At 34.8% G+C, this 72089-nt stretch overlaps 5 protein-coding genes across 6 annotated transcripts; 3 read left to right on the top strand and 2 right to left on the bottom strand.

The window, feature by feature from the left end:
• The first annotated feature begins 20241 nt into the window (after positions 1 to 20241).
• On the top strand, positions 20242 to 27943 carry LOC113763777 (U3 small nucleolar RNA-associated protein 21 homolog). The gene is made up of 7 exons (XM_027307696.1): positions 20242 to 20401; positions 20502 to 20529; positions 22791 to 22891; positions 24390 to 24593; positions 24681 to 26580; positions 27103 to 27314; positions 27551 to 27943. The coding sequence occupies exons 1-7, from the start codon at positions 20276 to 20278 to the stop codon at positions 27698 to 27700; spliced, it is 2721 nt and encodes a 906-aa protein (XP_027163497.1). The 5' UTR covers positions 20242 to 20275; the 3' UTR covers positions 27701 to 27943.
• Positions 27944 to 36468: 8525 nt separating this feature from the next.
• Positions 36469 to 39542, top strand: LOC113760997 (cinnamoyl-CoA reductase 1-like). Of its 2 annotated transcripts, none has more exons than XM_027303783.1 (6): positions 36469 to 36586; positions 37189 to 37364; positions 38016 to 38204; positions 38520 to 38682; positions 38901 to 39087; positions 39395 to 39542. In XM_027303783.1, exons 1-6 carry the CDS (start codon positions 36469 to 36471, stop codon positions 39540 to 39542), a joined length of 981 nt encoding a protein of 326 aa, XP_027159584.1. The 2 variants fall into 2 exon arrangements, with proteins under 2 accessions (XP_027159584.1, XP_027159585.1); XM_027303784.1 differs by having other exon boundaries at positions 38901 to 39090; positions 39401 to 39542.
• Positions 39543 to 48109: 8567 nt separating this feature from the next.
• Positions 48110 to 57868, top strand: LOC113760995 (DExH-box ATP-dependent RNA helicase DExH12-like). Its single transcript, XM_027303780.1, has 5 exons — positions 48110 to 48367; positions 48919 to 51876; positions 53658 to 54047; positions 54161 to 57369; positions 57471 to 57868. The coding sequence occupies exons 2-4, from the start codon at positions 48919 to 48921 to the stop codon at positions 57344 to 57346; spliced, it is 6534 nt and encodes a 2177-aa protein (XP_027159581.1). The 5' UTR covers positions 48110 to 48367; the 3' UTR covers positions 57347 to 57369; positions 57471 to 57868.
• Positions 57869 to 60404: 2536 nt separating this feature from the next.
• Positions 60405 to 60989, bottom strand: LOC113759559 (uncharacterized mitochondrial protein AtMg00310-like). Its single transcript, XM_027302135.1, has one exon. It carries the CDS (start codon positions 60987 to 60989, stop codon positions 60405 to 60407), a length of 585 nt encoding a protein of 194 aa, XP_027157936.1.
• A 2732-nt stretch (positions 60990 to 63721) lies between these two features.
• On the bottom strand, positions 63722 to 66862 carry LOC113759558 (receptor-like protein EIX2). Its single transcript, XM_027302134.1, has one exon. The coding sequence runs from the start codon at positions 66860 to 66862 to the stop codon at positions 63722 to 63724; it is 3141 nt and encodes a 1046-aa protein (XP_027157935.1).
• Between the last annotated feature and the right edge of the window lie 5227 nt (positions 66863 to 72089).

Here is a 72089-nt window from a genome sequence, read left to right as displayed (position 1 = left end):
AAAGTATCAATGTTGGCACGATATAGGTATGGGTATGGAATACGATTTTGACTCATTGAATACTTTTCATATATTTTGACTTTTATCTATCGATAGGAAAGGAGGAGAGATTGGTGAGAAAATTGAGCAAAAGAGATGTATGATTGAAACAGATCTAACTTCAGTACTGCTTTATCCTAGGGAGATTGAAGTAGCAAACTATAATAATTTCAACCAAAAATGCTTTTTGACAACCATACTTTCATACTATGCAGCAACAATGGAGATATGAGTTTTTAAAAGTTGTTTCACCTCTAAAACTTTGGAACTTAATAACAATTGTTGGTTGCTTTCTTTTGGTTTTAATTTGATGGATGAAAAGAGGTACATGCTTTGTATATAAGAGAGCAACTTAGGGAAATGAAAAAGAAAAAAAGTGAAAGAATGAGAAGCAAAGAAAGATACAATGGGTCTAAGGATGACGAAGCAATCAATGGGAGAATTATTTTAGGAAAATTTATTTATACTCTCATTTTTATTAATCACACTCCCATTATTATTTTAATCATATAGTTTTCATTTATTAAACTATATGATAAAAAAATAGTGAGAATGAAAATAGAAAAAAATAGAGTGCAAATAACATTTTTCTAATTTTATTATTACTTGTTAGTGAGTTTTCACATATGATTGGCTAGTTCATTTTTTATATATTTATTTTAGAATCTTTAATTCACTACAATTCTTATGAGGTATGACTTGTTGGTGACTGAAAATACAAAAGGAAGAAAGATGACTGATTTAAAGTTGTATTGATAATTAGAAAAAAGTAACAGCTTGCATCTCTTTTCAATTAGAAGATAAATCTATTTTGAACCAGAAAAGGAAAATATGACTCTATTTGATAATACATTAATAGCAATATGTTTAGTTGCTTTCAATTTCCATAAATTGATAGCCAATTACCTTAATTAAAACATACAATCATTATTTTCACATTTAAATAACTTTAACAACCCTTGCAAGAATGTTGGGGGTACAAGATGAAGATCCGTCGCATATGTTGTTGGTGGAATTTTTTAGGAGTGCTGGGCGGGATGTTGGTAAGCTCTGCCAGTGGGTTCCTGAACCTATTGTGCGGCAAATCTCTCGCATTCAACTCTTCCCTGAGCTTGATGACGTAATGGTCTGGTCCCCATCATCTTCTGGTACCTTCACAACTAAATCAGCTTGGGAGAGCCTTCGGCAAAGGCACAACCTATCCGGGGTTGATTGAAGGATTTGGAATGAGGTTCTTCCTCTCAAAGTTTCCTTTTTTGGTTGGCGACTGCTGCGTGGTTTTTTACCATTAGACAATCGGTTGAGGAAACGGGGGCTAGCTCTTCCTTCCAAATGTGTCTGTTGCTCGGCAAAGGTGGAGTCATTGAATCACTTATTTCTGGATGGCCCGATAGCTTCACACAGGTGTGGAATCATTTCACGAGACAATTTGGTATTCTTAATACAGAGGTGTCTTAATCGAATGTTGCCATGATGTTTATGGGTTGGACTCTCTCTTCCTCCTTGGGTGCCGCTTCTCATATTAGATCTTGATTGCCTGTGGTTATCTATTGGTCTTTATGGAAAATTTGCAATCAAGTGTTATTCCAAGGGGGATTGCTCTCGGTGCAAAGGGTGATCGGGTTGGTAGACTCTTTTCTCATGCAATTGGCAAGAGCCAAGGTGTTTCGGTAATTGCATTTCTGAGGCGACACGGATTGTAAATGGTTTCGATGTGGTCACTCCCCTGAAGGTGAGCAAGTGTAGCATCAGTGTGTCTTGGCTTAAGCCTCCGCTGGGTTCTCTCAAGTTAAATTCTGATGCAAGCATGGTGGAAAGGGTGGCCTTAGGGGGGGGGCTCCTCCGGGATCATGAGGGTAACTTGATTTTTGCCTTCTACAAGGAGTTTGGTGCTGCAGATGTGTTGTTGGCTGAAGGCTTGGCGTTATTGCATGGTCTTCAACTGTGCAAGGAAAAAGGCTATAGTTTGCTTCATGTAGAGGTGGATTCAAAATCTCTGGCTTCTTTAGTCAAGGAGGGGTACCTTGGCTAAATGGCCTCTTTGCAATGTTTTGCGTGAAATTCGTTCGCTACTAGTCTTGATGAACTCGGAGATCCGTCATATCTTTCGAGAAGTAAATTTGGCTGCGAATAGGATGGCCGCACTGAGGTTTGGCCAAGTGTCCTTCGTTTCTTTGACTAGTCATTTACCGGCTTTCCTACGGTCAGTTCTGGCATTAGATTTTAGGTCTTTTCCTTATGTTTGTTCTCAGAGGGTGAGAGAGTAACATGTTTGCCCACTCTTCTCAATAACTTCTCGAGGTCAGGTCGGGCCACTCTTGAGCTCATGTATTTTCGAAGGTCTAATAAAAGGTCGAATTATTGAAAAAAAAACTTTAACAATCATTATCTTAACACGTAAAAACTATAGTATATAGTTTATAAATTTCTTAAAAAATTTCTTATACCCATGTATGCTTATCAGACTATATTTTCAGATTCAAATTAGGTATCGACTTGGCCAAATTCAGGGGTCAATGGTCAATAGGATCGATTGACTCAATCTACAACTTCATTGAAGAGTTCAACAATATTAACTCTATTAAAAAAAGGAAATATTAACTCTATTAAAAAGAAAAATAGTAAGGTACAATAAATTCTCCAAGCCACAAGATGAGAAAGTGTTAACTCTATTTAAAAAAAAGAAAAGAAATAGTAAGGTAGAAAAATTTGCCATGACATGATGTGGTACATGCTTGAGATTTGGCAAAATTTCATCTATCAAAGAATAATTCATAATATGGTAGTTAAAGAAGCTTTTGCAACATTCAATAAGTCCTTGAGCAAACTATTAAAACAAATAGATCACTAAGGGAATTAGCCCTAAGGGAAAGATTATACTTGCTTTTAACTTAAACCCAGAGCACTGAGGGAAAGATATTGCTATATCAACATAAATCATGTAAAATACTACTCTATTGACTCTCCAATTGAACTCATTTAATAAAATTTGGAGATTTATATTTAAATTAACATCATACTACTAAAATTGAGCAATAACAAGTAAAAGCAATCTCTAAATTTGACCTTAACCTATTCATGTTTGGAAGTCATGTGAATCTGACTTCACTAGATCCATATGTTTCACAATTTAAGTGAAAAATACCATTCAATCCATATTCCATTAAAATATCACAAGCTGCTATTTCTCACACTATTCCCCTAAAAAGAAAAATTGTGCAAAGCAGCAAAAAAAGGTAGAAATGGTTCAACCATTCAACATCAATAGCTTATCAATTAATAATAACTCCAATACTTTTGCTTAAGTCCAATCCAATTCACACCTAAACATTATTGGCAGATAAAAGGCATGTCAAACTTAAACATTTACTCTAACTTCAGCATATAAATTTAAGTCTAGACTGGCAGAATTTTTTTATAACGGTAGATAAGAATCATACATCAAGAAGTAGTTATTGAAATATTTCCTATAAAATTTATAAAAATAAGAGAAAAAGGAAAAAGAAAAAGGAGTAGAAAAAATAACTCACCTTAGTAAGAGTTAGGATCTCAATTTCGCATGATGAAAGGAAGGTCATCGAAGAGCATTGAAGCTACCGTTTGCTAGTTGTCATCTGCAAAGCCCAAGTTAGTAGAAAAATTACTTTGCTTGGATGGAATTGAGGATTGCCACCAGTGAACTTACAGTCACTGTGAATTTAGTATAGAGAGAATATAAGTTGAAAGGAGAAAAATGGTAGTGTTTTCAAGTGGTGGCCGGCGAAGAGAATCTGAAAATTGAGAGTGGCCGCAGCTAGGGATCCTTATTTGGTTTCATCGTTTTAATCTTTCAGAATCAGAAATGAGAAATTCTCAATTTAGTATTTCGTCACTCATTAGTCAAGAGAAGTCAACGTTGTACTTAAAAAATGTTAGAAATTGGAAAAAGCTGTATTTTAACTCCTGAGTTTTTAAGCTAACTCATAGCAGATTCTTGGCTAATTCCCTTTCGATTGATCCGACCGCTTTGCCAGTCCGAGCCTAAAAACATAGGTATCGGAGTCTTTAGAAATGTCTCCGTATCTTAATTTTAGATAGTTGTTAAACTAGACATTTTGACATATACCCAGATCTGGCATCCATACCTAAGTTTAAATAACATAAGTTAGGATATACTCTGTCTCTCTCTCTCTTACGTTTATCACTATAATAACTTTTCTTAGGTTATCAATTAATACAAAGTTCATATTACGTTTAGAACATAGTAGAATTATTTCATTTGATATTTTAAGTTTAGCTTTAAAAGATCACGTGTTGGTATTTGATTCGATATATAATCTCATCTTTGATATATATCATATTGAGATGATAATATTAATAAATGAATAGATACACTATCAAAGTTAAAAGAATAACTGGATATAGTTTATCAAGATAGAGATTACTTTGATAACTTTAATGCAACTTGTATGGGGCATATATATAGTAATAATGTCTATATAATATAATAAAACTATTCGCAATGTAGTTGAGTTTAAAAAATCAGAAACCATGATGTATTCCAACTGATAGGTTTAATTCATTATTATTTTATAAGTTCCATCATATCATAACTTTTTGAATACAATAAATGTTTGATAGCCTTAGTGAAAGTTAGGAAGCCCTTAAAGAAATTTTCTATGCTTTAAATTAGGTAACAAAAAACTTAGAGATCTATGAATCAAGAGCTCCAAACCTTAAAACCCATACTTAGGGCTATTAACAGTCAGTACTACTACCATAGGCATTTTAAAGGAGAAGTTTGATAACGGCTATAAGAATAAGGATAATGAAATCAGCCTCTAATTTAAGATGTAGGTAGATATCAAATTCAAGATGAGGATGGGATGATATCTCCAATGAAAAAGAAGATGAATCAGAAATAGCATCAAAGTCTAATTAGAGGTAATGGTTTCAGAATCTAGAGATCTGATGGATTTAGATAAATTAGAGGTAGTTACTAGAGCTTAGATTTGGTGCATTGAAAAAGAAGGCAAAAAGGAAGAAAAAAAAAGAAAAGGAGAAAAAGAATTGGAGGGAAAAAATGGAGAAGATGAAAAAGTAATTTGGTTGAGGAAAAATGGATATTTTTCAAAAGAAATTGTTAACAATAAATTGATTTTATCACTTATACTCACGCATAAGGTTAGTCTACTATACTCTTTGTTAGTTTGGCTAATTTCCATCCAAATTCGAGCTACGTTCAAAATATAGGAAGGTTCTTTAAAAATTTGAACCATGAAGAGCTTCTTGACTTTTTTTTTGAACTACAAGGGTTTTTTTGCATCTTGTAAATTTATTAGATATTATGCATAAAACGGAAAAGTTAGATTTATATCTTCTCCTTCTCTATCTCAATCACTTCCTCTCTTTTATATAGACACACATTATCACATTATATGCACAAACTTACTAACATTGTGTGATTGTGTGATTTTTGCTCCATCTATTTAAACTTTGGAAGTGGAAATTTTTGAGATTTTGCATGATCTAGAGTAATACATTAGTAGCGAGTAAAAATTTACCATCATTTAACTAAAATTTAATCCTAAGTATATAAAAATGGACCTTGGTTGAATTTTTCATTTTTTCATTATACTTTATTGGCTAACTAATCAATTTAGAAGAATCAAATAGCAACGGAGTGATGAATAGGTTAGATAATAAGACTATGTTTCTATCTCACATTCAAAGAGAGTAAGGCACAAGGATATGTTATTCTTGAAATTATGATATTTAATAATTTAAATATATAGTTGATTAATCATTTAAATGATTATTATTATACCAAAAATCGCTTAATGTACTATTTTATAGTTGTATTATTATATAACATGTGGAAGGCATATAATTCAATAAATCTTAATTGTATAATCAAATGCCTTCATTTATCCACACTAAAAAACTTATGTGCATATATTTATTAAACATGCACTAAAATTTTAGATAAATTGTTATAGAACATTGATTTTGTTGGTGATAAAGATTATTTGACTATGAGTGATGATAATATTAGTATGAATTTCATTTTCAGCATCATCTTACTCATTATTTTCAACTCTTAGACACAAATACAGAATTTTCTTTCCTTAATGGACGTATGATAATTGTTATGGTTTTTATTAGAAAAGCCAATGCTAACATTGCAAATTAAGAAAGCTTTTGATGGTGCATATATGAATAATTTATTTGGCTAAAAGAACTTGAATACTGCATTACTACTTTTAAAGGATGATCTACACGGTGAGTCAACTGAGTTAAATTGAAAATTTCATCCTTTAATCTATATTTTTTTATTGTTTCTTCAGCGAAAATGTTATGAGTTTTTTCTGGCATAAAAATTGTAATTTGTCTAAGGAAGAATATCACGTATCTTCAATTACTGGCTTGAAAAAAGTAAAAGAATCATCTTTGTTATAAGGGTGCTTTTTCAACCATTTTTCACTTTACATATCACTATTGGCTAAGTGGATATCTTTGATCTTAGTAGTGTCATATGGCACTATACAAAAGCATAGAAGGTTATTAGTGATTTACCCAAAAATCTTTGACCTTACTTAATACACTATCAAGGCCTTCAAAAAAAAAGTTTTACTTTTGTATTCCCTTCTATTTGAGCTCTAGTACTCATTTTTTGGCGTATTTATTTCATGATTTGTTGAATAGTTAGAATATAGTCACATGTTTGTATGGACATAGTAGTGTTTTTCTTTTGTCTTTCTTGTATCGAAATCATTTACTTTTTTGGGTAATTTCTTTTATGATATGCTTTTTTTTATTTAATTTATTGATATTTGGAATGTTTGATTTTACATCTTTATTGTGACTATTGTGATAGTCATTCTTAGGTATCTTTTCAAATAAGTGATATATAAGAATTTTCTCATAAATATACAATCACGTGTAATGCATGATTTTGCACTATTTCATTGTAGAATATAATAAAATTTTTGATTGTACAATTGAAGGGATTTTCATGGAGTTTTGTGGTTTTAAAGATGTAGCTAGAAAATACAAATTCATCAAAATGGAATTTGAATCAGTTCAATTTAAAATGAAATTAACATTTCCATTTTTTTAATGGGCAACATGTGTAAGTGAGTATATGAATGTCAATATGCAAATCTATTACAATTTATGAACTACAAAATTTGTGAATATGTAAATGTGGACATATGAACTAGTATAACTTGGAAACGAGAAAATTCTTGGTCAAATTCAACTTTGCGGTTAATTATCAAAAAATATATCTAATTACTACCGTCAAATATATAAAATAGTTTTAATGACATACTACCGAGTTTGAGTATTTTATGGCTATATTTGGATGATTGTTTGAGTTCTGATGTTCATTTTTTAGTTTAATCATTTTATTTATTGAATAATTAGGATGTACTTATGTCTCCGTACGTACAATACATAATATATTTTTTTTACCTTGCATGTATCACTTGGACGAATATAAAGCTTACTATAGGAGAAATAAAGTACGAAAAATAATTAGAATATATAGTAGAATTTTGATATAAAAGTTTTAGTGAGAGAAAACCAATTGAAAAAAAATTTATATTAAAAATACATAAACTCTTATGAAATTGAAATTATGTATATTCTTAGCATATATATGTGATCTAAATTATACATAATAACTGAGAATTTACCAATATGTTTTTGTATACAAATATGTAGATGAACGAATTACCTTCTAGTTACCTTTTTATATGTGTTCATTTGTTAAATTTGTAAAAGGTGAACTTCGACAACTTTCCAATATATCAACGGAACTATAGACCGTCAGATGTGTTGCCCTACTAAGCAATAGGCAGAAAGATGTGCAATAAGGTCATCAGGATAAGACTCCCAAATAAACTATGGCAATCAGAAATGGAGTTAGTCGCGATAGTAAATACATATTAACTTTACAATAGCAATATTTATTAGTAGAATACCTCATCAATGTCCATCTTGGTAAGTTGATCACGAAAGGAGGACATAACATACGAGAGCACATATTTCGTTGTACGGCTGCCACCCCTCCGACCGCCTTTAGGAAATTCATTTCCTTGTGCAGTGGAAACCAACACGGTGGAGCGAATTTTGGGCATTCTCTCCCATACCCATAACTGTTAATAAAGAAAAAATTGTCCAAGTCATATTATTTATGCATTCGACTAAAATAAAGACGTTCAAACATCCAAAAGCTATTTCATTCTCACCTATAGAAGCATATATGGGCCAACAGTGTAGCTCGTTGAAACCTGCGATGCTTTGCAGAGATAAGAGTATAAATAGCAAATATTGCACTACTCCAACTATATTGGCTTATATCCTCTGTGTCGGATATAATCTAACCAAAGACAACTGAAAACATTGCCACATATATCGGCAAACAACTGTCTTCCAAATAACATCAAAATATAGCACCGAACATGCTGGCAAACTAATTCTTTCAGCGCATCATTTGAAAGAGAACCGTATAAAAACTCTAATAGGGGTACAACTTTCAACCTCTCAACCTTAAAGTGTCGGTTCTCCATTAACTCATAATTACTAATTACTAGTATTGTTACTATTATTTAATATTTACTATGTAACTGCTGATTACTAATTACTACTACTGTTTACTATTACTATTAATTACTAATTACTAAAATTACTATTTATTATTGCTATTTGCTATTTACTAGTTACTATTTACTAATAACGGCATACTAATTCACATTATGCATAAAAAATTACTAAATACTATTAATTAATCAACTTCAACGTCACACACAACATCAAATCCATTATATCAAAAAAATTACTAATACTAATTACTGAATGACAGTACCTATTTTGCCAAATGTGATGAAGGAGGCTCGTCTTCTCACTCCGGACTTTCAGGAAAGACACCGGCTGCCAAGTCTACTTTAAGAAGACACAGGAGACATGCAATTGGAACCGACTACTTGAAAGCTTCAGACGACACAAGCGAGGCAAAAGCATTATTTTGGAAAGACATTGGTTCTGCCTCTGCTTTGGGAAGACACTTGCGGAAGCACTACTTTGGGAGGACACTGGAGGATAAGGGAATATAGGGATGGACAATCCACGAATAGGGATGGACAATAGAGAGAAATGGGGTTGGTGAGAGAGAAATGGATGAATTTGGCTACCTATCTATAGAAAAAACTTCACTCGTTTGTATGGATGGGTTTACATCGTTTGTATCAAATACAAAAACTGTTGATCTCCTCAAAATCGATGGCCAAAATTCGTCGTTTTCAATAACAATGAAATTGTCGGTGGAGAGCATTAATTGTTGATCACAGTCATACCACTATGCTGCACTTATTTTTGGATGCGATGTAATACAAACGTCACATGTGGCTATTGAAAAATTAAAAAAAAAAATTTCCTGCCAGTTTAAAAGTTGACCATTGATCGTACTTGATCAACAGCCAATCACATTCACAGCATCTATTTTTGGATGCATCAATCTCTGACACTTGCGGTGACAGGAAGCATGTTATTAAAAATTGTACTGAAAAATAAAAAAATTTCCTCCTGCAAGTTTAAAAACCGACCGTTGATCATGCTTGATCAACCGTAAAATGGATGCGGCAAGCGGCGACTAGAAGCATTTAGAAAAAAAAAGTTGTTAAGCTTTGGTCTCGCATAAATAATAGCTAAAACAAATTGGATTTTTTGTACTCCAATTTTCTCAATTGCGGTGACACTAATTTCAAAGCAAAATCCTACAGAACATCACATTTGTGATGTTTTGGTATATTAACAATATATCAAGAAATTCACCATAATTTTGCCTCCTACATGAACAACTTTTAGGAGGTTTTGAACTCTAGTCTTTTGATAGTCTTCCATGTAAAATATCAGACACCTTCCTAGTTTATATTACTAGATATCTCTAGAAAATCATTAATTTTTATGTGATGCACAAATCTCCAAAGATAGTTTGAATGTTCTAATCACATTTAAATTCCTTCTTGTTCATTAGATTAATCAAATAGTTTGTTTTTGTATACTCATTAGTGGTAGCAATTGATATTTAATAACGCTTGAACTCCTTGTATATTTGTCAATTGACCGAGCAACTCCAATAAAAATTTTGAGCCCCATGCAACAAAGTTCGATTTTTTTTTTTTTAGTTTTCTTTTTCTTAAGATAAAAGGAACATCAAACTAAATTGTTGGCTAAATTTTGATATATTTAACTGTATTTATGATAAAATATGAAACTAAAATAGAAAATGAGGAAAACAAGAATATTGCATTAGAGAGCAAGTTTGAGTAAGAAGAGAAATAGAATTGAGTCAATGAAAATTGATGAAATTTCTAGTGCATAATGTAATAGGTTGATGTAAGAAGCGACAATGAAGACATGATAGATAAAAAATTATAGAAGAAATGTTTCGGAAGATGAGATAATAGAGCTACTTTAAATGTCAATAAACAATCCTTACATATCTCAAAAGGAATGTGTTTATATAGTTTGTCAAAAATAGTATCCTTTTTCAAAATATTTGTTGATGAAATTTCTTTGGAGATGATTTACTAAAACGATTTTAGATTTGCTAAAAATGGCAAAATAGGCTATGTGCAGTGAAAGGTAGAGGGAGATGAGAGAAAAGGGGGACAAGTAATTGTGGGAAGAAGGCGATCTTTGTGGTTAGGGAGCATAAGGTAAGAGATGCTATTGGACGAAAGTGGGAAGAGCGGAGATATAAGAATGGGCACTCAAGATAGGAAATGGGTATAGAAAAGTGAGAGCTGAAGGTGCGAAAATGGAAGGGGATATAGAAAGGCGTTAGGAAATATGAAGAGTTTCAGAATGTGAAATTGATAGGGATTTGAATGGAAAAAGGTAGGAAAGGGGTAGGAATTGCCAGAAAAAAAAAGTAAAATTAAGAAGAGAGTAGTTGTGGTAGTGGTAGTAATGACCATGGGTCAAAAGGAAGAGGAAGAGGTTGTAAAGGCAAAATTGGGTGATAGAAAATGGAGGTACGAGAAAGGTGGCCATTGTATAAGTACTTACCATGTCTGATGTCACGCCTATATACATCTTTAAAATGTGACTGTAGACACCAAATTTTTGTCAAATTTTATGTTTTCTCGAATATTTTCTATTTGATGAGCAATTTATTTTCTTGCATTTTTTAAGTATATTTTTGTCTCATTTTTGTAGATTTATCTATAAAAAAAAAAAAGAGAAGCCATGATTTGAAAAAAAAAAAAATAATAATAATTAAAACCCATTTGACAAAAATCCCTTGGTTCCCTCCTTATTCTCGGGACTGACAAAAAAGGGAATGGCACTTTGGGGGCTCAAGAATATACTCTCTTTCGGCTCTGACACGGAGAAATCATCATTTTTGGAAGATTCAGCACACAAGCTCCACTTTGGCAAAAAAAGGCTCTCGGCTCTCAACCAAAAAAAAAAAAAAAAAAAAAAAAAAAAGGGCTCTCCCTCTCACGACAGAAAAAGCCACAACAAGAAAAGAAAACTCCCTGGACACAAGGAGGCAGCCGCCGGTTGGACAAAAAGCCTGGAGTTTCTTCAAAATTTTAGTCAAAGGACCACAACCTCATTGAGGTATTCTTTCCAGCTTTTCCTTTTTTTAATTAATTAGATTACATGCATGTTTGGCTACCTATTTGTCTCTTTCTTTCACTAATTTTTGTTGCTATTGTGGTGTTGTTGAAGGTTTTTTTTTTGGACAAGTCTGCATGAAATTAAGAAAAAAAGAAACGGTGCTGTGAATGCATGCCAAATGCTTGATAAAATGCCGAAATGGAAAAACGGATTAAAAAGCTGAATATTGTGCATGTTGTTGTCAAAATGGATGACCGTTAGCTAGCACCAGGCCTGGAAATGTGTGCTTATCTAAATTTTTCGGAGTTTTGAGCTTTAAAGGCATTACAATAATTTTCTTCATTTTTGGGGCTGTTTTAATTTAATGCATCCTTTTGTTGTTGTTTACTTGTCAAACTAAGATTATAGTTGTATTGTGGAAGTTATAAGGAGGGTTTTGGCATATTTTTTATGATTTTTGGTGGAGGTTTAAAGGTTTTAAAAAAATAAAAACTGGACTGTATTTTGACATTTTGGCCACCTTCGGGTCATCTTTTGTTAAAACTAAGTCCAGAAATAGAATCTACACGAAAAATCGAGTTGGGGTGTGTATTTTGATAATTTTTGGTGACCGGAGAGATCGCCGGCGACCGCCGCCGGAGGTGGAGGCGGCGGTGGCGCCACCGGCGGCCACCATGGCCGCCAACTGAAGTAAGCTTCGGATGGCCAGAGGAGGAGAAGAAACGAAGGAAGAAGAAAGAAAGAAAGGAAAGAAAAGAAAGAAAAAAGAAGAAGAAAATGGATTGGGCTAAGTTTTGTGGGTTTGTGGTTATTTTTTGTTGGGTTTTGAAAATGGGTTTTGGTTTATTTCTTTTGGGTTTCGGTTGGGCTTGAGGGATAAAAAGGCAGGCTGGCCTGTGTGTTTGGCTTGGACTTTCGGCTGCGCTTAGGTAGTGTTCGGCCAAAATAAATAAAATGATGGCCCGGTGGCTGTTTTCTTAAGAAGATCAGAAACCGATTTTTGCACTTTAGCTCCTGATCTTTGGAGTAGTTTCACTTCGGCCCAGAACATTTTAAATTTGTTTCACTATAGTCCTTAATTAATTGCACTTTGTTCCTTGAATTTTGTCTTTCATTTAATTTGGACCCCTAAACTTTGGAAAAATATAATTTTTGTCCCCAAAAGTTTGTCAATTTTTGCAATTCAGTCCCTAGTGAATTTTGACTCCCTTTATTATGATTGCTTCTTTTCTTTAATAGCTAATTATGTTACTTTTGAGTATGTTTAACTTGTAATTTTTAGATATTCTTAAATTTATTTACGTTTGACATATTAAGGTGAATTTTCATTATTATTATTATTATTTTTAATTAAAATGGTGCCATGATTCTTTTGTTCATTGTGAGTATAAATAGGACAATTTGACTCCGTTTAGTCACCACTTCAAAGGGAGGTACCCCATTATTATTATTTCAATGTCAATTACGTGCTCTTATGTGCTCCTACGTGTTCCTATGTGTTTATATATTTTGTTTATATGCTTTGTTTATTTGATTTGAATGTTCATTTAAATTTTCTTATGTTTGCTTAGTTAATTTTATAATTATTTGGGAGGCACTTAAATACCTCAAAAATGTAATAGATAGGATAATTAAATTTGTTTTATTTTATTTCCCCTTTTAGATTGTAGTTAGGCGCTCCCCGATGTAATAGATAGGTTGTGTGCTTATGTGGCTTATGTGTTATATGTTTTATCTGTTTTTCTTAGGATTTTGGCATCTAGATATTATGTTTACGTGTTATGTGCTACGTGCTCTTACGTGTTTATTTGTTTTAATTTATGCTTTATTTGTTTTACTATGAATTGTTAATGCATGACGTCACCACACTAGTCCAACGCTAGTTGTGGCTTCTCCCTCCGTTTACTTGCTAGTCCAACGCTAGTAAGGATTTTTAGAAATGGGTTAGTCCAACGCTAGACCCTTTAGGTCGTCTTGCGCTAGATTCATCTTTGTGTAACATTCATTATATTTTCATGCATATTTTCATTTTTAGGATCTTTTCTCATTTGCATGATATTCCCTATTATATTATCCCTTACCTTCTATAGGTACTAATCATGTCATTTAGAATTGCATTTCACTTAAGTTAGTTCATTTGTTTGTTCATGTTACGATAATTATTTTTCAAACATGGGAAATGGGTGATTATAACTTTTTAGTTTAAATACCCTATTAATCCATGTATAAGAAAATTATGTCACGAGTTTTTGCCTCCCGTACCCTTTATGTTGCATTCTCTTTTTCTTTGATCACTTATATATGTATATAATTTAATTTAATTTCTTTTATTTTAATTTCATCATCCGCATACTCGTGACACTTTCAAGGAATCATTGTGGCCTTCGCAATTAATGCGATTGGTTCGATTAAACCCTTGAATGGATATTTTGACACTTTCGATATTTTATAAATTTAGATTTGCATCCATGTAGGAAACATCCAAATATGATAAATTAAGGGTTAGATTAGAAAAATTTTGACTAAACCTCGCAACTAGCTTAGACTAGGTTGAAAGGGTGCCTTAGATTTGAGTTAATCGAACCTTTGTCTTTCCTTTCTTCAACCGTGACTCCCGAATCCATTTTCTCTTATTTTTCAAAGACCTGGAGTTGTCGAAAAGGGTTTTATTTTATTTTATTTAAATACACTTTTTGGGTGACTTGGTACACCCAAACTCGATACCAAGTGGCGACTCCTAATTTTTTTTCAAAACCCTTTTAGACTGAATTTTGGACCCAAATTGTCGCATTTTTTAAAGTTCCATTTTAGGTCCTTTTCACTTATTTTTAAATGGAGATCACATCTTTTATAAACATCCCTTCTTATTTATTTCTTTTCCATCGCGAAAAATGGGGCGCGACAGTGACAAAGCTGCAGACCTCTTCTTGTATGGTCCTCACTTTTTTGACCCTCCTAAATCTTTCGATCTAGGAGCAGAAACTAGAGTTGGATTAGAACTTTTATCAAATCAATCTACTATTATCTCGACTTGGTTGGGTAATCTAAAAAAAATCAGCAATTTGAGTTCACAAACCTTTAAGAAAACCAAATTGATGTACTAATACTACAATTAACATTAAAAAAACAAGAAAAATAGAATGGAACATGTACCAAGTCTATCATTTTGGACTCAAAAAATTAGGTACAATTAATATAAAAAACTAGTTAAGAATTTCGAATTACTCTAGCATAAAAAAAATCAAGTATATCATTTTTAGACTCCTTAATCTAGCATCTTAGCTTGAGTTTTATTCTGCATAGCAAAAACAAAACTAACTTCGACCTCTACAAGAAGAAATACATTGAAATAAAGCAATAATATTTCAAATATGAAACGAAATGCTTTTTTCCCACTACTGACAACCCTATATAAGAATAAACACTATAAAAAGAAAAAGAAAAAGAAGCAAAAGAAAAACAAGGTATGTGAACATCGAAACTTAAACTAACCTATTTAACAATTTCGGTAACTGATCGATTTCAACCAAAATTTTTTTGGATTTTTAACAATAATAAGAATTTACCCATTAAGAGTTAGAGTGAGTAAAGATTCAAAAACGATAAGAAGAGGACAGGTATGAGTGGTGATCAAAAGGAGGAAAATGAGTGGGTGAGGACTGAGGAGAAGAATTGAGCAAAGAAGAGCGACGAAGAGAAATAAGAAGTTAGTGGTTAGGGTTCTTGCAATTTACTCAATTTCGTCATTTTGTCATTTTGTATTTTTCAAATGTCAATTTACTCAATTTATAACCACAAAATTTACAAATTGACTAATTGCTAATTATTAGTCTAACTCTCTAGTCTAAATAACCTACTCAAAAGTCATAAGTTACTAATTAGTAATTACTAAATACTAATTTACCAAATTGGGATCCTAAATTCTTTTATATGGATTATGTTCTTCACTAGTAAAATTTTTTATTTTGATTTGAACCCCAAAATTATTCAAAATTTAACATGCTTATCCTGTTCTAACAATTTGGAAAATCCATTAGTAATCATTTTTTCCTATATCTAGTTATATCTTGAATGATTTAAGAAGAAAACAAAAAGTGGTTAATTCAAATCAAATTACAATTCAATGTAAAACATAATAAGTTACAGTTTACAATGATAAGTGATTACTTTGCCAATTTCACTTGTGTAGTTATGTGTACTTATACATTTATTCATGAAATGAGATTAACATGTAATGCATTACACTTATTAATTTATTCTTATTTTATGTAGTTTAAATGCTTAATTTTCAAATGATCTGATTACTTTCAATGGTGAATTATAATACATTAATATGTTCATGTGCAATGTATGTGCATTGTCCTTAATTGTCCATCCTTAAATAAGATTAGTGATTAGTGAATATAAATTCATATATTATACGTGTACTTTTAGAGTATGCTTACATGTTACATATTCAAATATCCAATAATTCAAACATGAAACAATGTCTAATCACTAATTATGTGTAATCTTTAGAACTATACTTATCTAGTTCTTTATATAAGGATAAGTATTATAGTTAGTTTATTATTATAGTTATATTACAAACATTAAAATAGGTATATGATAATTCTACCTACTGTTATAGCTTTACCTATATAATATATAATAATACTACTATTATTTTAGCTTTACTTATATAATATATAATAATACTACTATTATATACAAACATACAATTATTTGAGATATATAGTACATAAACTAATTTGGCAAATGAATGCGATAAATGGTAGCCTATCCTATTTTCTGTATTTGAGTTCAAAATTGGTTATTATCAATTTGCAAATCCTATTATTATTAATTGCAAATACTAACGGCGCATCACATCTCACTTTACCAGTTTAAAATTACCAACTTCATTTCAAAATCAAATAGTAAATTGGTGTAAATCCATTTATGCTTATCCCCTAGTGATCGAGGGGCCATAAATGAGAAGGGTGGCACAGATTAGAGGGTCATGATTTGGTGCCTGAGAATAGAGAAAGAAGTGATGATGTGTTTGTGTGTGGATATGTTCTTTAAGTGATTTTTTGTATTCTGTGGTGCTTTCTATTGGCATTCTTATTTGTCTTTTTTGGTGTTTTAGACCAATTTTTTCACTTTTATTGTCATAGATGTATATTCCATATAATGTTTGGGAAAAAATGAGTCTAAACAGAGCCAATTTTTTTCCAAATGAAAAAAAGCCCCAAGTTTTTTAATAATGTCAAATGGCATGTCCCATTTTCTCTCTTCTCCCCTCTTTCTCTCTCTCTCACTCATATAAATAGGTTTGCACAATTAATTTTTTTTATAGAAAGTCATTAACATTTTGACATTTTGTTTTTTTTTTTTGTTGAACCTTAGAAGGGAATTGTTGGATTTTTCATGATTTAGATTAAGACTTCAATATAAAGATAAATTTGTCATTAACTGGTGTGACGACCCCACCTCCCCCTCGGGCGTAGCTAAGGGTTTGACAGACCGCCTGCTCAACTATCGTCAGGACTCACTATAATAAATTCTCAAAATAATCTTTCAAGCCTTCAAATTAACATTAGAGTTCTACAATTCAACCAAAATTCAAGTTTAATTACAACCAAAAGTGTAACGTAAGATACACCGCCAAATATCAAAATATAATCTATCTGTCAAAATACATGTGCAAGAGAATCATTACACATTAGTTCAAACTTATCAATTCCTGACCTCCACTCCTGTAAAGAAAACAAACTAATAGGATGAGCTTACTCCCAGTGATGTTCCCAAACAAGCATCTAAGCAAAACACCAGCCAAATCACAAAATATTCCATTTAACAATTTCACACACTTTTTACAGTGATAAACAGTTTCAAGGCATTCCAAGAAGTAAACACTCAATCATTTAAAGGATACGAGCCCATTTAGAGCTATTTATTCATTCATTCATTCAATCTCCGCCCATCTCTTCCTTATAACTTCTGACATTTGAAAATAAAAATCCCTACATTGATCATTTCATTTATTCATTCAATTCATTTTATTCACTGGTCAGTACTCCACCTGATTTCGTGCTAATACTCGAGTATACCAAAACACTATCTCAAGATTACCAACCTATCCGACAGAGTTCGCTTCTGACTCGAGTCGGCCGGCAACAAATCATTATCAAAACCATTTATCATATACAATAAGCAAAAAAAAGCTATTGATTTTCACTAGATGAAAACTAACAACAAAACCATTTACTCCCCTATTTATATCAATTTTCTACACATATATACCTATCTACTATTGTATAGCCATACTTAATAAAAATATTCAACACCTTCATTATTTATATTTTTTCCCAGCATACATTTATTCATGAAAATAATATTTATACCACTTAAACACAAAATCTCATTCATACCCAAATTTTCACACATACTCATTTTTCTACTATTCACTAATTTTATTAACCTTTATTATTATCTAAGTAATATCACCACTTCACACTTTTCCTATTACCCTAAAACACACTTTTCCTATTACCTAAAACACATACAAGAAACAAAAAACTATTCATGAACAAATCTTGGGCAACCCTGCTCGAAGAGCAAGGTAAAGCCAACCAATAATTTACAATACATACTTGCTGCTATGGTGTAGCTTTGTTTCTTTGTTGAACTTTAAAATGAAATGCTGAATTACTTGATTTAGAGTAACACATCAACCAAAAACAGAGTGAATGAAATAAGTTATCATCAAATTATTAATTTTTATAAAGTGTGTATACTAGCGTAGCACATGTAACTTAAAAGTTTATTTATTTATTTTTATTCAAAAGCGACTCCAATCCTTAAGCGGGAAAGGGTAGGGGGGAAGCTTCTCATCCTTCTATTTGTAAAAGGTGGAAGGGGAAAAAAAAACCTTCTTATCCTTCTATTTGTAAAAGGTAATTTTAGGCATATCTCAATAGCAACGATCAGGGGTGAGCAAAAAATCCGATCCGATCCGTTCCGATCCGAAAAATAGGATATTCTATCCGATTTTTCTTAGCAGGGCAGATACGGGTTGGGTACCCGCAAAAATGGATACGGATATGGATCAACAAAATAAAAACCCGCAGGTACCCGGCCCGCAAGGTATATTATATAAATATTAAAAAAATAAGGGTTCATTATATGATTTTATAATTTTTAATTCTAAGTGTAAGTAAAGTGGTTCACAACCTCATATTTTAATCTCATATGATCCGCCTCTCCTCATCTTGTGTAAAAAAAGTGAATATTCTTGGTGAAACCTGAACCAAATGAATAAAACAAAGAAAAATTTGTGAAACTCTATCACAAAAATCGTTTATCCCTTTCATCCTTTTTCATTTTTATTCTATTTCTATCGATCTTTCCTGCAAATTTTTCATCAATTCAATCAAAAATTTGTGTTTGGAGCTCCAATTTTCTATTAGCTAGATAATTAAAACATTTGTGTCTTTCATTTATTTATTTATTTTATTGCAATTGTGTCTCTTAAATTTGTCTCCTTTATTTTAGTGCAAGAAATTTATTTTTCTTTTTCATCACCTTTAATGTAACAAGGTCTATTCCAAAGATGTAAGAAAGTTGAGGAAAATTTTTCAAGATTATTTTGGTTATACTTTCTTCAAAAATTATTAGTTCTGTTCAATTCTTTTCCAGACTTGATTCCACAATCGACTAATTTTGGATGCAATCTTGTACCATAATATCCTTAAGGAAATTGGAAAAGTTGCCATATACTTATTATCCTTGTGTTTGTTATGTTGTAAAAGGATGAAATGCGTGAAAATGATGATGTACTCAAAATTATCATAAAACATCGTTTTATCCTTGTGTTTGTTATACTTGGAAAAGTTGGAAAAGTTGTCATATACTTATTATCCTTGTGTTTGTTATATTGTAGAAGGATGAAATGCGTGAGAATGGTGATGTACTCAAGATTATCATAAAATTTCGTTTTATCTATTAGATATTATAATTCTAATATGTACTAAATTTATGAAATCGGTTTGATTATTGGATGAAATGTGTGAGAATGGTGATGTATGGATTTTGATTATAATATCTCTACCAATGTTAATTGAAAAGCTACTTTTTTTTATTGGAAAAATGTTGATATTAAGTGAAAAATATTTTTTTATTGAAAAATAGTTTTTTTTTTAGCCGCCCCTTTTTTTTCGAGTACCCGAATAGCGGGTATCCAAAAATATTAGGAGCGGGTTAGGTCGCAAAATGGCTGATCCGATATTTTAGGGGCGGGTATCCGACCCGTGCCCACTCGTTGCAGGTTTCATCACTTGACTAGTTGACGTCTTGGTCCACGGGCCCTATAGTTATTTTACAAAATATATGGGGTATGATAGTAACATGACGAAAACACATGGGAGGTAAATGTAATTAAAACGCCGAGACTAACAAGTAACAACCCAAGCCAACGAACGACGCCGTTATGTAAAGCATGTGCCCTAAAACCCTTTACAGCCGCTTTCCATTCCTGTCCAAAACCCTAGCAGGTCGGAAATCATCCTGATTCTTCCCTCTTCTCAATTCAGCTCTGCTGCGTGTTTTTGTGTGTGATAGAGAAAAAAGTTCTCAAGTAATGGGGATTTTTGAACCGTTTAGAGCCATAGGATACATCACAACCAATGTCCCTTTCTCCGTTCAGAGACTCGGCACCGAAACCTTCGTCACCGTCAGCGTCGGAAAAGCATGGCAAATTTACAACGTAATTTTTATTTTCTTATTTTATGCATTTCCATTTGGGTACAATTTTTTTTGGCAAATTTTGGAATTTTTTTGAAGGCTTTAATTCTTGTTTCTTGCAGTGCGCCAAGCTCAGTCTGGTACTAGTTGGTAAGTATTGGAACCTCGTGGTTTTGTTTCTCCAATTCATTTCTATATTTCAATGCATATTTCTTGAGCATTAGTGTTTAAATGCTACTTTTTCAATTAATTTTTTTTTAAAAATGAAGTGATTAGTTACGGAGAAGAAAGGATTTCTTTCCATCTGTACAAAATCTGTTCTGAAGGGAAATTTGGAAGCGTTTGGAGAATACCTTTAGGAAAGGAGGTTCTGAAGTTCGATATATTTTGGATTTTGGAATTGGAATTTACCATATACACAGTTTGAATTAGAATGAAATCCGAATTTGGTTCAATTCAATCCGAATTTGGTTTTTGAACCAAACTATAAGCTTTACTTGATTCCATTGATTTTCTGGTTGATATTTTTGTTGGATGTAACTTTTATTCTAATGTCTATTTTTTTTCTTCTGTTCTTGTACTTATGACAGCTAAGGGAAAAGAAGAACAATAATTTTCTGGCTTAGTACTCTTTTTGGTCTTTAGTTTCTTTGAATAGTTAAAAGCAAAATAAAAAACAGGACTGGCGTCTTTCTTTTTGCATAACTTCCATAATGAACTTTGAATCTGCATCTGTTATCCGAGCAAGTTACTGCTATCAAGTACTGAATTCACTGGAAATGGTTATTGATGCGTAAAAATGAAGACTGAGCACCCCTATTGGGTAGACAAAACATATTGTAGGGGAATCAGTAGTCTGGATTCCAGTTCTTGTGTGCAGAGTCCCCTAATGTATTAGGCTGTGATATTTAGTGAATTGCAGTAAATTACAAAAATACCTTTTTTTCCATAAAAGATAATGAAAGTCAATAGAAATGTAGTAAATTTGCTTCTGGCTGTGGCTGATGACAACCAAAAGGCCTGTCTAAAAAAATTGAAGATATATAACTAATTAAAAAATAGAGGATCTGAAGATTAGGGCGTTCGAATTTTCTGGTTAAATGGTCAACTGCCTGTTTCCAATAAATTTGGTTCATGTGTTTTTAGATGATTAATTGTGCCTGTAGTTGGTTAACCACTTCTATTATTTGGTTTCGGTTTGTTGGTAGGGTTGTCTTACCAAGTAAACTGAACCATCAATAAGCAAACTTGTGGATTTGATTTGTAGTTGCTAAATTGTGAAAAAATTGTTTATTAAAATTTAAGTGACCTGTTGTGAAACTTCTAACGAAATTATCAAAACCAGTAAAATGGTGCCCATTTTGGTTGGTTATCCTGGCAAGTACATTTACTCAGGTTGCTTTGGATAGCATTTAAGAGCCAAAACCGCATAAGCTCTTCATAAATTAGCAACTCTTGATCTGGAGCTGCTGTAAAACTTAATTCAATGTGGAATTACTGCAAAGGAATCTTGAAACTATCATTGGACTTTCTCTTTCTTGACCCTTTTAGGTATTAATATTGTGATGTTTGTGTGTTTGAACTACACTTACCTTCTTCTAGTTACTTTAAGCCTATATAAGGCTTGTATTGTGCTTCTTAGATATATAATAAGCACAATAGCACAATGGCGATCCTTATATAAGCTTGGACTAAACACAAAAAAGCATTGTACGTTCTTCTTGCTAACCTTAGGCTTGTATAAATTGATCCCTGCACTTATTGTGTGATATCAAGCACAATGATAAGCTTATTTAGGTTTTAGTTTAAAGGCAAAGAAGCGTAATACTATCCTAATAATGTACATTAGAATTAGGGACTGCACATATTACCAGCATGTTAACTGACGTGGGCATATTGTAGAGAAAGGGAAAATGTGGCTTCTAAAGATGTACTGGAGATTTCTTGGATACTTCTGAATGTAATTTGTATTGCTTACTTATTGTACTGGTCAGCTAATTCCTACTTGTATGGACAGTATTTGATGGACTTGTTGGGGAGCTTTCTGATTGCCGTACCTCTTGTATTTGTGGTTTTTTGTGTCATTAATTACTTGTAAAGAAGTTTTGCTAGACTTGCATTAATTCATGATGTCTGGTGCTTTCTTTCGTATTTGATTGTGAAATCTAGCACCTTTAGTACTCATTGTCAATGTGTTGCAAGCATGAATAAATGTTGCAAATAGAATTTTTCATGTAACTGTAGATCTTTTGATTTGATTAGTATCTCAAAAGTGTTCTGTTGGCAAAATTGTTGTTGATTGTATAGTTGTAAAGTTTTTACTGATTCTTTATCTCTTCCATCAACTTATTGAGTTTGTATTTTTCTCTAATTATTGCTAAACATGCTTACTGGTGAGGATTTTAATGAAGGCCCTCAACTTCCAAAAAAGATACGAGCTCTTGCTTCTTATCGCGAGTACACCTTTGCTGCAAATGGGAGTAGTATTGCAGTTTTTAAACGTGCCCATCAGGTTTGTCCTAAAAGTTCTGTTTATTGCACGGATGACAGGTCTTCATGATGTGAAATTTAATATGTGTAGCTTTATTAGCGAATCATTTCCTTGGTAAAAAGGACTGTCAGTTATGCTTTACAATAGGCTTTTGGTCTATTTGATTAGTTTTATTGGAACGGTTCTATGTCAACATGTTCTAAAGGACTGCACACTGAAAATGCCCCATATCTCCTTGAAACTGCTAGGCTAGTTAGAAAATGCAAATACCATACGGATGAGTTATCATGCTTTTGTTGCTAGACTTTGCATGACTTCTTGCATTTGATGCATGACCATTTGTCAGAATAAGCTGTAGGTGACCAATTATACCTTGCTTCATGTCTTTGCCAGAAAGTCATGACATGAATTGAGTTGATTTGTTCCATATTGCTGTACCAAAGAATGGTATTCTTATATTAGGCATTCTCAATCTTCTAAGACAGTTCTGCACATTCATTACTTCTTTTCATGTTCCCAGGCAGCAGGCACTATTAGTGAACACACATTTTTGTGGCACACATTTGGCCTCCCATTTTTATGGACATGGTAACTTACTCTTCAACATGTTTAGTATACTAGCCAGATGATGAAGCCTATAAGGAAATAATATGTGTATTGATTATTCTTATTCGTTGTCAGACATTCACTTTGACATGGTAGGGAGCCTGCATTGGTTTTAAATGGTTTAGTTGATTTAGAACATTCAAATTAAGAAATGAACATGAATAAGGTAAGGTTTAAAGAAATATTATGCAATTGAAAAGTGTTTGCCCACAAAGATAGGTGATTATATAGTCTACTAGCTAAATATAAGTTTGGCAATAGCAAATGCACTAGTAGCAAGAAGAAAACACAAAATGGTTGAAAAATCTGGGATTTACCACAGATCAATCAAAGCAATAAAAAGAATCTCTCCTCAGGACCAGTTTGAAATGGCTCAATTATTTTTGGAGAAGTTAGTTGAAGCATATAATCATCAAGTAGCTAGTGATAATAGTAAGAACCTATCTAAGCAAGCTACTGGTAGTCAATTTGAGCAACTGCTTCAGCAGGCAGGAGAATCTATTTTGACTAGTCTTACTAGGGATTAACTAAGTATGTTACTTTCATTTGCTCTGCCAAAATAAAACTGTCATAAGAAGCAAGGTTTGTGGCTAAGCAATGTTTTGTATAGTTAAAGTAAGAAGCTTAAGAAAGTTATTCCTAAGAAACCTTAGTGCCTGTAATTGGAAAATTTTCTATGAATATGAATAGGAATAGAAATCTTTCACCCCACAATTTTGGTGTTTCCTATCCAGAAGTATGTATGTTCATGATCATAGTGCCTGATTGTCAATGACTAAATGTAGGTTCGAAGTAGTACCTTGTATGAAAAGAAGATCGTAATAAGAGAACTTTTTAAATGATTGTTATATGAGGAGTTTGTTTGTTACTAAAAAAAAATTGAACCTTATTGTGAGGTTTACATGTGGAACAGGTGGCGACTTGGAGCAGGCATGGTGCAAAGGTTAATCACTTGCTTCTTTTTGGTGCACATATCTTAAGTGTTGATGTTGAAGGCAATATATTCACATGGGCATTCAAAGAAATAGACAAGAGCCTTGCTCCAGTTGGACATGTTATGCTTGAGGACAACTTCACCCCTAGTTGCATAATGCACCCAGATACTTACTTGAACAAGGTATCTGATATCCCTGACTTTATATGTATAGTCTGTCTTTCATGACTATTTTTTGGAACTTGTTTCTCATCAACAAATTGTGAACAGGTTATAGTTGGAAGTCAGGAAGGGTCTCTTCAACTTTGGAATATTAGCACAAGGAAAAAACTTTATGAGTTCAAAGGGTGGAAATCATCTATAAGCTGTTGTGTTTCATCCCCAGCTTTAGATGTTGTTGGGATTGGATGCGCTGATGGAAAGATTCATGTGCACAACATTCGCTATGATGAAGAGATAGTGTCCTTTAGTCATTCTACTCGAGGTGCTGTAACAGCCTTATCCTTCCGCACTGATGGGCAGCCCCTTCTAGCTTCTGGAGGTTCTTCTGGGGTCATAAGCATATGGAATCTTGAGAAGAGAAGACTGCAGTCTATTATTAGAGAGGCCCATGATTGCTCTATAACTTCTCTCTACTTCTTTGCTAATGAGCCTGTACTGATGAGTTCATCCATGGACAATTCTCTTAAAATGTGGATTTTTGATACAAGCGATGGGGATCCTCGTTTGCTGAGGTTTAGAAGTGGGCACAGTGCTCCTCCTTTATGCATCAAGTTCTATGCTAATGGCAGGCACATTCTATCAGCCGGTCAAGATCGTGCCTTTCGACTTTTTTCTGTGATCCAGGACCAGCAAAGCAGAGAGTTATCTCAGCGTCATGTTTCTAAAAGAGCAAAAAAGCTCAGGTTGAAGGAAGAAGAGATAAAGCTGAAGCCTGTCATTGCATTTGATGTTGCTGAAATTAGGCAACGTGATTGGTGTAATGTGGTGACATGCCATAGAGATACTGCTCAAGCATATGTGTGGAGGCTTCAAAATTTTGTCCTTGGCGAGCATATTCTTACTCCATGCACCGAAGACCAGACACCAGTTAAGGCATGTACCATCAGTGCATGTGGCAACTTTGCTATTCTAGGTACTGCTGGTGGGTGGATTGAGCGATTTAATCTACAGTCAGGAATTAGCCGAGGCAGTTATCTAGATGCATTGGAAGGGAAAGGTGCTGCCCATGATGGTGAAGTCATTGGCCTTGCATGTGATTCTACAAATACTATAATGGTAAGTGCTGGATATCATGGGGACATCAAAGTATGGGATTTCAAGGGACGCGAGTTAAAGTCTAGATGGGAAATAGGCAATTCGCTGGTAAAGATTGTTTATCACCGTGTAAATGGGCTGCTGGCTACTGTAGCTGATGATCTAGTCATTCGATTATATGATGTTATTGCACTACGAATGGTTCGTAAATTTGAAGGTCATACTGACCGTATAACTGACATGTGCTTTAGTGAGGATGGAAAATGGCTTTTGACATCCAGCATGGATGGGAGTCTTAGAATCTGGGATGTTATCTTGGCCAGACAGATAGATGCCATGCAGGTTGATGTGTCTATAACTGCATTGTCATTGTCACCCAATATGGATGTCCTAGCAACAACTCATGTTGATCAAAATGGAGTTTATCTGTGGGTCAATCGGGCAATGTTTTCTGGATCTGCTAATTTTGAATCATATGGCAGCAGGAATGAAATTTTGAGTGTCAAGTTGCCTTCCGTTGCTCCTGTAGAAGGCTCTCCAGAGAATGACTCTGAGAAGACCATTTTAGATGCTCCTTTGCAAGATACTTCTCACTCCACAAAATTAGATAAACAAATCCCTGATCTTGTTACCCTTTCACTTTTGCCCAAGAGTCAGTGGCAAAGCTTGATTAATCTGGACATTATCAAGGCCAGAAACAAACCAATTGAGCCTCCCAAAAAACCTGAAAGGGCACCTTTTTTCCTACCTTCTATTCCATCTCTTTCTGGTGAGATATTATTTAAATCTGGTGAATCTGCTGATAAAGAGAAGGATACTCAAGCTGGTGAAGCATTAAGCAACGGAAAAAAGTCTGATCTACCACCATCCCAGTTCTTGCAATATCTTCAGTCATCTGTGGATGTAGGAAATTGTGAGTCCATTGGTTCTCTGTTATTTGTTTGGGCTACTAGTTGAGCAGTGGTAGCATAGGTTATAGTATGGCCAAGTTGAATTCTGTGAGGTCGGGGGTAGCTTAGATTTTGAAATAACATGTATTGGTAACTCAGTTTTCTTTCTAGTCTTTATGTGGAGTAAAACTTGAATAATTGTGGGGGCACTGGTGCTGTGAATGGCTGGTAAATTGAGATAGAAAACTAGAAGGTAATTAGTAAGTACCAAAACATCTTTTCAACGCATAAAAAGGGTTTCAGTCGTTCTACTGTTTAGATGCGAACTGCCGCTTTCGACTGTAGCATTGATTTGACAGGGCTGATCATGAATCTATGTTGGATCCTATATAAGTAAAGTGAACTTCCATATTACACCATTTGGGTGGTGTAAATACGGACCTAAAGCATTTTTAAGTGTAGTGGATAATGAATTTAGGAGCGACATGATTTCTGTTTAGTTTCCGTAATTTTGTCATTTACACCTGCTTTGATCTATGTTGCAGTTTCAGCTTTCACGGATTACATCAAAAGCTTATCTCCTTCAGCTCTGGATATGGAACTGAGAATGCTTCAGGTTATTGATGATGATGATCAAGAAATGGACAAAAGGCCTGAGCTATACTTTATTGAACTGCTTTTGGATTATTTTGTGCACGAGATTTCATGCAGGAATAATTTCGAGTTTATTCAGGCTGTCATCAGATTGTTTTTAAAGGTATGAATTTTATAGTGTTCTCTATTTGTTTTTCTTCCACAAGGGAGTTTTTTTAGCTTGTAAAATTAGAAAATAAAAATGACATGCAAGTTCTTATAAGGAGAAGCATCTCCTAATTCTCTGTTTTGAGATCTTGAATTTTATGAGTATGAGCACATAATCATCTATTGCTTAGGTTTCACTAGCTACTATCCATTTGGTCATATGACATGTTGCTCGTGTTCTTTGCCGGCCAGATTCATGGGGAAACAATTCGGTGCCAGTCAAAGTTACAGGACAAAGCAAGGAAGCTTTTGGAAGTCCAATCAGCAGTATGGCAAAGAGTGGATAAGTTGTTCCAGAGTACTAGGTGCATGGTGACATTTTTGAGTAATTCACAGTTTTGATTGCTGGATTAATGGATGCCTTCTATCCTAGAAGCTCATTCTGTTGCCAAGAGTTCAGTTTTCCATACCAAACTGTGTTGCAAACTTGTCACTTACACGGTTTGGTACTGAGATGGAGCTTCGCTTAACTAGTCCACGATGAGTATTACGTTTGTTCGCTATATGTCTATGGGTTCTGGGGCCATAGATGAAAGGAGGTTATTTTATGGGCACTTGCAAGGTTCCAGTTCTCATTCCGCCCATCAGTTCACCTAAGCAGGTTGTGGTGAATCCTTACGTGCTGATCTTGTTGGCCACAGCCATCGAGCTTCATGGGCAGCAGCATGGGAGCGGAATCTCTTCAAGGGTCAAAAGTTTGCTATCGTATACTAATCCATTTTCCGCATGGCATATCAGGATTCTTTTCTGAACAGAACGTGGTACAAGTGGCTACATAGATTCCAGTTTAATTTTTAAGTGTGGGCAACCCAGTTTCAAGGCCTATACTTTTTTTTTTTTTCCCTTGACTGGAAAATATAAGATGTTCAATTATGGAAGGAAATATATGTAATTTTCTCATTGGTATTAGAGCAGGAGTTATTTGATTCGATTCTGGTTATGTATTTTGCAAGACATTGAAAATCTGTAGTTTGTTATTCAGTAAAATTTGAAGGATGGATATTGATCAAATGTTCAGTCCACTTCTATAACCAACAACCCTAAACACTTGGTAATAAATCACGTGCTTTAGCCACATAAAATCATATACAAGATGAAACAACAGTTGTTCTGGGAAATCTTTTTTTTTTTTTCTTTTTTTTTTTGTTTTTTGAACTTGCAACATTGTTTTAAACCCAACTTAGAATACTCAATTTGGCCGATTAAACCAAGATTGGATTAGGTGTTCAGTTCATAGAAAAGGGTGGTAAACATCCAACCAAATCTTGATTTTCTCTATGATAAAAGTGCTTTGATAGATCACATCTAAAATTGGATTCTCTTTGGAACAAATTCTTGATCTAAATGTCTAATGAAACTAAGTCCTCCTAGCATAAAATATCTCGATATAAGTATCTGAACTATCTAGATTATGAAATCATCAAGGTTACAATATAAGATTGATTCCATTTGTATTAGCTATTTTTTTTAAAATTTTTTCAAATGCTTTATTGTAACTGTACATATGAAAAATACGAGTGGCAAAACTATATGCCATTCCTGTATGTAAATGTAGTTTTTAAATTTATAAAGATGGTCTATAATCTCTTCTTGTGACAGCTTTCTTGACTCAAAATTATTGGCGGCAACAAGGGAGGCTATAACAATCTGTACTTGATTGTGATTGGAAAATTGTTTTAACATGATGAAGTTAATTAATTCTGTTGATTTGATTTGTTTCTTGCTTTGTCAACACAAGAAGAAAACTTCGTGAATGATTATTTTAGCCTGCTAGCTTCAAAAAAAGTTCGGTAGATTAATTGGAAAGCTTGGTGACTGATTTTTATTTTTATTTTTATTTTTTTTGCTGGCAAAACTAATAACAGCTAGTGATCTTTGTGCTTCAAATATGTTTGTCAAATATGAAATTTCTTAAACTTATTTACTTGTTATTTGAGTTTGGAGTAATTAACTTGTAGATCTGATGATTTATAAAATGTGCAGATATTCATTTGGGTGCTGGTAATTTTTATCTAGAATTTGGAATATACTATAGTAATTTTTTATTATATATTTTTCAGCGAAAAAAAAATGTGTTTAAAAATAGAGTTCCATCTATTTTGGGGTAGGCCGCCTACTTGTAACATAGACAGTTGGATCAAGCAGGGACAATTGGATCATCCGTCCCTTAGATTGGTAGTCATAATTTGGATGGGGACAGAAATGATTGTAACCCTTGATAACTATTTCTAAATATGAGTGTAACGCTTTATGAACAAATTGTAATTCATTGTAAATTAGTTGTATGTTTGTCTTTTATGTTAGAGTTATGTGGTATATGCTGTGAACCGTATAACTTATAATTTCTCTTATTTGCAGAATTTGGATGGACGTGACTTCTTTCCCATAGATTTTCTTTCTATTTTCTACCGTGCATACTTATCTTCATTTATTAATAAGGTTAAAATCAGTCAAATTTAAAATAATTATGTCTCTTGCCGACAAATAAAGACATATATTATGCATTCAGATGTACATTATGAGAAATGGAAAGAGAATCCACTAGAGAGAAATCAAATTCAATTTGGAACTTAAATTATTTCAAACAGTTGTCTCTTACAACCATCATCGTAACCCCTTTTCCATTCATAATCTGGCCATCATCGCCAAAAAAGAATGTTTACATTATTATAAGAGTAAGACTCACCCTTGAAAGTACCAATTGTTTATAAGTTTTTATACTGATGAACAAATCATTATATAAAAAAAAATAACTCAATTACAAAATATATTAATACATATACGATATTTGGACTGTGCATCATCTGTGTTGCTTAATGCCTTAATCAAATGGTGAAACATTGTTGTACATTTTGACTTTTTGCACATAACTAAAATGGACCGTGATTTCAATTACGAAATGAGTTGCTCAAAAAAAAAAAAAAAGTGAAATGAGTTATCAACGCTTCTTATGTTTAAAAATCATTTTTGTTTTATGATCAGAGAAATGGAGGATCCTAATCATGTAGCTTACTGTCAAGCTTCATTACAAAATTATCTTAAATAGAAATTTTTATAAGGTATAAATGGAGGATCCCAATTTCGAGTCAAAGCTTCATCCTTCACTATCTTTCCCTATATATATAACACGATACTCTCTTCGTCCCATAAAGATAACCTCGAAAAATTTTATGTCGGTTTAGATCAACTATTAGGCATGTCTAATAGTTGTTTTCTAACTAATGAAAGAGTTCCACATTGACGTATAAGAGTTCCACTTGATTTCATTTAACATGTTAAGTGACCACTTAACATGTGAATTAGCAAGTGGAATTTTTATATGACTAGGTGGAGCTTTTCTATTGGTTTTGGATTAACTATTAAGCATGTTTAGTAGTTGCTCTCAGATAACCTCACTTCAAATATGACACAAATTAAGAAGCATATTTAACATAATCATTGTTATCTAATAATCTTCTTACATGCCCTTCCATTAATACTCCCTCCGTCTCACTTTAATGGTTTTGTTTTTCTTTTTTATTTGTCCCAAATTATAGTCCATTTTCCAATTGAAGAATATAGTTAACTTTTAATTTCTCTAAAATACCCTCATTTAATATACTTCATTATAGTAAACATAGCCTACCTTATTTAATGCAGTCTACTTTTTCACCAATAATTGCTTTGATATATGTCTTGAATGGAGCAATATACTATCAATATTGCTGTTATAATTAATGTAAAGGTATAGTGATTAGTGATATTCCTCATATTAATGTAAGGGTATTTTTGGGAAACAATAGGCTAGATTTAATTTTTCAACAAAGTTAACTAATTTTTTTAAAACTATGTCAGAAAAAGGTAAACTATTAACGTGGGAGGGAGGGAGTATTTATTATTTCCAATAGAATGGATGATTAATAGAATAGCATCTATTAGAACACTTATTATCGCTCATTAAAATGCACATTAATTAGAAGTATAGTAGTAAGTCCATATACTAACTATTACTTTAAAAAAGAAATAGGCCTATAATTCATAACAAACACAAAGAAAGTGAACCCATCTTTACTGGATGAAGGGAGTATTATTTTGAAGCATTGAATTTTTGCGTTTTTTTGGGTCGGGCATTTGTTATTAAACTTAAGCCAGAGCTCCCGAACAGGTTAAGCCAAGACGTAATCAAATGCCCAATCCAAACATTCAAAACTACTAATTGGTAAAGACTAGATCAAACCCTGAAACTGGACCCTTTCCAGGACAAATTTTCTATAAAGAGGCGTTTTCTTTTCGGGCATGCTTTGTCCTTTATTCTTCTTTCATTTAATTTATTGTTTTTGGGTATTCTTCTTTTATTTTTAGTTATCCCATACCCAACTTTCTAAGAATCAAAGTTTTTTGTTTTTATTTCATTTCATACATTTCCTAAATCTTCAAGAATAGAAAAATCTGATAGACACCTAAAGGACAAAAAGATTAAAAAAGAAAAAAAAACGTTTGATACGCCAATGAGTCCAGAGATTTGCTTGGATTCTTGGTCCCTAATTCCAAAATGAGAAATTTTTCTTCTCTTTTTTTTAAATGAGCCAATTTGGCACTTCACAAAAGTTTCCAATTATTTTACATGCAACAAGCAAAAGTTAAATCTGCCAACTTTGCGTCGAATTTGATAAATGAGGATATTACTATAGGCTATAGATATTTTTGCTACTTCCTTATCAAGAGGATCTATATTAGGTTGAGATTTCCGAACTTAAGAGATTTCGGATTCAAATTTATTTCCTCCTCTCTGTTTCTTAAATTCAACTCCTTCCTTTCTTAAAAAAATAAGCGGATCCATATTAGCTTTCAATTTCAATCGAACATTAGTTTTATATATATATATATATATATATATATATATATATATATAAAAGTTATGTCACTTGAATCTAAATCACATGCTTGCGTGCAACAAATCTAAGTGATCTTGTCTCAACAAACCTTCCAATTCTTCAAAGGTCACGAATATTTATTTATTTATTTATTTTTGTCTTTTGTGGTCATGTAAAGATTAAGGAAAAAAAAAAAGATGCTAATGTTGGATCACAATTGACGTACTTGACATCGACAAAAATTGATGCCAAATTTAAGTCTTCTACCTTTTTTTCTTGGACGGAAAATTTTCTTATTTGATTACAAATACTTCATAAAAATGAGGCCTGCATTGTCCACATATTGCTATGTACATTTGTCTTAATTCAAAGACTCGTCAAGCAATTTTTATTTGACAGTTCGTGAGCTATAATTGAAACAAAAATCCAAGAGTTCAACCAGTAAAGACTGAAAATACTGAAATTACATTTCACCTGGGTACATGGGGGATCTATATATTGTTCGGTCGCGGCACATGCCTTCGCTGGCCAAAAGAAAATGAGAATTATATATATGAAATTTTCAAAAAAAATATTTTTGCATCACTATTTTGTAAATGTAACCCTACAGACCAAAGAAAAATATTTATTCTAGGTACTAAATTTTTTTGATTGCTGTCACTAATTTGTAGCAAGTCATTGTATACATGTACCTATAAGTAATTTCCATGACAAGAGTTAAGACTAGAAGTAAAAGTCAAGGGTCATACACTGCTAATAAGTAAAAACAAATTCAGTACTTCATGTGTTTGTAGGGCAATAGTGGGTTCTTTTTAATTTTGTTTTGGGCAGAATGTCCCAAGAACCCTCAAACTATTACAAAATTAAACTTTTAGCTCTTCAATTATTAAATGGGCACTTTTAACCCTCTTAACTAATTAAAACATATACTTATAACTCTTATGTTAACTTGAATCGTTATCTTCAACAAAACAGTAAATGTAGTTCTTGACACTTTCGGTGCTGTTTTTATTAGATATAACGACTCAGGTTGATAGAAGCGCTTTGTGTATTTGTTTTAATTAGTTAGAGGGTTAAAACTGCTTATTTAATAGTTGAAAAGTCAAAAGTTAAATTTTATAATAGTTTGAGGCTATACAGTAGCAACTACTTTGGGACAATCAATGAAATGAAGCAAATAACACTATGGGAAGAAGGAAATAATCAAAAGATTTCACCCGATTTAGCTGGCATAGCATATTTTTTGTGTAGCAATGGTATATATTGCGGAAAGGGCAGGTACCGCTAAGCTGTACACCGATTTGATATAGAATGAAGCCGGTAATACCAAATACCAAACACCAAAGGAATAATAAAACACATTCAAACCACCATTCTTTTATTTTTTGGGTTAGGAAACCAATACGAACTAACCCTTATCAACCTAAGAAGAATTGACCATAAACTTTTTTGGTTGTATTATATGCTACTAGCTACCTTCCGTCATGTGGAAGCAGCACTATAAGAAATACGGTCTATCTAACGGATGCTTATTGGACATTGTTAAGATGTGATTCAAGTGTTAAATTTTTGGAAATATAAAATTAATTAGAAAATATATAATTGTAATGGTGGGTCGTAATTGTTGATGTGTGTATATACATGATAGGTTAGGTAAAATTTAGATATGTTGACGAGTGCCGATTGAGCACTTATTAGGAAAATTCTAATAAATAAAATATACTGTGCCATTAGTGTTTTTATTAGTTGGTGAATAAGATAAGTAACCGTGCAAAATGCAAGTGAAAGTTTGAAATTTTCCTTCATAATATCCCACCATCCAAATTCATTTGCATTTGTGCGTAAACTTGTATAAACCTTTCATCTTCCACAAACTTTTCAAGATGGGATCATCACTTACTATATCCAACCACGATAGATGCTACAACCCCCAGGTTATCAAGAGGATCTCATTCTGTAAAATTGCATTGGACTGAGATTGGCAAACTTAAACCATACAGACTAAACAAATACGGGTAAATTGTTTTTCTTAGAGCGTGTTTATGTAATTTTCTCTCAATGAAACTTCCCAATTTTTTTTGTCCGTTGACGAATTGAAAGTTAACCTGGTAAACATCGTCAACCGTGTAGGAGTATGACCGATGCTAAGTGTTGGGTATTTAAGGACAAAAAAGTTGGTTGCATAATAGTAAAGTTTTTCATTGTTGCTCTTCGTGCGGAAAGTCTTATATTTGATTATAAAAACTCTATGAAAACGGAGGCCTGCATTATCCTCACATGGCTACATGCATTTGCCTGTAATGAGCAGACTCAGCTACCAATTTCATTTGACTGTTTCTAAGCTGGAAGAAGCAAAATCCAAGAGTTTAACCACTAAAGACTAAACCCTTGTATTTAATTTTAACATAGATAGCAACTACCTCAACTTTGGGACCATCAATAAAATAAAGCACACACTAACAATGGGAAGAAGGAAATAATCCCAAGATTTCACATGGTTAATTAGCATATTTTTCCATAGCAATTGAATATGTGGTGGCTGAAACAATCTATATACATCAAGAACATTGTATATGTATACTATTAACCTTATGGCAATCAATCAAGCAATTTGAGTTATTCGTATAATTAACCATAAAATTATGATTGGACTCGAGCTTTTGTCTAGTTCACTATCTTAATTTTTAATTTTTTATTCAAATGAAAGAACCAAATGATAAGTACTTGAGACCATATACACACACGGACCCTTGTTTTATTCTTTTGAAATACCAATCTGAACTAACCCTATGAAGGTACGTAGCTGGCAAGAATTGACCATAAATTGTTTTGGTTGTATATTTTACTACCTACTTTCCTCTATGGAGCTCTATAAGAAATAAAATGTATCATGTCGTTTGTGTTTGTATTAGTTGATGAATAAGTTAAACATCCATGCAAAGAATGGGGTCATATTTTGACATTCAATTCAAAGCTTCAATTCACCTACATGAGTATGGTTTGCTCCACATAGTAACTTCCATCAACTTGCTCATTTTTATATACATTATCCTTATTCAAGAAAACAATAATATTCTTTTGATTCTGTCAAAAGAGAATATTCAAGGACTAAAAGGGTGTTGGTAAACTCATTAAATATTTAAAATTAATGAATTAGGTATGTTTTAAATTAATCTTGTTTGGTAACAAAAATTTCTTACTTCTGAATACAACATGAATCACTTAACATTTTACTTCTAAACAAACAGGAATCACTTAACATTTTACTATATGTCCACTATGTATGTGTTCGGAAAGTAGGGTTTTTTTTTAATATTTTGTGAGTATATTCAATTTTGGACCCTTAAACTATAGATGCACCAATTTTAGTTTTCAAATTTTAATTTTAGACATTTTATCCCCATCATACTTTAGTTCTTAAATTTAATTTTTGACACTTTACCCCCTAAATTAGCTAGTATGAATCTATCTCACTTTATTCATTAAATCATGAGCATCACTTGCTTACTATTTTGTTAGTTTTGATACATTCATAGGATGTATTTCATACTTTAGGGGTAAACTATCCAAAATTAAAGTTTAAAAACTAAAACGGGATGAATTTCATATTTTTAGGGATAAAAAGTCCAATATTAAAATTTAAAAATTAAAATGGAAGTGTTTCTATAGTTTAACGGTCTAACATGGGATTTAGCTTATTGTTGTGGTTGGATTAATTGCAGAGTCCAAATCACTCTCTAGATGTACCACTTAAATTTATACCAACAGTAAACAACTAATTGCATAAAAAAATCAGATCAGTTATACAATATGTTTATTTATGCATGATACTAATTTGAACTATGCATAATCTGTTGTTGCATAATCAAATGGTAAACATACTTGTACATTCTGTTCTTTGCATATAACTAGGGTTGACCAGATTTCCACAATGAACAATCGAGTTATCAACACCTCGTGTCTCTAAAAATAATTTTGCACAATAATTTTAAGAGAAATAGAGGATCTAATCACGTAATTTGCGGTCAACATTCAATTATAAATCATTTTGAATTATAATTTTGAATAAGGTAAATGGAGGATTGTAATCATGCAGTTTGTAGTCAAATCTTCATTCTTGACTTTCTTCTCCTATATATATATATATATATATATATATATATGTGTAGCAGAACAGTTTGTACTTCAGGCACACATAAGATAAACTAGGAGGGGAAAACACAGCAATATTAGTTCACATAAAATACAAGAGCAAGAATGATTGGTGCAGGGAAGGTGGTGTGTGTTACAGGAGCTTCAGGATACATAGCTTCATGGCTGGTGAAGCTGCTGCTTGAGCGCGGTTATACTGTTAAAGCTTCAGTTCGTGACCTCAGTAAGTCCATTTTTTCTCCATGGATTTGTTGTTCCATGCATTTGTTCTTCTCATTCATGAGCAGAATCATCAATCAAGAATGGTCCCTGTATCCTGTTTGCATACAGGTCTCTAGGATATTATTATTGTTTTGTTATGCCTGTTACCAACTTGAACCATACTGCACGCTGTACATGTGGAGTCTTATACTTTACCATTCCTTGAAAGTGCTTAGAAGTACTTTTTTTAATTAAAACTTTCTCATGTTTAAGAGTTTTAGATGGATACGGAGATAATTCTAAGATCCTTAAAGAAATTTTATTCATTATTTCCCATTTCTTTGCTTGAGTGGTGGGAATAAATGGAGAGAAAGTTTGCACAGTTCATCACGAGTCCTTGAATTGCTTTTTTGCTCTCAAATAAACATAAGAACTAAGGTGTTCTAAGTGGCAACGATTATACATTCTCTATAGAGGATAGTAAAGAGTTGTCATCTCCTTTCTTTGCTTTTGTTCTCTTTTCTCTCTCAATGTAAGATTTTTCTTCTTTCATATTCTATCCTGAACTTCCAAAGCAAGCGTAAATGTCACTAACAAGTCTGAGTACTACCTACAAATGCACAGATGACCCAACAAAAACAATGCATTTGACTTCACTTGATGGAGCCAAGGAGAGGCTTCTTTTGCTTAAGGCAAACTTGCTAGAAGAGGGATCCTTTGATGAAATAGTTAATGGATGCGAAGGTGTTTTTCATACTGCATCTCCTTGTCAATTTTCAGTTCCAGCCAGAGATCCACAGGTACGTCTATGTCACCAGTTTGGATGGGTTTTTAATAAACTGTTTTCAGGAACGGCACTTTTTGTTGTTTGCTACGTTAAATTTATATATACATGTGAAAAAAAAGTATATGTGAGATAAAAACATAACTAGATTCGCGACAAAAATTTTCTGAAAAACATGGTATTAGCATTCAGCAAACAGAGCCCGTGGAATATAAAATTCTTCAAAGATTTCTCAGATTTGATTTCTAGACTTCTTATTATATGCTTTTAATGCAACATTAGTATAGTCACCGCAGTGAAATTATTTCTTCACTATCTATTATCTAAGATGATAATAGTTCATTCACATGTAACTTTTAACTTCAAACAACTTCAGAACATGATCTGGGGCTGATATAGGTAGTGCAGAGAACAGAATATGTGGAGATTCACTTAATTGCGAGCATAATTAGTTTGAGCTTGACACAGTAGGCTTTAGTTATCAGGAGTAACGAAAAGCTACAATAAAAATTTCACACATGATGTACCTACTTAACTCAATGAATTTGCAGTGGTATCTAAAAACAGAATTTTGGTGTCGTAGCTCTTTATAGGTATGAACCGAAAATTGATTTCCGTTTAATTTCCTGAATAATGACTCAATTCTTGTTCTGCCTTCAATTTTTAGGCGGAACTACTGGACCCTGCAGTAAAGGGAACACTGAATGTGCTACGATCTTGTGCAAGAGTTCCATCGGTCAAGAGAGTGGTTCTAACATCCTCAATGGCAGCAGTTATAAACAATACTGATTTAAAGGATGATGTGGTGGTTGACGAGAGCTGGTTTTCAGATCCATCATACTGTGAAAAGAATGAGGTGTGTAACCATTACTATATTCTTCCTGCAAAAACTATCTTTGAAGTCATATACATACTAGTATAATTTTCGCTTTCAAATGGACAAAGTCTGATGGTATTTTAATTTGGTCCAAGTATGGAGAAAAGATAAGATATCTGCATGACTTGATAGAAATTTCTCACAAATTATCAGAAATACTGAATTAATTCTGAGGATTAGCATGGTGGTCAGATATATATATATATATATATATATATTCACTGATGCAGGTATGGTTTCTGTAATTGAAAAACAATGCTTTTTTAGCAGCTTACCAAATTTTTGGTGTTTCAGTTGTGGTATATGTTATCGAAGACCTTGGCTGAGAATGCTGCGTGGAAATTTGCAAAGGAGCATGGCATTGACATGGTTGCAATAAATCCAGCATTGGTCATTGGTCCTCTCTTGCAGCCAACGATCAACCAAAGTGTAGAACTCATCCTGAACCTAGTAACAGGTAATTTCAGGAAACTATTAGGTCACTTAATCATCATTTTTATCTCTGAAAATGTTGATCTAGTGTGAGCTTTATCACTCGCTAAATGTTTGTATTCTTAAATTCAAACAAAGAAAGGATGGCTCAATGAACTCCTGTGAACAAGGCTTCGTGCAGTCATACTGATATCTAAACTTATATCCTGGCAAGAATGATCATTCTAGTTAATGGCAATACAGGGGCTCAATCATTTCCCAATGCAACTCTGCCATGGGTTGATGTTAGAGATGTTGCCTGTGCACATATTCTCGCCTTTGAAATCCCTTCTGCTAATGGAAGATATTGTCTCGTTGAAAGATTTGCAAACGGTTCTCAGCTCCTCGAGGTTCTTCAAGAACTTTACCCCACTCTCGAATTCCCGGCAAAGTGAGTGTATTTTTCCCTTCTTAATTATGTGTTATTTAGGCTCTTTGATCCATTTTTGGTATCTGCACTGCATTTGAAGACCTGTGACCTCCTCAACAACATTATGGAAAAGAAAAGAATTTACTGAACAGTCCATGCATCATCCAGCTTGAAATTGGCAATTAATCTGGTTTCTGATTTAAAGATTACCCTTCATCAAACATGAAAGATTTATGATCTTTACATACTTTTGCAGCGTATCATTCTTTCATTTTTATCTACACTTTTGTTTACTATTGATTTCAAAAATTGTTTTGTCATCCGACAGATTCATCGACTGTAGCAGCCTTACTTTTCCAGACTACAAAATATCTCAAGAAAAAGTCAGAAGTTTAGGGATTCACTACATCCCTTTGGAGATGAGCCTAAAGGATACCATGAAAAGCTTCGAGGAGAAGAATTTAGTTAGTCTTTAAATCATACCATAATGTGCCTGTAAACAAAATATGGTCTCTGATAAATGGCCTCTCCAAATTTACCTTCTAGTCCTCCATTTGTTTTCCAGTTTGTCAATAGATAACGTACTAGAAAATTGTGCTTTTCATTCTCAAACTTTCCCATTCTGCATTTTACAATTGCTGATTCCCGGGTGGCAGAACTATATGCCATTCTAGACTTTCTAGTATGTAAATGTAGCTTTAAAATTTATAAAGATGGTCTGTAATTTCTTATTGTGACGTCTTTCTTGACTCAAAATTGTTGGTGGCAAGAAGGGATGCTATTATAAAATGTACTTAATTGTGATTGAAAATTTGTTTAAAATATGATGAAGTTAATTAATTCTGTTAATTTGATTTCTCTCTAACTTTGTAAACACAAGTAGAAAATTCTTGGATTATTGTTTTAGCGGGATAGCTTCGAAAAGCTTCAGCAGATTACTTGGAAAACTTGGTGAGTGATTATTCTAGCTGGCTCAAGCTAGCTGCATTGGTGCTTCACGTGCGTTTGATAAAACTAAAGTTTGAAAACTGAAATCTGAATTAATTAAGATACTGAATTGTTAATTACTAAATTTAATACATTTGAGTATATATCACATTAAGTGATACGTAAACAACTTATCATTTATTTTTTGGAGCAAGTTTTGCCAGGAAATTCAATGTCAATTAATTAATTTAGATATTCTATTTTTGGCTATCAAACACGTTTAAACATGTTAAGATTTAAATCATTAAATTTAAATAATTAACTGGGTTATCGAACAGGACGCTAATCTTGACCTTACTCCATCTTCTCTTTAGTTACGAGAAAATATTCTTCATACTTCTGTTTGAAAGAAATGTTTGAGGTAAGCTTGCATATGTCTTATGGCAAATAATAGAAAGGGTAGGGCTAAATCCACACCCCCTCAGTCTAAATCTACACCTCTATTATTAAGATGACAAAAATACCCATAGCAATTTGATAAAAAAAATTGTCAATACAAAAACATGTCTTTTCATACAACTAGAGATGTTTATAAAACCAATTACAAATTTTAATTAATTAAAATTGTTTGATACTATCATCTTAATTATTGATCCACTAGTGTTTTTCAAAATTATACTTCAATCAACTTTCAAGTGCAATGTGTCAAAAAGGTAAAAATATTTTCCTAACACAATTAAAAGAAAAAAAAGTCTCTCATCGCCTCTTATATGATAAAAAGAGATAAAAACATTCTCTGCACCAAATAAGAGAAAAAAATAAATGCCATCAAAATAAATAAAAAATGTCAAAAATTTTAAGACTATTCATAATGATGTTGTAATTTTAAACCCAAATTAGTACTATCCAATAAATTAGCACCACCTTCAATGTTATAAATTTAGAAATTTTATATAATAAATTTCTAATAATTTAATATTTAATTTTTATTCTCGACCAACAAGACAAGATAATTACTTGATTCATACGACAACATTTGTTTCAATAAAATGGTTATAAATTAGTTAGGGAAAATGACCAATTTTGTCCCTAAAATTTTTTATAGTGTCAATTTCATCCTTATATAATTTTTTTGATTAATTTGATCCCTAAACTTATTTACCGGTTCCAATTGAGGAACACCGCAGCGGCGCCACCATGTAAATTCTATCAAACTGCTAATTGAACAACTAAGTAAGGGTATTTTAGGTACTTCAATGCTGGGGTAGTAACAAAAGAAGTAAAATCGATGACGGACCCAATTCTAAACCTAGGGTTCATCCAAAAAAAAGGAGATCTAAATAAATTCACAAATTTCCCAAACTTGTGCACAAAATCACTGCAATGAAATGTATACGAGAAGGAATTGGGACAAAGCATTCTCAAGCTCAACTAGTGATCGAGTCCCAAACAGCATTGGCTCAAATGGATCAGAATTAGAAAGCTTGATTTATGAAGGAAATGACAAATATTATAATGGAGAAAAAATCATGGACGCCACTGCCTTCAACAATGCCGAATTGTGACTGTATGGATGTAATTTTTTGTATGTGCTAAATGTTAAGATTTTTTTTTTTTGATAAAAACTGAAAAAGTTTCATATAAAAGTAAGTGCTCAAATAGTTGGTGACGAAATTAGTCACACAAGAGCTTCCCATTAGCTAAAACTAAACTAAGCTACTGGACTGAAAAAGCATACTGGGACTCGAGTACTACTACTGTAGGAGCTTGAAGAACATGATAAAGTTGATAGAATTGTTCAATGATGGCAACGCAAATTCCAGAAAAGATCAGCTTGCAACCAATCCACTATCATGCGGTAAGCCTCCTGTGTTAAATGAATTCCATCCTAGCTGACCTATCTTTCGAGATCACGGCAAGCCTTTACACCTAGAAATCCACACATTCGCGTCTCATTGAAGTTGTACAGCCCTCCAACTCCACAACAAGCTTTTTGCAGCTCAAAACCTTCAGTTTCACCTAGTTTGAGAAACTGTTCATATGCAGCGTAGTAGTCTCCATAGACGATTGTTACATATGGGTACTTCTCTTGCAGCTCGGCAATCGCCTTCTTCAGGTGATCATTGTGGAAAGTTGCAAAGCTGTTCAATAGCCATATGCAATGATTCTCGTCGAACTCATCTACTTCGCTTCTAGCCCAAACTTTGTAAGATAAATTGGCAGACATCCCATTGGAAAGTTGCCAGGAACCACTATTGTCCTTGCTCCAAAACTAATAACTTTCTCAACAGCATGCTTAATTTTGGCAACAACTAGAGGTACTAACTCTTAAATTCTAAGCGTATCTCTAGCCTCATCAAAGTATTGAAGGAATGCATAATTATAATCGTTGTCTCCGCTTTCACCGACCATAAATAGAGCGTTTTGAAGCTTCCTTTCACAATCATTGTGGCAAAATTTGTGAAAGTGATCTTTCATCCACTGAAGCTGTACGTCAAGGGAACTGTTGGTCACTGGATTTCTAACATGATGACGAGCGAGAACAGCTGATGATAGTGCCGTAGCACCGGCTACGGTAAAATTTGCTGTTTGCTCAAAATTTGCCTTTGTATCCTTGATCGGATTCAGGAGAGGTAGACCCAGTGCCTGGGCAATGTAGTCAATCATGAGAAGTCCATCTAGAGCAACGGCCGGTGGCTTTGTGGTAGGAGAAGGTCGATGTGCTAAATGTTAAGATTTGTTGAAATATTGCTTGAATTTTGACTATGAAATAGTAGTGAATGCAGAAACGTGGTGTTTGTAAATTTTTTTGTGGTATGATCTACCCATAATGAAGAATACGATGGCTGCAATTTTGAGGGAGTAGAGAAATGCCGAAAGGGAAAATGCAGCACTAAATATTGAAATCAACAAATTGAAGGCAAAAGTGAAAATATTGTTCTTGGCTTGTATCTGTTGCTACATTTTAGTTCTTGTTGTAGTTGGAGACACCCAAAGACAAAAGCAAGGCTTGTTAGAATTGAAGATGTTGTGCTAGCTCTGGACATTGTATGAAATTTTATGGTTCATATGTTTTGGACCATGTAATGTTGTCTTCTTAAAATGAAGTAATTCTGAGTTTTCATCAAGTTAGTGATATGTTTTGGATATGGATTGTTATGGATTTATAATATTTTTGAATTCCAAGTTGTATGTTTACAAATTCAATGTTGGATATGAAGGAGAGTAGCTTAATTGAGTTTTTGGTGATACATGTATATTGTTTGGTCATTGTTAACTAAATTGGCAGAATTGCATAACATTAAGTTTGCTTGCATATGAATAATATTGTCAAATGGAATAATATGATACTCCCGCCGTCCCACTTTGATAGTGTTGTTTTCCTTTTTCGTCTGTCCCAAATTGTAGTCCACTTTCCAATTGAAGAATATAGTTGTATTTTAATTTTCTTAAAATACCCTTATTCAATGTAAGTTGTTGTTATTATAAATCTATCCCATTTAATGAGAGTTGATTTTTTTTTTTACCATCAATTCAAGTTTTCATAAAGTTGTACTCTAATTAATGTGAGGGTATTTTAGGAAAATAGCTACCTAAATTGATTGTTCCAACAAAGTTAACTACTTTTTCTTAAACTGTGTGAAAAAAAAAACTAGGACTATCAAAGTGGGACGGAGGGAGTATATAGTTATCAACTAACATAACTTCATTCAAATGGAATTAGCTATTTAGAAGCTACACAATGTTTCTAAAACAACAAATAAGCCTTAGAATCCAACTCCTAACAGCCAAAAACAATAACTTCCAAGATTCATTACAAAAACATGTGAACCCCATGAAATCAATTTCTAGCAAATTCTCAGAAATACTTGAAATCGTTGCCAAATGAAGCTAATCCTAGCCACATATTCTAGCCATTTGTTACTATCAAAAAGGACAAAAGACAAATTCAACAGCAACCACTTCAACCTACTTTAGTAGCCTACTTCAGCAGCAACTTCAACAACTACCAATAAGGACAAAAGATAAATTCCAACCACCAATCAAACAACTTCAGCAGCAACTCCTTCAGCTCCATTCATTTTCACTATACATCAGGCTCATTGAATATCATATGAGCCTGCAAATTCATGTCTAGTGAGAACCTTCAAGTGTAAGTAACAATTAATAATTTGTATAGAGTTTCAGGGTAACAAAAGGTTACTGTTTGTTTTCTCTTTTTCACGACAACCATCCTATTTCTCCAAGCTTGTGCTTGCATGTTCTTTTGCTCTACCACAAAACATGACAAAAAAAAAAAACACATGGTCCTACACAGCCTTTGAGAGCTTTCATTTGGAGCAGCGGGTTGCACATCAATTTATTCAGGCACTTGATCAACTTGGTAACATTCAGAGCAAGTCATCTGTGTGATACACTTTCTAGATAGTCTTGTACACCCTTTGAAATTAGTTCTTAGCTCATTCGATTCTATTCTTCTTGCGTTTTTAGGCCTACCAGGAAGTTTCAATTTCTTAGGTGCATACATAGGGACCTTGTTAGATCTTTTCTAGTTATTAGGTCCATTAATTGGACCAATAGTTGGCTCATAAACCTTTAAATTTGCGTCTTCAGAGTAATATGGATGCACTAGAATTTCTAACTCAGCTCCAATCAATGCAATGCAGCCTATAACATGTGAGCAAGGTAAATTAGTGAGCTCCTATTTTTTGCATGTACATGTCCTTGCCTTTAAATCAACAACAAATGTGTTCCCATACATATGTGTCACCTCAAACTTGTCATCATCAGACCTCCTAGCAATATTTGATCTAGCATCATCTTTTGCCTTTTCAAGTTTTTTTTTTTTTCGAATTTTTGGATAGATAACATCATTCTTTTTTCTCATCCACTCTCTTTCTATCTTCAATCTTTTCATTAGGTATATCCTACTGCATTCAAACATACCAAGGATGCACTTTTCTCTTGCCTCTAATATCACAGAATTAAAAACTCTCACACAGGTTATTAAGAAGAATATCACATTTGGCTTTGGTCCTAAAATGTGACATAGAGCAATGGTATAGTGATGTATTGTCCATTAGCCATTTGTGTGCATTCTCATCATACTAATTCAACACATCCATTTTGGTTTCAAATTTATTGACATAAGAGGATCTTGTACAAAGCCCAAAACATACTCTTTAGTGTTTCACCAAGATGGAGCATTTTGAAGTTGTTGTGTAGATGTCTAACACAATGTCTATGCTCCAATCTGGGAAGAATATCTTGGATGGTAGAACCCAAACATTATCATATAAAATATGAAAAAATTTAGAAATTAGTCATAAGAAGTTATTTTTCCAACATTTGAATTTTCTAATTAAGGTTGGTTTAGTTGATTGAAATCATACTACTTTTTGCCTATCACTGATAAATATCCATCTTTTTTTATCATAGATATTGAGATCAAACTTTAAGAACTCAATGAACCATGTCCAAGATCTCTTGTTCTTAGTCTCCACTATTGTATATGCAATAGGATAGATGCAGTCATTAGCTTCTATCCCAACAACTGTCAAGACTGCTCCTGGATGTGGTCCTCTTAGATGGCAGTCATCCACACCAAGTACAGGACGGCAACCTTCTTTAAAGCTTTTTTTTCAAGGATACAAAACAAATGTATAGCCTTTGAAATCTTTCCTTTCCATTATTCTCATCAACCTCTGTCTCTACATGCACTGTGGAACTTGGATTTGAACTTAACAATTCCTCACAATAGTCCCAAATTCTTGTGTATTGTTACTTATACTTTTCATGGATCAGAATTTTGGCTTTCCCAAAGGTCTTGTATGCTTGGTCTTTTGTAGTGTTCACATTTAGCTCTTCATGTACCTTGTACTTAAATGCACTAATTGTAGCCTTCCTATTTGTCGTCAAGAACTCCATGTAATACCCAATCAAGTAACCTGAATTTGCATGTTTATTATAGAAAGTTAAAGTTCTACCACATTAATGTTCTGGTCCATCATTCTGACACAATTGCATCACAATTTGGTTCTTTTGCAACATAAGCAAACTAGTTGCATTTTTCGTTCTTGCATTTTGCCTGACCCTGTTCTTATCATTCTTCTCCCAACCATGCTCCGTGCCCCACTTCATAGAATAAGATTCAACTGCTCTTTTAAACATCATCTTTGTGTCAACAATAAACCAACAAAAAATTTAGGGTCCTTCGTATCAATTTTTTGTCTGAACCTTAATATTTCGGCTTCTTTCTTGAGGTATTTTCATTCAAGGAACCATAGCAACTATTTAACTCCTTTGTGCTCATGGAATCAGATTCCTCTTCGACTGGAATCTAGTCACCATCATAAATATTAAAGTCATGGTTAGCAGCAATAGCTTCTTTTACTTTTTCTTGCCTATGTGCCTACACGTCCCTTCTTCTCTTCACCAGTTAGGATGGTAGTTTTCCCTCCAAAACTAGCATCATTTATGCCAATCTGACCATCAATTGCCTTGTCAACTGTAGTAGCACAATTCTTGAATATTATGTCATTCTCATCTTCCCTAAAATCGTAGTCACTATCATGAAAGCTTTGACCACCGTCCATTGACTCTAATTCTACTTCATTTTCATCATCTGCACTTTTATCTTTTTCAATCATAGTAGGAGCTTTCCCTTTACTTTTTTTTATTTTCCCCAATCTGCTTTTTTAGATACATTAACTGGAAGTTCTTCATTCCAAGGAAGTCATCAAATATGATGTCCACACAGAACAAATTTTCATTTTCATTCTCACCTTCACTTTCAAAAGTTGACCTGTTGCTGCTAGGATCCATAGATCTAATATGAAAGTCATGGACAATGTAAAGTTCAACTTTCTCAATTTGTTTACCTATACTAGCCATGTCCGTGAAATCCTCTTTACTATCTATTTGTCTAAGTTTTGATTTGCCATCTCTAGTAGGGATTATATACCTATAGTTGGTATCTTGGTGACACCCAAGTAAACAGCCAAAAGCTTGGCTTTCACAGAAGCTATGTTAATCTTGGAGCCAAAACCCTCTCAAAAGGCTCCACGGTACCCCCCATATATTTTTGTTCCAATTCTTTAATGTATGCTCCACCATAGTAGACATATAGATTGAACGAATTTGAGTGATCACCTATTTTATTTTCAAAAAAATTTTAAAAATTACAACCATAATTTGTAATTTACAAACACATGGTTCTGCATATCATTGTTTGCCTTTTCGAAGAACATGAAAGCAACATCACAAATTAATTTTATGGTCACGAACCGCATAAACCCCTTTTCAAGAGAGAGAGAGAGAGAACCCTTTTCCAGCAAAAAATTTTGATTCGATCTTGCTATTGAAGTACAATACCTTCTGTTTGCAACAAGACAAACCCCCATTGAATATGATTAAACTAATAACATAATGAAAGAAAGAAGATTTAAGTGTTTCAACTCAATTTGCTTGACCCCCGTTTGTCAAAATTGCTTCTTTCATGCATTTCGTCGCTTGCGATCTCCATTCTTCGACCTCCTATGCTATTCGACTCTTTATTCATCATGATTTTCTTCGATTTTGTTCAACACACTATTCACTAAAGCTTGGGGTTTTTGCAAGGTTTTGGGTTTTTCTCAAAAATTTAATGTGCTAGTTATTTTTTTTCGATTTTACTTCTTTTGTTATCGCCCCAGCACTAAAGCATCCAAAATACCTATCATTAGTTGCTCAATTAGTAGCTTAATCGAATTTACATGGTGGCACCACCACGACATTCCTCAATTGGAACCACTAAATAAATTTAGGAATCAAATTGGCCAAAAAATTATACTGAGACGAAATTGACACTATATAAAAGTTAACGCAGAAATTGGCCATTTTTCCAAATCAGTTATGATGGGCATATTCTATTTTACTTATTTATATATTTATATTATATTGTATTATATTAATCGTACCGGGTCCATGTCTAAATTGTTGGACAATTCTGATCCGGGTTGGATAGATTGGACCTGGACCGGACCCAGACCCGCTCCAGCCATACTTACACCGCCTTCGCGTTACAACTTATCATTTATATTTCTATCGTTTCCGGGAAAAAAAAAGAGGATTTGCCTCTCCTACGTCTGAGTCGGTCTGTTTTTCGGCCGCGGTTGATTCCCTCCTTGTCGGCTCTCTGTATATCTGCATAAATTTAGATGTGCACATAAAATAGGTAGCCCTAGCCCTAGCACTAGCCCTAAATCCTCCTTCCCTAATAATTACTACTAGTAAATTACAGACACGATTAGTAGCTGTCCATATTTCTCTGGAACAGAGGAGGAGAAGCCATAACTCCGCCGTAGGCGGCAGCTTCTGAACAAAATAGTGAGCTGTAAGTTCCAACAATGGCTACTTTTACTATTCTTGCTATTATTTTTTAGTCTCTATTGCACGTGCCTGCCGTTTTTCGTTCCTTTTTCTTTTTGGTGCTTTTGTTGTTTTTCTATAGAAGCTCGATTGTATATATTCTCTGTAGAAATCTAGGGCAGGTAGCTTATTGAGAAAGTTTGTGAATTAATTATTGGAATATATGAAACCGACTCAAATCGGCCTGTTAGTTTAAGCTTATTGGAGTAGCTGATAAAAGTATCTAGGAAATCGTCTCTTGCCTTTTCTGATTTTGTCTTTTGTTACAGTTGCTACTTCCTGTATTAGGGTTTTACTGCCTACTTAGGGTTTTAGCTTCCGTATCGCCGTTCCTTCTGAAGACTATTGTCTTTTTCAAAATTTTGTGTTTAATCTATTGGTTAATCCATTCACTCTTCTGCCTTGTTTTATTACTGGAGTTTGTTGATTATTAGGTTCCTATCTGTACTGGTCTTTTGGTAGCTGACTGAATTTTTCCCTACTCTTTTTTTTCTTTGGGTCTTTGGTTCAATCAAGATGTCGCATATCGGTGGTGGAGCTGAGGCTCATGCCCGTTTCAAACAGTATGAGTATCGAGCCAACTCCAGTCTTGTCCTGACCACTGACTCGCGCCCACGTGACACCCATGAGCCCACTGGTGAGCCTGAGTCCCTTCAAGGCAAGATAGATCCCAAAACCTTTGGTGACCGTGCCTCGCGGGGTAAGCCTCGTGAATTGGAAGACCAACTTCAAAAGTCCAAGAAGAAGAAGGAGCGAGAACCACTAGCTTCCGAACCCAATCCTGGCAGGCAGAGCAAGAAGAGGCGCCTTCTACAGGAGGAAAGTGTTCTTACTACCACTGATGAGGGTGTTTATCAACCTAAAACTAAAGAAACCCGGGCTGCCTATGAGGCCTTGCTCAGTGCTATTCAGCAGCAGTTAGGTGGCCAGCCTCTTAACATTGTCAGTGGTGCTGCCGATGAGATTTTAGCTGTTCTTAAGAATGAAAATCTCAAGAATCCTGACAAGAAAAAGGAGATTGAGAAGCTTTTGAATCCTATCCCCAGCCAAGTATTTGATAATCTGGTATCTATCGGGCGGCTAATTACTGACTATCAAGATGCTGGTGATGCTGCTGGAGCTGCTGCTGCCAATGGTGATGAGGGTCTTGATGATGATGTTGGTGTTGCTGTTGAATTTGAGGAGAATGAAGAAGAGGATGATGATAGTGACTATGATCTAGTACAGGAGGATGAAGAGGATGAAGATGATGGACTCGATGCGAATGCCGGTGCCATGCAGATGGGTGGTGGGATTGATGATGATGAGATGCAGGATGCTAATGAGGGGATGACCTTGAATGTTCAGGACATTGATGCCTACTGGCTTCAGAGGAAGATTTCACAGGCTTATGAGCAACAGATTGATCCGCAACAGAGCCAGAAGCTTGCTGAGGAGGTCCTCAAAATTCTTGCTGAAGGTGATGATCGTGAAGTTGAAACAAAGCTCTTGTTGCATCTGCAGTTTGATAAGTTCAGTCTTGTCAAGTATATGTTGCGGAACCGGCTGAAGATTGTTTGGTGCACCCGCTTGGCAAGGGCTGCAGACCAAGAGGATAGGAAGAAAATTGAAGAGGAGATGATGGTGCAGGGGCCAGATCATGCTGCAATTCTGGAACAGTTGTATGCCACCAGGGCAACTGCAAAAGAGAGGCAGAAGAACTTGGAGAAGAGCATTAGAGAAGAGGCTCGCCGTTTGAAGGATGAAACTGGAGGAGATGGGCAACGAGAAAGAAGGGGGCAAGGCGATAGAGATGCTGATGGTGGTTGGCTGTCAGGGCAACGTCAATTAATTGATCTTGACAGCCTTGCATTTAACCAGGGAGGTCTCTTGATGGCCAACAAAAGGTGTGAGCTTCCAGAAGGTTCTTTTAGGAATCAGAAAAAGGGATACGAAGAAGTTCATGTACCAGCATTAAAGCCGAAACCATTAGGACCTGGTGAAGAACTAGTAAAGATCTCTTCCATGCCTGACTGGGCACAGCCGGCTTTCAAAGGAATGACCCAATTAAACAGGGTTCAAAGTAAAGTTTATGAGACAGCACTTTTTGGTGCAGATAATATTCTATTATGTGCTCCCACAGGTGCAGGGAAAACCAATGTTGCTATGCTTACCATCCTTCAGCAGCTTGCTTTGAACAGAAATGAAGATGGGTCTTTTAACCATGACAATTACAAAATTGTTTATGTGGCTCCAATGAAGGCACTGGTTGCTGAAGTAGTTGGTAACCTCTCTAATCGTCTCCAGGATTATGATGTCAAGGTGAAAGAGCTGAGCGGAGACCAGACACTGACCCGTCAACAGATTGAAGAGACTCAGATCATTGTTACAACCCCAGAGAAGTGGGATATAATAACCAGGAAATCTGGTGATCGTACCTACACTCAGATGGTAAAGCTGCTCATCATTGATGAGATACATCTGTTGCATGATAACCGGGGTCCCGTGCTGGAGAGCATCGTAGCAAGAACTGTAAGGCAAATTGAGACCACTAAAGAGCACATACGGTTGGTGGGCTTGTCTGCTACACTTCCAAACTATGAAGATGTAGCTTTGTTCCTGCGTGTTGATGTGAAGAAAGGTCTCTTTCACTTTGACAATAGCTATAGACCTGTGCCTCTAGCTCAACAGTATGTAGGAATCTCGGTAAAGAAGCCTCTGCAGAGATTTCAGTTGATGAATGACGTGTGCTATGAGAAAGTAATCAGTGTGGCAGGAAAGCATCAGGTGCTTATTTTCGTGCACTCCAGGAAAGAAACTGCGAAGACAGCTCGTGCAATACGTGATGCTGCACTTGCCAATGATACTCTTGGTAAGTTCTTAAAAGAGGACAGTGCAAGCCGTGAAATTCTTCAGAGTCACACTGAGCTTGTAAAGAGCAATGATCTCAAGGACTTGCTACCCTATGGTTTTGCAATTCATCATGCTGGGATGGTTAGAGCTGATCGTCAAATTGTTGAGGATCTTTTCTCAGATGGGCATGCACAAGTGTTGGTTTCCACGGCTACTTTAGCTTGGGGTGTCAATTTACCAGCACACACTGTGATTATCAAAGGTACCCAGATATACAATCCTGAAAAGGGAGCATGGACTGAACTAAGCCCCCTTGATGTTATGCAGATGCTTGGTCGTGCTGGAAGGCCTCAATTTGACACTTATGGTGAAGGAATTATTATTACTGGACACAGCGAGCTACAGTATTATCTCTCTCTGATGAATCAGCAGCTTCCCATTGAAAGTCAGTTTGTATCGAAGCTGGCTGATCAGTTGAATGCGGAAATTGTTCTTGGAAGCGTTCAGAATGCTAAAGAAGCTTGCCTTTGGCTCGGTTATACTTATCTTTATGTTCGCATGGTTCGGAATCCTACCGTTTATAGTTTAGCTGCTGATGCCCTTGCTTCAGATAATATGTTGCAGGAAAGGAGAGCTGATCTGGTAAGAATTCTGCAATATACCTTGTCTCTTCATTCATCTGATTTGGTGCACATCATAGTATCTCTCCCCTCCTCTCTTTCCACAGCCCCCCAAAAATTTGGTTGAATTACCTTAAATAGCTGTTAGAGCCTGTTTGTGTGGAGCTGAATGTTGTCTCAAGCTGATTCTGCACTTTTTTGGAAATGGAAAAGTGTTGACTTCTCATGCAAATCACCAATGTGTGCCAATTCTGATATCATCATTTGTTAGTTGCAACATATACATGCCATGTGATTGTGTAGGGGACTTGTGTTTCTTTTCGCTTACTAGTGATTTTGGCTCCAGCAATAGTACTTTGGATCCTTTAATATGGTAGAATAGACCAAGTATCGAGTCAGAATATAGCCAATATTAAGGTTTAATTTATGATGTATTTCAAAGGGGGAAAAAACTTTCAGGTTCTTCACTTTTTTTGCTGCACTGTTAGCCCCATTCCTCGTCCTTCTTGTTGCCTCTGTGTCTCTTCTTGCTCTCTGTCTTTTTTGGTCTCTTATAGATTTGCAAATCCTGAATTCACGAGATCACACGTTATAGTTTTTCACCGTTATGGCTAGGGATAGGTTAAGTTCATTATGGACCCAGGTGGTAAGTAGAGATACAGTCTGAGATCAGATTTATCCTCTCACACCCAGTTTACTCTCATGAACTCTGCTTTTTGTTAACAACACACACACACCCCGAAAAGCCAAAAAAAAAAAACCCTGAGTTTTGCTGTTGCTTTTGCCTTGATCTTGTGGCCTATTAGAAAATTTTCCAGTATGAGAGTTAAAATAAAACAATCCCCATCTTTTATTGTACATTTATGCCAAAGCTATAGATGAGTCAGGGGCTTGAAAACTTGAAAACTGGAAGGAAAGCATAGAATTCTTGTTGGTTGGATCAAAGATCAGGATTGGTTAATAGACCTGGAATGATAAGCTGCTGCGGTAGTTAACTTTGATCGACTTTCTTTTTTTGATTTTGTAAGATAGACACGTTTAAAGTTTAAGCTCCCTTCTACGAAGGGAGGTTGCAAATACAATGTTGGTATGTGAATGGCTCAACATTATATCTTTTCCATATTTTTTACTTGAGTTATATTCTATTTGCTTTGCGAGGTTTCTATTTTGTTTTATGACTCGCTGGCTTGATTAAGACATATGTGCACTTTTAATGAAGTAGCTTTTCTTTATTTTTTCCACAAGACCTGGAATTTTGGGATGGGAAGGGATGGCATTCAATGGGCGGTGGATCAAACAGACTTTCTCGGACCTCCTTTTTTTTTGTTTGTTTGTTTGTTTTTGAGGGGGGGGGGGATGGTGGCTCTGTCACCATCAGATTACTAATTTAATTTAATGGTAGTATATAGGTCATGAAAATTCTATTGACTGGTTTTTCTTTGATTTGACCCTTGAAACCCTTAGATTAGGCGCAAGAAACTCTATGCCATTATTGGGTTGATTCTAATGTGTCTTTCTCGTTGCATCTTTTCTTGTGGATGATGCCTTGTACTTCTATGGTGCAATAATTGTCATTATGTTGTTTTCCTACTTGATGAGTTAGAATTTTCATTTATCTTTTCATGCGTTTGATCACTGTTTTTGAAATAGTATTTCTCTGCCCTTGGAATGTATCATGTTGTTAGCTGCCAGTTGATGGTATCCTATATTCAAACCATGACTACATCTGGAATGCTTGTAACATTATCTGTTCTTGAGTGTCACTTGCATGTCTGATTCCATGACTTTGTTCTCATGCCGCAGGTTCATTCAGCAGCAACATTATTGGACAAGAATAACCTGGTGAAATATGACAGGAAAAGTGGATATTTCCAGGTCACTGACTTGGGACGCATTGCCAGCTATTACTATATAACTCATGGAACGATTTCTACATATAATGAGCACTTGAAGCCAACAATGGGGGACATTGAGCTATGTCGTCTTTTCTCCCTTAGTGAAGAATTCAAGTATGTGACAGTGAGACAAGATGAAAAGATGGAATTGGCAAAGCTTCTGGAACGTGTCCCTATCCCTATCAAAGAAAGTCTGGAAGAGCCTAGTGCCAAGATCAATGTTCTTCTACAGGCATATATTTCTCAACTGAAGCTTGAAGGTCTCTCTTTGACATCTGACATGGTGTTCATTACCCAGGTTTGTTATTGTTGCTCTATCTGAGTTTGCTCATTGTCTTCTGAAATTTATATTTGTTATGGCTGTATGAATGGGTCTTCCGTTTGTTTAAAATTGCTATATTCTTGTTGCAGAGTGCAGGGCGTCTTATGCGAGCATTATTTGAGATTGTTTTGAAGAGAGGATGGGCCCAATTAACTGAAAAGGCATTGAAGTGGTGCAAAATGATTAACAAGCGAATATGGAGTGTCCAGACACCACTCCGTCAATTTCATGGGATTCCAAATGAAATTTTGATGAAGTTGGAGAAGAAAGATCTGGCTTGGGAAAGGTACTATGACCTCTCCTCGCAGGAGATAGGAGAACTCATCCGTTTCCCTAAGATGGGGAGAACTCTGCACAAGTTGATTCATCAATTCCCAAAGCTTAACTTGGCTGCTCATGTCCAACCGATCACTCGTTCTGTTCTGAGGGTTGAACTCACTATTACACCAGATTTCCAGTGGGATGACAAAGTACATGGATTTGTGGAACCATTTTGGGTAATTGTCGAGGATAATGACGGAGAATATATTCTCCATAATGAATATTTCTTGCTGAAGAAGCAATATATTGATGAGGATCACACACTGGATTTTACAGTCTCAATATATGAACCACTGCCTCCCCAGTACTTCATTCGTGTCGTATCAGATAGATGGCTTGGGTCGCAGACTATCTTACCTGTTTCTTTCAGGCATCTGATTCTGCCAGAGAAGTACCCTCCTCCCACGGAGTTATTAGACTTACAACCCTTGCCTGTGACAGCTTTAAGAAATCCATCTTATGAAGCTCTATATCAAGAGTTTAAGCATTTTAATCCTGTCCAAACTCAGGTTTTCACTATCCTGTACAACTCAGATGACAATGTCTTAGTTGCTGCACCCACTGGTAGTGGAAAGACAATTTGTGCAGAATTTGCCATATTGAGGAATCACCAGAAAGGTCCTGAAAGTGTCATGCGTGCTGTATACATTGCTCCTATTGAGGCTCTTGCTAAGGAGCGGTATAATGACTGGAAAAGGAAGTTTGGAGATGGGCTAGGGATGAAAGTGGTTGAGTTGACTGGTGAGACAGCAACAGATATCAAACTGCTTGAAAGAGGTCAGATAATTATTAGTACTCCAGAGAAATGGGATGCTATATCTCGCCGTTGGAAACAGCGAAAGCATGTTCAGCAAGTTAGTCTTTTCATTGTTGATGAACTCCACTTGATTGGGGGCCAGGGTGGTCCCATTCTGGAGGTTATAGTTTCTAGAATGAGATATATTGCAAGTCAGCTGGAGAACAAGATAAGGATTGTAGCTTTATCAACTTCTCTTGCTAATGCCAAAGATTTGGGAGAATGGATTGGAGCTACCTCTCATGGTCTTTTCAACTTTCCTCCAGGTGTGAGGCCTGTACCCTTGGAAATTCATATTCAGGGCATTGACATTGCTAATTTTGAAGCCAGGATGCAGGCCATGACAAAACCCACATATACTGCTATCGTCCAACATGCCAAAAATGGGAAACCTGCAATTGTGTTTGTTCCTACCAGGAAGCATGCCCGCTTGACTGCTGTGGATCTGATGACCTATGCAAGTGTGGACGCAGACAAAATAATGTTCCTTTTACAGTCTGCAGGAGATTTGGAACCTTTTATTGATAGAATAAAAGAACCAATGTTGAAAGAGACTCTTCGTTATGGTGTGGGTTATTTGCATGAGGGCTTAACTGGTACTGATCAAGATATAGTCAAGACTCTCTTTGAAACTGGATGGGTTCAAGTGTGTGTTATGACTAGTTCAATGTGCTGGGGAGTGGCCTTGTCTGCACATCTGGTGGTGATTATGGGAACACAACATTATGATGGCAGAGAAAGTGCTCATAGTGACTACCCTGTTACTGATTTGCTGCAGATGATGGGGCATGCCAGTCGACCCCTTGTTGATAACTCGGGGAAATGTGTCATCTTCTGTCATGCGCCAAGGAAGGAGTACTACAAGAAGTTCCTATATGAAGCATTCCCAGTTGAAAGCCATTTGCATCATTATCTGCATGACAATTTAAATGCTGAGGTGGTTGCTGAGGTCATACAAAACAAGCAGGATGCTGTGGATTATCTAACATGGACATTCATGTATAGGAGGCTCACCCAGAATCCAAACTACTATAATTTGCAGGGTGTTAGTCACAGGCATCTATCTGATCACCTGTCAGAGCTTGTTGAGAACACAATCAGTGATCTTGAAGCAAGTAAATGCATTCTTGTTGAAGAAGATTTCTTACTTTCACCGTTAAATCTTGGCATGATAGCATCCTACTATTATATCAGTTATACAACAATTGAACGTTTTAGTTCTTCTTTGAACTCCAAAACCAAATTGAAGGGTTTACTGGATATCTTGGCTTCAGCCTCAGAGTATGAACAACTTCCCATTAGACCGGGTGAAGAAGAGTTGATTAGGAGGTTGATTAATCACCAGCGTTTCTCCTTTGATAACCCAAAATGCACTGACCCTCATGTGAAGGCCAATGCTTTGCTGCAAGCTCATTTCGCTCGGCAACTTTTAGGTGGGAATTTGGCATCTGACCAGCGAGAGGTGCTTATTTTTGCTTCAAGATTGCTCCAAGCCATGGTTGATGTAATTTCCAGCAGTGGTTGGTTAAGTCTTGCCCTTCTTGCGATGGAAGTGAGTCAGATGGTAACTCAGGGCATGTGGGAGCGTGATTCCATGCTCCTCCAACTCCCACATTTTACCAAGGAATTGGCAAAAAAGTGCCAAGAGAACCCTGGAAAGAGTATAGAGACAGTTTTTGATTTGGTGGAGATGGAGGACGATGAAAGGCGCGAGCTTTTGCAAATGTCTGACTTGCAGTTGATGGATATTGCACGATTCTGTAACCGTTTCCCAAACATTGATTTAGCATATGATGTTCCTGAGAGTGACAATGTGAGGGCTGGAGAAAACATTAGTGTGCATGTAACTCTTGAAAGAGATCTTGAGGGAAGAACAGAAGTTGGACCTGTTGATGGACCTAGATATCCCAAAGTTAAGGAAGAAGGATGGTGGCTTGTGGTTGGTGACACTAAAACCAACCAATTGCTTGCCATTAAAAGGGTTACCCTTCAGAGGAAGTCCAAAGTCAGACTAGATTTTGATGCTTCTGCTGAAGCTGGAAAAAAGACCTACACTCTATATTTCATGAGTGACTCCTATTTGGGATGTGACCAGGAGTATAGTTTTACTATTGATGTGAAAGAGGCGGCTCCTGAAGAAGATAGCGGAAGAGAGTGACCATCTGATCGTCTCGTTGACAGGTAGTGTGTTTACTGAAATGCAATGTTGGTTCTTTTGTTTAATTTTCTGGTTCTGGAATGTGTTTCTTGACTTTGTAACATTTGTTGTTTATTTTGTGCAGCTCGATGTCTTTCTGCTCATTTTGCTCAAATCTTGAGATGTTGACTTAGAAGATTCAGCTCAAAATGCCTGGGAAATAAATGCTGAGGGTATTTTTTGCAGAGATTCTGTTTGTTATTTGACAATTCAAGGAATGTGGACTGAGAAGTTCCCTTAGTGTTCTTACAACTGGCATGTATTATGTTATGTGAAATTTGGTGGGAATTAGTTTACGTAGCAGTAGATTAATGATTTTCAGCTCAAGCTTTCTACTTTGAACTGAAATAGTCATTTGTATCCCCAAAATGTTTTTTCTGCTTTTGGATATGTAGATCATGAGTCACATAATATTTAGCCATCCCAGTCGGCTACTCATTTCTCCTCTTTTTGGTTATTGATTTTCAGAATATTTTGCCGAAATTAGGATACAAATCCAAAAGTATCTTTCATAAAATGTATGATTTCTTTTCAGGTTTGACAATATGTGTTTGTCGAGTGGCAGTTTCCCTGACTGCTATTAGGATGGTATGGAAATGGAATGGGCTAGAAAATTTCCTGATTGTTTGAAGCTCATGGTTGGGAAGTTGTCGCGGATTAATATCAATGGCCTGTCGACTTAAGAATCCCAAGAAGTCATCGTTTGGGTTCAAATCGTCGCCCGCCCAACTTACGGTCGCAAGCCAGTCTCACAATTAATAGTGCTAAGCCGTTTCGGTATTGTTATGGGTTAGGAATTAATCAAAGCTCAACTTTTCTAGCCAAAATATAAAACCTCCATTCTTCTTCCCGACAAATCTTCCATAATCTCAAGCCCAATGGGAGTGCAAATCAAACTCTGCAAATATAGACAGCACCAAAAAAAAAAAAAGATTCTAACTTAGAAAAACGTCTTTAAAACTACAACGATTCATCGTTAACAATAACAAAACATAGTCTCTCATTCTTCGAGTTTTGACAATGGTATTTTAGGTTTGAATTGTATTAGTTATGCTTTATTTAATTGTATCAGATCTTTAAGAAATAAATTGCTCAAAATATTCAAACAGAAAATCTATTAACAAAACAACATCTACTTGTGATTTTTATCAAATTATATCATAAAATTTTTTCAATAACCAGTGTTATGAACAAGTCCCAGAAATCCCATGGCTATATATTCTCTTCCTTCCTCCTTTTCAACCATCTAGGCAAAGTGTCAAGATTGGTGGTGGTTGTCATTAGAGAGGCGACTAAGAGGTAGAGTGCGATTGGCAGTTGCAGTTATTAAAGAATTGAAGGGAGCAAGAATCTGGGCTAAGACTTTTGGAAGGAAAGAAATAAGACAAACAAGAAGGTACAGAGGGAGAGACGGTAACAGTAGAAACTGTGCAAATCAACCATATGAGATATTGGACCCTATAGCGATGCAGCAGGTTTGGATAGCTAAACTTTTGCAAATAATATTTCGCTTGTATCATAAATACATTTTTTAATTTATCTTTTTATATTTTCAGCCACTTTTTTATTTAACATATATCATATCACAAAAGTACTGAAATAATTATTACAAATAATATTTTAAATAATACTTTATCCAAACATGGTGCGACTGGCCACCGATAAATTGAGCAACCGAGGATTTCATGCCACAAGAATCCAAACTAAACGCCCAATGACGAAGGAAGTTAAAAAGTTACTGGTAATTTTATGCATTCCCTATGACTCATGGTGAGACATTGTGTGGGAAGCTATGTGCAGTTTTTTTTTTTTTTTTGTCGAAACGATAGGATTGTATTTGTATTGATTGGAACAAAAGTATATACAGGCGAGCACTTGCTCGATGCTTTACACTGTGCATTTAGCAGAATAGACTGGGGTTAATCCACTCTACATCATGATAATTGCTCAATGCTTGAGCGCTAAACAAACAACTCAGATCACTACTTTTATATTTTCCTAGGCAAAAGGAGCATTTGTAAAACATAGGACTCGGATGTCCTCTATCGGGGTAGCTAGCCACATATCCACTGTTTTTATCCCTTGAATTTGCTGCAACAGGTCTGTACCAGGAACTCCAATGCATACCAGTCGCCAACCTTGTTCTGCTGCTTTGATCAAAGCCAGCTTTACACCTTCAGCTTCGTGTTGAAGTTGGTTTTTGCTTTCTCTTTCCCTCATTTTGCATCCCAACACATCCTGCCCCCTACAGTCAGCTGCTACAATACCATATCCAATGGACTTTGATACCTTGTTCCACTTGGTTGCTATTCTGATATGCATTCCTGCTGTTCTGCTATCTGGAATTTATCTAACCTCTTTTTCCTCCATTTGATGTGGTGCTGTTGTTTTAACAATGCTACAGCTCCTGGCCTTGTTGATCCCATCATTGAACTCCATCCAAGCAAGCTCAACTTTATTGACCACATGTACTGGTTCTTGTGTTTTGTTGTTGAACTCTTTGTCATTCTTGCTTTTCCAAATTTGCCAAAGAATATATGCTGTGAGAGATATATGGTCCATCCCTGAGCTCTGTGAATTGCTTCGGATAATGCTGCCCACCAGCTATTGAAATTCCCAGTCAACTCCTGAATCCCATCCCATTGTACTGGGGCAACTTTCCAGATCTCCTTTGCTCTTTTACATTTCAGCAACAAATGTTCCAAGGTTTCTATCTCCTCCCCACAACCTGAACATATAGGGTCTCCTTTCATCATTCTTCTCCAGATTAGTTCTTTGATTGGAATTGCTTCTTTCAGGCCTTTCCATATGAATATCTTAATTTTATGACTGATACTTAGGCTTCACAGCACTCTCCACATGTCATGTCTTCTTGGTTTGTTGCTTGACTCAATCCCTTCTCCTCTTTCTCTGCCCTCTTGTTCTTTCTTAGCCTGAATTGCCATGTACCCTGATTGCACCGTGTACTCCCCTTTTTGGTTCCCTATCCAGAAGATGTTGTCATCTCTTCCTGTGATGCTTATGGGAATCTTGAGAATGTTTTTAGCATCTCCCTGTTTGAAATTTTGGAAGATGAATTCCTATTCCACCTGTAGCCCTCAATCAGGTCAGCAACTCTCTGTATTCGACATTCTTCTGGCTTGGCTGTGATAGGTTTCCCTAGGTGTTGGTCTGGAATCCACTGATCCTCCCAAATTCTTGTTGAGAGTCCATTCCCTATCCTATTTCGTATCCCCCATTGAAGCTCTTCTCTTGCACTCATAATGCTTTGCCAAAACCATGAAGCATTGTTGGGAGTTTTGCAGTCCAGCACATTGCAATTTGGGAAGTACTTGCTTTTCAGAATTTTGCTGGATAACAGATTTGGATTTCTGATTATTCTCCAAATCTGTTTAGCCAGCAAAGCTCTGTTAAAACTTTGAATCTCCTGGAATCCCATGCCTCCTCGTTTTTTCTCCTTGGTCAACTGCTTCCAAGCTACCCAGCGAGCCTTGTTTTTGTTGTCTTTTTCTCCCCACCAGAAATTAGATAGCATAGAGCTTATCTCTTTGCATAACTTGCAAGGTAATTTGAAACAAGACATGGTGTAAGTAGGCATTGCCATGTGCAAGGTAATTTGAAACAAAACATGGAAAATGGAACTTGAGGCCCTATCCTCAATTTTAGAAACTTTCTCGAGGTTTCTAACAGTATCTTTGACTCTACTTGAACTTTAAAAACTCATGTATTATCATTTTACCCTCTTAACATTTGGCATTATTACCAATTTTCCCCTTAATATTATTTTTTAGTCATTTTACCCCAACACTAACGGTTAAACATAACGGAGTTTATTAATTCAAGTGATAAGACATGTTTAACCTTTAAAATTATTATCACTTTACCCCCATAAACTATAGCCTTATTATCAATTTACCTTCTAGACTTATTTTTTAGGCAATTTATTCCACCATTAAACCAACTTAACAAGTTAAAAAACTTTAGAAGATAGTACCCTCTTTTTTGTATAATAAAAATAATAAAAAGTTTAGAGTAGCTCTTCTCCTTTTCAGTATCAAGAAAAAAAGTCAAAACATTAATCTCTTTCGTTTTGGCAATCTTATTAATATTGAAAAAAAATAGAAAAATAGGGGAGGGAGAGAGAGACCTCCATTCTTTTTTTTTTTTTTTAATACAAACAAGAAAGAATTCAATATTTTTATTATTTTAAAATTACTTTACTTTTCTATTTATTACCCAATTTCAATCCCGAGAACATTAAATTAATACGATAATATTAGATTCTTCCTTATTTTCTTTCTTAACAAAATCTAATTTTCTGTTTCCTTCTATCTTATCTCCTTTTCTTTTCCAAGTATTAATAAGTGTGAAATTTTTTTTTGAGAAAACCCTTTTATTTTTATGTTTTTGGAATTTTAGAGTGAAAAAAAGGAAGAATAATTATTCCAAAAATTTATTTTTAATTATATATAAAAAAGGTAAATACATTTAAACATTTTCTAACATACCTTTTATATTAACAATAGGATAAAATATTTAGAGAGTAAAGCAATTATATCACCATAATTTAAAGGGATAAAGTGATAATAATAATGTAGTAATGCTTTAAAATAAAAGCGTATTTACGTCAAAAATTTATTAACATGTTGAGTTGAATTACCTATAAGGTGAATTGACTAAAAGATAATATTAGGGGGTAAATTGATAGTAATGATATAGTTTAGAGGGTAAAGTAATAATAACCCTAAAAACTATTAGCCGCGTATCCCCTCTAATTCCAACATTTTTTTTTAAATTTTGGCCCATATTCAGGAAAACTAAGATTGAGAAACTAATTGTAGGGGAGGGAAAATATTTTGATACCACAAATGCCCTATCGTTCCCCTACTAATTTAGGTCCACATTTTAATTAGTTTGAAGTACATTTTTCCCCCACATTATATACCTATTTCACATTGCCCTTTCAAATTTTGTTTATCGCACCCAACCCCTCTTTATTTGAATTTTAAGTGTGAATGGATAGATATGCCCCTATTCTTATGCTTTTATCTCTTTAGTTTTCCCTTATCGTTTCTTTTATTAGTTTGATTTCTTTTGCTTACTTTCTTTTGCTTAATTTTTCCTCTTCTTCCTTTTTATTCTCCTTTATTTTCTACCCACTATCTATGTTTGTTCCTCGTCGCACACTTGGGATGATTTCTTCTTCTTCTTTTTTTTTTTTAATCTCATTGTTTAAAATTTTTTTGCAATATCTTTTCTTATAATATTTTGCTATGATTCATCATGAAATATAGCATATTTACAAAAATTGTTGTAATTAAATACAAAGTATAAGATTATGTATAAATAGTTAATCAATTGATCATTGTTTTTTGTATCACAATAGGTTATCAGTCATCAACTACAAGAATAAAATTGTTATCTTGTTATTCTTATATACATATAATTGTTTGATTTGTTTTATATACAAATGAAAATCCGCTGCTTTTTGAGTTTGGAAATGTGATTGGTGGCTGTTTCGGTGGGCTGGATCTTAAAGAAGGGCCAGCTGATTGACATTTGTGGTGTCATTGGTCAGCTAGTCCTGTTTCTTCATTGTTATAAGATCCCAAGCTTATTAGTCCACTTTTTTCTGCATTATCTTATTTAATTTTTTTTCTATTTTTTGTTGCCTTTAGGTGGATTGTATGCAATTTATTCATTTATGGGAGAAGGTGCCAATAATAGAGCACCAAATTGCAACAGACTAAAACCCCATGGAAAAAATGTAAAAGATGGATAAGTTTGAAACAAACCGTCTTTGCATGAGAAATATATATCTTGGTGGAAATATTGAACAAACAGGTATTTCCAGTTTGATGTCCCCTTTGGCATATTTTGTTTTTCAATGCTTTTCCATTGGATACAACAATGCTCAGTCTCAGCCAATGTAGAAGATTTCTCTCTTCAGAAAGAGTGACATGGATAGTGATTGAGGAGTCAAGGAAAGCAGCCAAAGTATGGAAACTCTTAGAAGGAAAAATTGGTTGCTGTGATGGAAGATGATCAATGCTTAACTGGAATTAGTGTGGCAATAAACCTGTTCTTATATGGAATACGGAATCCAAATGTTTAATTAGGTAGGACTTGAACTAATTTGCCCATTTTAATGAAATAATTATCTTTGCTCTCAGTTGACTTCTTGTAGGTGAATGGCTTGATAGACAAAGTAAGCAACCATTTTAACATTACACATAAGAGTGGATTGGCTTATGAAAAGAAATCCAATGTCTTACAAGAACATTTAATTTCTTTAGCTTCTCATCAAACACAAGATACAAAGCTAGAATGGAAGGTCTATCTATGAAAGTATACTTTGGTCTGCAATGCTTTATTTCTCCTTCTGCTCATCCCTGGTAACTTGTAAACTAATTTGTCCACAAAATCAGAGTATACATCAGCCCAAGGTCTTCTGAATGCAAAGATGAGGTAAGGTACCAGAATGCCAACAAGAAATCCCAATCCAAGGCTCAAATAGAACCATTCATCAATAAATCCTTCATTGCTATCATTTTCAGTTTTTGATCCGTTTCCTGAACCCCCATTTTGGCACTCTAACCTCAGAGGAGCTCCACAAAGTCCCAAATTTCCCTCAAAAGAAGATGCAGTGAAAGTTGACATTTGTCCGTTATAAGGTACCGTACCTGATAAGTAGTTGTTTGATAGATTAAGATAGCTCAAGAATGATAGCGAAGCCATTCTTGATGGAATTTCACCAGAGAGTTTGTTGCTTGAGAGATCAAGGGATGACAGTTGCTTCAAATGTGAAATGCTTCCTGGAATTTCACCTGATATTTGGTTTCTCGACAGGTTTAAAACCATCAGGCCAGATAACTTTGATATTTCCACCGGGAAATTTCCATAGAAGTTGTTGTCTGAGAGGTCTATGGCTGTCAGAAGGGAAAGAGTTTTGGTATACTTTTGAAATTGATTCTTCAGACTGATCACCAACCTTTCTTCGTAGTAAAGGCCTCTATATGCCCCATACAATAGATATTCCAGTATCTTCTGCTCTACTTGCATGGCTTTTAGGTTTCCCAAGTTTGCTGGAATTCTGCCAGTTAAATTATTCCCTGCCAGATCAAGAACTTGGAGCGAACTCAAATTTGAAATCGCGTCTGGAAGGTCTCCTGAAAATTCATTTTCCCTTAACTTAAGGATTCGAAGATTGGAGAAGCTGTTGGCAAACCATGATGGTATGCTACCTGATAATCTGTTATTTCCAAGATCCAGGGTCTCCAAGCTTGACAGTTTCTTCAAAAAAGCAGGAAGCTCATCTGATAACAAATTGTCATTTAAGTGCAGAGACTGAAGCTGGCTCAATTGGCCCAAAGATTGTGGAATCATTCCAGATAACTTATTGTTTCCAAGGTCTAAAGCCTTCAAATAAGAACAATTCCCTATGCTTGCAGGAATGCTTCCTGTTAATTTATTCACGGAGAGATCAATAACTTGCAGTGATGGCATTTCACCTAGGGAGGTAGGTATCTCCCCAGCAAGCTCATTGTTGGAAACGGAGAGAAAGATCAAGTCTGGCATGATTTGACTTATATTCACTGGGATAGGACCAGAAAAATGATTGTTTGAGAGATCAAGTAACTCAATGGGGACAAGAGGAAGAGGGATGGGTCCTGTAAAGATATTGGAGCTCAAATCCACATCTGCAAAAGGTGCCACTTCCAATGGAGTTGGTAGCTGACCTTCTAAGTTGTTGAAAGAAACATTCAACAATGACAGGTTAGCAGAGATATCCCAAAACCAGATAGGGATGGACCCTGATATACTTGCATTTGAGATGTCAAGGAACTTAATCTCCTTTTGAGATTGAAGCCAAGTTGGAAATAATGGACCCATTTGGCATGAACCAGTATCGAGATTTCGAATTTGGAAAGGAGGAATCCAAATGGAGCTTACATTCAGGATGAAGGAATTTGCTGAGAGCCGCAAGATCTTTAGTTTATTCAGCTTTAAAAAGTGAGCTTCAGTTAGGATACCTGTCAACTGGTTAAAAGAAACATCAAGGACTGACAGCTCAGACGGGAGGCCAAATGTCTCTGGTAAAGTCCCACTTAATTTGTTCCCTGCTAATCCGATATTTGTCAGATTTTTAAGTGTTCCTAAAGAAGATGGTATAGGACCTTCAAGCATGTTGGCAGCCAATCCCAGTGTTTGAAGACTTTTGAGGTTCCCCAACCACTCTGGTATTTTACCATCCAGTCGATTGTTGCCTAATTCTAGGCAAAACAGATTAGCTAAAGCATTCCCAGAAACACAGCTTTCAGTTCCACCGAGCAATTCAGGCAGAGTTCCTGTTAAATTATTGCTAGACAAATCAAGATACTCCAAGTTGCAAAGTCTGCCAATAGAACTTGGTAATCCACCTTGAACGTTGTTAACAGATAAATCAAAATGCGTGAGAGATGTCATGTTCCCAACGTTTGCTGGAAGTTTCCCATGTAATTTGTTTGAAGATAAAGAGAGAACCTCAATGCTTTTCCAGCTTCCCTTGAACAGTTCGGAACAACTGGCACTAAGGTTGTGATTCAAAGCAAGATCCAAGTACCTTAGCCTTGGAAGCTCAGCCAGGCCAAGTGGAATTCTACCCCTAAGCTGGCAGCTGTCGAAATCAACATACTCAAGGCTGCTGATGTTGACAAGCCAATCTGGGATCGAGTCCAATCCATTAAAGCTGAGGTCCAAAACAGCAAGTGAAGTGAAGTTGACAACACTAAGAGATGAAAAGGAACCAGATAAGCTACAGGTTTCAAAATGAAGTTCGGTTATATTGGGTAGCATGTTTAGAACATGAAAAAAATCTGAATGAACTAAAGAGAGGTCCACCTGGTTCATCTCAAGATGTTTCAAAGAAACAAGGCCACCCACCCACTGGAAATTATCGACACTTAAGGTTGACAATTCTGAAGAAACATCAAGATACTGCAAGCTAGAAAGGTTTCCAAGGGATGGAGGAATTATACCAGTAAATCCAGCTTTTGACAGGTTCATATACTGTAAATTCCTTAAAGAACCAAAAAAATCAGGAATTGGGATTTCCTGAAATGTGTTGGAGCTCAAGTCTAAATGCGTCAAGGACCTCAGTTTTAGCAATGAAGGTCTAATCTCTCCACTCAAGTTCCAAAACCCGTACCTGGTGGTGCTACCATTAAAGCTATTCACTGGATAGGGGTTGCGGAGGTCAATCTTGATAACAGCACCAGTATTGTCATCACAAGCTATTCCCCTCCATAAGCAGCAGCCTCTGGCCCGCCATGATGAAAGCCGATTTTCAGGATCATTAAGGCCATTTTTGAAGTCAAGAAGAGCTTCAAGATCATTAGCTGAACAATTCACCATGACTGCATCAGCTCCAAGGACAGAGTCCCATGCTATTAGCTGAAAAATGAATGCAAGCAGAGCAATAACTGGAAAAAACTCCATAGGCTTCAACAGTAGGCAAAACAAAACACATCAATGATTCATTATTCTGAAAATCTTAAACATATATATAGACTTTAGTTTTTCTCTTCTCTACATATATATAGACTTTAGTTTTTCTTGAACTACAAGGTAATTTCATTTTCAATGGGAAAATCTTAATCAATGATTTTTTTTGGGAGAATGATGAGCATATAAAGTACGATTGCTCTCTGCTACAAGTCAACGGGCTTTGCTAATGCTTCAATGAGCAATTGAGCATTGTAAGTTTTATATTTGGTTTGACCTTCAAGAATCCGATGATCAACAACATGGACGTCCACGTTTCAGTCTGCCAACTGTATAGTAGTAATTAAGAAATATGCGATGATAAGAACTGAAAGGTCGGTCAAAGAAAGAAGAATCAATTATCAGTTTCACACTGGAAACCTCATTTGCATGGAAATTGTGGTCAGGGAACTGCACCAATCTAAATATTCGCCTTAATTTCATCCGACATTGTCGTCTTTTTTGGTTTTTTTTTATTGTTCTTGGTTTTCCAAAGTGCATAAATGATATTTTAGCTGAGTAGAGACAAAGTCATATCCTCTCTTTACACCTGTGACCTGTTAGAGCAGTTTTCCGTCCATTTTGACGGCCAATCAAGGATTGCCGTTAAGAGTCTCAAATCCTTCCAAAATGGCCGTTGGGATCATACCATCATAATGAGTTATATGCTAATTCTATTACACATACACAAATTTTGGGTCATATCAAAATAAAAATAAAATCCTGAATGTCATGCATATCTATCTATTATCTATTATTATTATTATTATTACTATATCAAAGTATGATGAGTCTTTAGTGTGAGTGTAAGCGAAAATTGATCTTAATTTTTGTGATACCAATATTACCCTTGACAATAATAAATGGATGGATTATATTCTATTGTCTTAATAATTAATAAGAATTATGTAACACTTACAAAGAAACATTCCTTGAATTGTGGTGATTGTGATGAATTAAACCAAAAAAAAAAGAACAACCAATTCATTGCATTTCATCAATAATTAATATCAATTTTCCAACAATTACAAGAATAAAAAGCATTCTCTCGAGCTATAGTGAATTAAATTAAAAAAAGAAGAACAAAATTCATTTATTTATATATTATATAAAAATATGGTGAATTTTAGTGGTTAATAGTGTAAGCAAAAAATGATATTAATTTTTGTGATGCCAAAATTACACTCCTTACCAGCCTTTTTTTTTCCCCAAAGGACCATGGTACAAGCATTATTGTTGAAAAGGGATAAGAAATTAAAGATTGAAAACAGCAAAGCAACATGTTGACCTCTTGAAATAATGCTTCAAAGGTCCACAATCAATTCAGTCTTTTGTTTTACCATTATTACCTAGAATTAATGAAAAGGATATGTGCAAATTAGAACAGAAAGGGCTTTCGTAGAAAATAGAAAAACAAAATGTCATTTTACTTCTCTGACTCCAGGCACTCAGTTTGATCGAATTCCCTGAATCTGTAAAATGAATTTAGTTTTATTCGAACTTTGAAAAGTATCGAATTGAAATGTACATACAGTTTCTAGATAAAGTTTGCAGCACTAGTCCAACAAGACAAGAATTAGCTGTTTCATGACCTTTATAGACAGCACAAAATTGCAGTAGTTATATTGTTTCAATAGCTTGTGGATGGCGTTACATAAATCATTGAATGGTTTATGGTCATGAATCAGGAACTAGGGTAGATTTTTGTTTTTGTAAGAACTGCCCACTGGGGCTCCAGTAGTTTTGTGAGATGCTCTGTCTAGATGAAGTCCAACCTGAAAGGCCAAGAGACTTGGCTCCATGGGAAGCCTGCTTAAAGGCAAGTCAGATTGTGCGAGTATAATAATGTTCAATATATGTAGAAGGTGTATTCTACAGAGTTGAGATGATTGATTTGTGTCTTAAGTGCCATTAGGCTATTCTCTGACAAGGCTCAAGAATGCCTGGACCATTGAGCATTTGAGCTGGTAGGCCTATCTGTTCTTGTTCACTTAATTCAGTGCTTTCCAGACCTGGTCCTAGTTTATTTGAATCGCAATACATTGAAATGCTACATGCACCTTGGTAATATTTGCATGGCAAACCGCTTCACTTGGATGAGTTTAAGCCAATATCTGCATCTCTAATTTCTTTTCTTTTCTGAAATTGTTTTAACTGTTGCAGATATTCTAATAGTAGTCCCCCTAAAACAGCCTGAATACAAAGTATCGAATGAGAAAGTAAAAGGTTTGGGAATTGCGTTCATTCCTTTGGAGGTGAGCCTCAAGGATACCATCGAAAGCTTCAAAGAGAAGAATTTAGTTAGCCTTTGAACCATGGCATTCATGTACTCTGAACAAATTGTTAGCAAGATAAGTTTGGAAAACATTCAATTTCAAACTTTTCTTTCTTGTTTGTAAGAGCTCTTACAAATCTTATGTAAAAGATGCAATTTATGAACTTTTCCGGAAGTCTTGCTCGTGGAACTAAGAAAGGCCATGTATACAAGATATCCGATTGAGATCATGAAGTTGCTCCAATAAGTTAATCCCTGAAACCCTTTCAGAGTTGTTACAATTCTGGTTTTCTGGTTTGGTTTGGATCATTTAAGCTGCTTAGCAGGAGAATGACCTCAATTTCATCTTGTGATCTTTTAGTAAATTTTGAGTGGTTTCTGTACCAAATCATGGTTCGAAGACTCGGCCGAGTCGTCTCTGTCTTGGCCCTCGCCGATACGATACCGTGATGAAACGATATCGAGATACTTATTTCGCCGAGACATCACAGTGAAGGGTTGAAACGGCCGAGTTACACCGAATCACTCCGAATCATCCCGAGTCAACTTGAATTTTTATTATTTTTACTAATTTTTAAATTATTTTTGTTTATCATATTTTTTACAATTTTTTGAATATTAAATATTTCAAAAATTCGCGTCTCGCCGAGACCGCGACCAATATGTCGAGACCGATGTGGAACGGTCCAGACCGCGACCGCAACCGCGACCGCGACTTTGAACCATGTTGACGGCCAACCTATGACTGTTGCTAGAAATCTCAGAATTTCTTCTTGTCTGATGGGATCAAACTGGTAAGCATGTTTTTATTTTTTTTTTCTTTTACTTTTAAAAATTCTATTGCACATGTACAAATTTGCGTCGGTTCAAAATGCCACATCTTTTCAAAAGCACATGAGTATTGAATTTCACATAATTGTTTACAAGATCACAAATTGTGCATGATTAGTAAGACACATTTTATGGTAGCCTAGGTTTTTCTTTTTTTCTTTCTATTGTGGGATAAGGTTTATGTTTTTATCCAAAAAAAAAGGGTTAAAAACAAAAAGGTCCTCCGTGATATACCTAATACACAGAAAAGCCCCTCGTAATTTCAAAATATACAAAACGATACCTCATTTTTTAAACTATATTGTAAACTAACAGAATTCGTTAAATTTAACGGAATCCAGTAAACTTAACGGAAAACTTAACAGAATCCGGTAAACTTAACGGAATCCGGTAATTTTAACAGTCGAGACCGTCATTTTCATTAAATTTAATGAATTCTGTTAGTTTATCATTTAGTTCAAAATATGAGGTATCGTTTTGTATGTTTTGAAACCATAGAAAGCTTTTCTGAGTATTAGGTATACCACATGGAACTTTTTTATTTTTAACCCAAAAAAAAGTATATACAACAATGGAGATTTTAATAGCTTGAGCTCCAGGATTTCCAAACTAGACTTAACGTTTCATAGTCATGTAAGTTCGAAATTACATCAAACCAAAAAGAGTTGATTTCTTTATCTATGTCTATGCATGTATGTACATATGGTCTGTATTTTATGTTTAAAACATATGCTTCTAAAGATATCGAGCCATAAAAATCCATCCCACATGTGCTTTTGGTCACTCAAGTACTTATTATGTGGTCACTAAACTTTCAAATCGATATACTAATGGTCTTACAGTCCAATTTTTTGTTGTTTCAATGTTTCAATGAAGGCCAGCCTCCCTTTTTTCCATTCACCACTTTCATCAATCTTCAAACTCAGAAGATAGATTGCAATTGTTTAAGAAAGAAATAAAATAGAGATTGAAATTACTTGTAACTTGTGGTCCTTTCAATTGGCTGTAATATGTTTTCTGTTGAACAATATTATAACTTGAAGAAACTATATTTTAAAAAGATAATCTCCGACCGTTAAGTTTTAGATGAGAATACCAATTACAATCAAAGTTTTTAGGAAAATTCGTGAATTTAGTCCATGAACTTTTACACTTAAACCAATTTCGTTCCTGATGATTTTTTTAAACCAATTCAGTCCTTAAACTCACCATCACATTTTGCCTCATTCTCACAATCAGGCAGGGAGGTACTTGTAACTCAAAGATACTCGGCAATCCTTCGTTTCCATCATGCGTGTACAAGGCCTAGGTGGTCGGGTTCTATCGTGGGATTGCTGCAACGGGACTACCTTAACAGGTTCAAATGACACATACTCTGGCTAACTTCCCAACCAAATATAATACTTGCACAAGAAACCCTAGCGCAACACGAACTTGTCCTATAAAGATGTACCAGTGCATCTTTGAGGAATTAGAAACTATAGAGCCAACAAATAAATTAGGGATAATTTCAGAAACCTCAGGGGAGGTTTCTGACATTTACACTCACCTCCCCTGTGGTTTGAACAATTACACTAACCTCCCCTGAGGTTACTAATCCTTTACAAATTCAGTCCAAATGATTAAAATATTGTTTTAGAGAGTGAAATTAGAATTTTGTACCTGATTTGCCCTTTGTGCTACATGTCCAATGAATGACAAAGTATTACAAATTAATTAATAATTAATAAATTTTAAGGAGCGTAGTTTATAGGCAAATACATATTACTTATTTAAAGTACCAGCTCTTTACGGGTATTTTACTTTCAAATATTTACTTTATTACAAATATTTATTATCAAATACAGATTTGTATTTACTCTCAAATATTTAATTTTTGTTAAATAAAAAATCTACCAATTTTTCTTCCGTAGAAATATTAATATAACACTTTTTCAATTTTAGTTATAAATATTTATGTATTTAGCATAAATTAAATGATTCAGGATAAAATACTCATAAAGAGCTAATACTTTACTCATGTAATGGATAAAAATCATAAAAAAATTAATACTTTATGGGCCATTTCTTTTTTTA

The sequence above is a fragment of the Coffea eugenioides genome, chromosome 2 (assembly GCF_003713205.1).
Source record: "Coffea eugenioides isolate CCC68of chromosome 2, Ceug_1.0, whole genome shotgun sequence".
Lineage (NCBI taxonomy): Eukaryota > Viridiplantae > Streptophyta > Magnoliopsida > Gentianales > Rubiaceae > Coffea > Coffea eugenioides.
The sequence above is the reverse complement of the archived record's forward strand: the minus strand, read 5'-3'. Positions and strand labels throughout refer to the sequence as shown.

Bases quoted from the DNA above. Each gene is read 5' to 3' on its own strand.
- LOC113763777 (XM_027307696.1), top strand. From the start codon at position 20,276: ATGGGGATTTTTGAACCGTTTAGAGCCATAGGATACATCACAACCAAT. The intron at 20,530-22,790 runs GTAAGTATTGGA...ATTTTAATGAAG, and splicing joins GCTCAGTCTGGTACTAGTTG to GCCCTCAACTTCCAAAAAAG. The intron at 27,315-27,550 runs GTATGAATTTTA...TTTGCCGGCCAG, and splicing joins TCATCAGATTGTTTTTAAAG to ATTCATGGGGAAACAATTCG.
- LOC113760997 (XM_027303783.1), top strand. From the start codon at position 36,469: ATGATTGGTGCAGGGAAGGTGGTGTGTGTTACAGGAGCTTCAGGATAC. The intron at 37,365-38,015 runs GTACGTCTATGT...TTCAATTTTTAG, and splicing joins TTCCAGCCAGAGATCCACAG to GCGGAACTACTGGACCCTGC. The intron at 38,683-38,900 runs GTAATTTCAGGA...ATGGCAATACAG, and splicing joins CATCCTGAACCTAGTAACAG to GGGCTCAATCATTTCCCAAT.
- LOC113760995 (XM_027303780.1), top strand. From the start codon at position 48,919: ATGTCGCATATCGGTGGTGGAGCTGAGGCTCATGCCCGTTTCAAACAG. The intron at 51,877-53,657 runs GTAAGAATTCTG...CTCATGCCGCAG, and splicing joins AGGAAAGGAGAGCTGATCTG to GTTCATTCAGCAGCAACATT. The intron at 54,048-54,160 runs GTTTGTTATTGT...TTCTTGTTGCAG, and splicing joins ACATGGTGTTCATTACCCAG to AGTGCAGGGCGTCTTATGCG.
- LOC113759559 (XM_027302135.1), bottom strand. From the start codon at position 60,989: ATGGCAATGCCTACTTACACCATGTCTTGTTTCAAATTACCTTGCAAG.
- LOC113759558 (XM_027302134.1), bottom strand. From the start codon at position 66,862: ATGGAGTTTTTTCCAGTTATTGCTCTGCTTGCATTCATTTTTCAGCTA.